At 51.0% G+C, this 70245-nt stretch overlaps 2 protein-coding genes across 6 annotated transcripts; both read right to left on the bottom strand.

Annotated features, from left to right (window-relative positions):
- Nucleotides 1-2598: 2598 nt before the first annotated feature.
- Nucleotides 2599-17229, bottom strand: LRRC32 (leucine rich repeat containing 32). 5 transcript variants are annotated; one of them, XM_016161626.2, is made up of 4 exons: nt 17028-17229; nt 16287-16565; nt 12138-12228; nt 2599-7453 (listed from the first exon to the last, which is right to left on the bottom strand). In XM_016161626.2, the coding sequence occupies exons 3-4, from the start codon at nt 12222-12224 to the stop codon at nt 5561-5563; spliced, it is 1980 nt and encodes a 659-aa protein (XP_016017112.2). In that variant the 5' UTR covers nt 12225-12228; nt 16287-16565; nt 17028-17229; the 3' UTR covers nt 2599-5560. The 5 variants fall into 5 exon arrangements, with proteins under 5 accessions (XP_016017112.2, XP_036077218.1, XP_036077217.1 ...); XM_036221325.1 differs by having other exon boundaries at nt 16287-16495; XM_036221324.1 differs by lacking the exon at nt 17028-17229 and adding an exon at nt 16755-16874 and having other exon boundaries at nt 16287-16495.
- Nucleotides 17230-31028: 13799 nt separating this feature from the next.
- On the bottom strand, nt 31029-65533 carry LOC107519122 (guanylate cyclase D-like). The gene is made up of 19 exons (XM_016161398.2): nt 65341-65533; nt 61590-62348; nt 57873-58168; nt 55769-56123; nt 54794-54878; nt 54002-54098; nt 53793-53921; nt 52376-52456; nt 50589-50765; nt 50219-50375; nt 49798-49938; nt 47664-47812; nt 45680-45843; nt 45059-45251; nt 39119-39293; nt 38039-38137; nt 37063-37157; nt 35413-35498; nt 31029-31377 (listed from the first exon to the last, which is right to left on the bottom strand). Exons 1-19 carry the CDS (start codon nt 65531-65533, stop codon nt 31269-31271), a joined length of 3540 nt encoding a protein of 1179 aa, XP_016016884.2. The 3' UTR covers nt 31029-31268.
- Between the last annotated feature and the right edge of the window lie 4712 nt (nt 65534-70245).

The following is a 70245-nucleotide window of genomic DNA, read 5'->3' as shown; positions in this document are numbered from 1 at the left end:
CTGCCCAACTGGCTCACACATTCACTCTGCCTGAAAAAGCCTTTCTCCATCTCCACATGCTAAAATCCCATCCTTCCTTCCAGGGCCAGCCCAGATGTCCTCAAAGTCCACCTCACTCCTCCAGCTGGAAGGGCCACTCCCTGCCGCAATCAACTCCCCCAACACAAAATCTGGACCTCCCTCGTGGTGCTGACCACTTCCTGCTTGTGCTGTGGTGCGGCCCCTCCCTCCACCAGAGAAGCAGAGCCTCTGTCTGACTGTCCTGGGATCCCACCAAGACTCAGCTCAAGGCATTCTGGCCTAACATAAGACCAGTGCTGCATGTATGGAGGACAGTGATTATGACTCCATTCTACAGATGGGGAGATGGAGGCAAGGATAAATTGCTTGACTTGCTTTTATGCCCAAAGCAAAGTGGTGGCAGAGCCTAGACTCAGGCCTGTTTTTCTGGTCCCAGAGGCAAGGCTCTTTCCAGGGCAGCTTGGTGGGAGGTGGGAGCAGGGTGTGGTGGGGTAGGATCTGGGTCCTGAGAACCAGCAGGCCAGAGATCTTTGGAGTTCGAATGGCCAAGTTCAGGGAAAGCACAGCTGGGGAGGAGCCAAGGTATTTATTATGCTTGGTCTCCAGCTCCAAACAGCTGATGGATGGAGCTGCTCCAGTTCCTATAAACAGCTCGGGCCTCCCTCCCTTTCACCCATCCGTGTTCTCAGCCACCACAGCCCCAACTGCTTCCAGTGAGATGGGGGTAGGTGAATAGATGACCAAGAAAGGGAAAGAAGAGAAGAGTGGGGGGAGGGGGAAGGAGAAGATAACATAGGGTCTTAGAGGCAAGAAGAAACTGGAGGGAAATGGAGGGCGGGGAGACAAGATTGTTTCTTTGCCCCACCACTGACCGCTGCCGCTTTTGGGCAGCCCACATCCTGCATTCCCCTCTGTCTTCTGTTTCCCCTGGGTCTGTCTGAGAAGCCTGTCACCCCATTCTCTTCTTGAGGGCTGGTCTTAACCCTCACAAGTTTTTAAGTCTTGGAGAGCAGGGGTCATCCATTCGAGAAAACTTTTTTGAATTCACCTTCTGCATTGGCTCATGGGTCGTGAGGATACAGAAAGGACTCTGGGTAAGCCTCCCTCCAGGGGCTCCCGGCCTGGTGGCAGATCAGGCAGACATTCCAATGCTGTGGCCGAGGGCAGCCAGGGGCTGTGAGCTGCTGGAAGAGGGAAATCCAGGCAATCTCCCCAGAGGAGGCGAAGTGAGGGGCTGAAAAAGGGGGAGTTTGGCAGCTGGGTCAGAGTGGGTGTGACATTTCACATGGAGGAAGAGAGAGTCCAATGCCAATTGGGGAGGGTCAAGAGGCAGTGGTACCAGTGATTGAGATCACTGGCTCTGAAAGGGACCAACCTGAGTTTAAGCCTCAGCTCTGGCACTTTCCAGTGGGAATTTGAGTCTCAGTTTCTCTAAAATGAGGATGATAGCAATAGAAATCTCTTTAAAAATATTAGAATTACATATACCAATGTATATCCAATGCTCAGCCCAGGCCTTCCCTGGAATTGCTCAATAATTATCTTCTCTGAACACCAGGTGGGAGCAGCCAGAGAGAGATGAGGCTGGAGGACCCAGGACTTTGTCTTGTAGGGCCTTGAGAGCAGTTTAAAGGACAGGGGCACAGAAAGCAGAGAGCAGATCCCAGGTCCATAGGGAGATACGCCGGCACGGAGGACTGAGAAGGGGAGGCGGTCCTGGCCCATGGTGCTGCTTTCCTGCCATCCTGCCTGGCCTGCAAACCTGGCTCCTGCCTCCTGGAGTTTCATAATGGCTCACCGAATTGAATGAGCCCGGTGACCTGGCACTGCGGGTTGTCTGTGGCTGGGCAGGCGAAGGCTTCCCTTCTCCCTGGAACTTGCTGGATGCTCTAATGACCTAGTTGGCAGCTGTGTCCATGTTTGGCTGAAAATAGAAATTTCTGCCTTACTGGGTGGGGGTGGGAGGGGTCTTGACCAGGTGAGAAAATACCCCTGTTTGTTGGGAAAAGGAGTCAGGGCCCTGGTGGGCTCCCAGCTGGATGGAGGACCACATGGCCCTGGGCCGAGCTCAGGCCCTACTGCTGTCTTTCCCTTAGGCCTTCACTGAGCACCTACTTACTGTGTGACAGGGCATTGAGTCACATGCTCTTGCACTGTTCAGCCCCATCTATGAAACAGGCATTCAAAATTTTCCTTTGGAGAGCAGAGGGTGGGAGTAGGAGCTGGGAGGTGAGAGGTCACAGCCAAAAAAGAAGCTGGGTTGGAGAGATCTCCAGGATGCATGGGGGTGGGAGGAGTGGAGTATCACTGAGCTAGGACTTGGGGGAGAAGAGGCTGTCATCACCTGAGGGGTCAGTGTCTGGATGTGGAGTAGCTGAGGAGAGGAGGTAAGGCCACATGAGGACAAAGTAGGAGGTGGAGGAGCCTCTCCCTGCCCTCTCGACTCTGCCTCAGAGCCCCTCGCCTGCCCCCCACTCCACATGAGGTGGCTCTTGTACCCTCCTACCAGACCCCAGAGCCCACACCCTCACCTTCCGACTCCCTTCAAGGAACCAAAAGTGCCCTTCTGGACCCTGCTGGTTTTCTTCCACGTTCAACCTTGAGCTGAAGCCTGGCCGCTCACTCTTAATTCTCCAGCCCCTGGGAGACCTTTAGCTCTCTAGCTGGGGAGGCCTCTGGGTATCGGTATCAGGGCTGGATGCTCAGGAGGGGCTAGGGCTGGAATCAGGGACGTGGGCATCATCAGAGCAATGTGGTGGCTGTGCTAACGAGGGTGATGTTATTCCCCAGAGAAGAGGGCCTTGGATGCGAGTCCTGGTGGTCACCATTCAGATGACACCAGACAGACAGGCCATTGAGCACTTAGCAGACCCTGAAAAGGCCTGAGAGGAAGGTGAAAAACATGTGTGGGGGTCCTAAATGCTGGGGGAGTGTACTAAGGGGAGGGGGTGGGTGATGGGGAGGATAGGGGTGAGGGAACCCCACAGTTGAGAGGTCAAGGAGGTGTGGATGGAAAAGTACATGGAGTTTGGCAAAGGACACCTTCGATGTTTTTAAGATGGATGCAACCTGAGCACAGCTGAAGTCTGAGAGGAAGAAGTGGCTAGAGAAGACGGGCGGAGCAGGGGAATGAGGAGGGGCAGAGGGCCCCGAGCACAGAGCATAGGCCAGAAGTGTCCCTACTGAAAGCCACCACTTTCTCAGGGGTAGGGGAGGAAGCAGGGTTTGTCAAATGGGGAGGGATGTGACTGGGGCCGAAGCCCCAAGGTCCAGGGTAGTGATAGCCCAGAGCCTCCATCTCCCCAGCAGGATTCCCCCCAGCCCCAGGGGTTTGCCACGAGGGCTCAAAAACCATAATAGACGTAGAGGAGGGCGGGGTTCAAGTGGATGCAGTGGTGCCGATTCCCCATAGCAAGGAGGAGGCTAGCAGGCTGCGTTGTTTCTTCAAAATTAGTTTTTAATACATTCGTGTGGTTTATACAGAGAGCTGGTTCCGAGGCCTGGGCAGCGGCCTGGCTCCTAGGACGTGAGAGCAGCATTACGTAGTGTTTTCAAAGATCAGGCTTGGAGGGGAACATACCTGCCCCCAAGCCTGAGAGTGTTTGTGTGCAGTGAGCACCTGTGGTCATTATCCCAATTAGGACTGTGTCCCCCAGACTCCCAGGGCCCCAGGCTGAAGCCAGGACACCAGGTCCCTGAGTCCTTGGCCCTCACTGGGCCTCAGTTTCCTCATTTGCAAAATAGGGCAGAGAGACAGGCATTTTCATTATCTCTCACTTTACCGAGCACTGTCCTGAGCCAGACAGCAGCCAAACAGAGGTGGGAGGTAAAGACAACAGTATGGGGTCCTGGGTAGATTCCAAGGCCCCCTTTCTTCCTGGACAGCCCATGGTTCCATGGATATGAGGGACAACAAGTTAAATCTGGATGCATTTTTCTACCCATTTTTCTAGGGGGAAAAATATCCCTGTATGATGAAGACCAGAAAGAGCATTTGGAGCCAGCATTATCTTGTGATGTGACAGCTGAGAAAGAAGAAAACCACTCGGGTCCAACCCTCAAACTCCCCCACACATACCCTGATGAGGTCTAAATCTACTTTTTTCACGGACTCTGCTACTGACCTGTATAGCTCTAAGTAAGGCCCATTCTCTTCCTAAGCCTGTTTCCTATCTGTGCAATGAGGAGGTTGGACTCAATAGTCTCATGCTCCAGGCTGTGCTCACTGGAGAAAGAGGGAATGAAGGAAAGCGATAGTAGGAAGAGAAAAAAGAGAACCCATACCAGTCTGCAATTGAGAAAATGAGGGAAACTGAGGCAGAGACGGAGGAGAGGGCCTGTGGCTGCCTGTCTTCCCTCTTCCTGCCTGGGAGAGAGGAGCAGGTGGGGATTCACAGCACAGGATGTCCCCAGGCCCTGTTCCAGCGATGTGGGGCCACTTCCTGTCCACCTGACAGCCTATAGCCTCCGCAGTGGCAAAGCTCAGGCCCTGGAGTCAGGAGGATGTGAGTCTAAATGTCAGTTATGGTATTTCTTAGCTGAGGGAACCATGGAGGGAGACTTGGAGCCTCTTATAAAATGGGATAAAATAACCAGCCTCAGAGGGTTGTCATAAAGAGGCAGATTGCAGGCTTGGGTTTGTTACAGCTGCCAAGCCTGGTGTAAAACAGAACCAGAGCCCTAAGGCTCCAACCCCTGCCTCTCCAGCCAGGGTGGGGCTGGAATGGAGCAGGGGGCCTGAGCAGGAAGTGGGGGCTAAGGCAGTATTCGGGCCAGTGTGTGCAACATGAGAGTGCCAGGTGCAGAAAGAGCCTGTCCACATCAGGAAACGAAATGGTCCAGTGCTAGCCAAAGCCCAGGGTGACAGCCTCTTAACCAGGACCTGCTGGAGACACCACAGCCTGCCTAATAATGCTGGATCCAGGATGTACTCATGTGGCTCTAGTTCTCTTCCGGTCACAAGTTCGTCATGTTCCAGAGAAGCTGAAAGTCATTATCAGATGTGACAAATAGTCTGCCTGGAAACATCTCAGACAAATCCTTTCGGTCTTGAGTCTCCTTGTCCCTGCCTGGCCCTGCCAGGGCAGACTCCGCGACTGAGCATTGGAGCCCTGGGCTCCACACTGTGTGGTCATTGCACGGTTCTGTGACCCCTCCCCACCCAGACTGGGAGATGCTTGAGGGCAGGGATGTGTCTGTCTCCTTCACCAGAGTCCCCAGTGCCCAGAGCAGGGTGTGGCACGGAACAGATGTCTGGCAAAGCTCGGTTGATCCAATCAGTCAACCTTATTCTCTGTTACTTCTGAAACGGCTCAACTTCTGGCTTCCACTGCTGGACCACATGTGCGGCCTGGGAAGTGGATCACCCACTGATGCAGCAGGATGCAGGGAAAGGACCCCTGGGCTGGGATTTAGAGACCAGGCTTCTGAGACCTTGGCTCACTGTGTGACCTTGGATCAGAGCCATTCCCTGTGCCTCTGGCTCCCCCACTGCCCTACGAGGGTCTCCCGGCTGAGCTGTTCTGCAGCCTGGGCTTCTCTAGGCTTTATACTGTTGGTTGAACTTCTGCCGGCGGACACAACAACAGGTGGCCAGTGTGGTGAGAACGATGGCAGAGACCACTGCGATGGTAAGGATGATGATGAGGTTGACATTCCTGAGCTCCCCCTTCTCACAGTCCTCAGGACGCACGTCACTCAGGGACACCTCCTCTCGGGAGCTGAAGCGGCAGATCAGGTCCTGGGTGGCATCCACGTCCACGCGGCCCTGGTGCAGCTGGGCAGCCAGCCAGCCATTGCCGCAGCAGCTGAGCGGATTCCCCTGCAGGTAGAGGCGCCGGAGGCTCGTCTCCAGGCCACCCATAGCGCTGCCTGGCAGGAAGCTGAAGCTGTTGTTCCTCAGGTCCAGCACCTCCAGGGATACAGCCTGTGTCCAGGCCGGCAGGCGACTCAGGCGGTTCTCAGCGAGATTGAGCTGCTTGAGACAGCTGAAGCAGGGCAAGTCTACCTGCAGGACCTCCAGCCCATTGCCTTGCAGGGCCAGGACCTCCAAGGACGACTCTAGACCTGCCAGGGCCCCCGTGGCCACATCCAGCCCAGGGTTGGCAGAGACGTCCAACTCGGTAAGTGGCGTATGGAGGAAGGCTCCTGCCCGGAGCATCTCCATCTCATTGTTCACCAAGTTCAGGATACGGAGGGAGGAAATGCCAGAGAAGGCCACACAGCCTGAGAGTCCAGACTCACCTGGCCCCCCACAGGGGCTGACCCGGTTCCCCTGCAAATTGAGGCTCTGCAGGCTGGCCAGGCCGGCAAAGGTGTATGGGTGCAGGTCCTGCAAGGCATTGTCCTGTAGGAGCAGTGTCCGCAGAGACCTCAGGGCTTTGGTGCCCAGCTCTAGTGTCTCCAGCGCATTGTGGCTGATGTCCAGGAGCACAAGACAGGGCAGGGAGCCTGCACAACGAGCCTCAAAAGCCCGCAAGCAGTTTCTGCTGAGGTTCAAGAAGCGCAGGGAGGTCAGGTGATCAAGAAAGCCCTCTGGGATGAAGTCGATCTCATTGTAGCTCAAATCCAGATTCAAGAGCTGGGAGAGGGGGTGGGTGCTGGAATTGTGGCTGGGATTTGAGAGAGGCAAGGCTGACCAGCCCTCGGAAGGTGCGTGGATGGCCTCGCCACCCTGGGGTGGCCCCACAGGGAGCCGGATGAGGTTGTTGGACACATTCAGGTAGATGAGTCTCGGGAGCGCATCCAGGTCAGGGAAGTAGAGCAGTTTGTTTTCTCGCAGGTCAAGCCAGGTGAGCTGGTATCCAGCCTGGGGCTCTGGGGCAGTCTGAAAGGCCTCGATGCTGTTACAGCTGAGGTCCAGCACTCGCAGCTGCTGGAGGCTAAAGTCGGAGATGCAGGTGAGGGAGTTCCTGGAGAGGTTGAGGTGAGTCAGGTGGGGCAGGGCCTCGAAAGCACCATCTTCGATGTCCATGAGCACATTGCTATGTAGGTCCAGCCGCTCAAGCGCAGGTGTGCCCCAGAAGGTCTGGTGGGCGAGGTGCGTCAGGCTGTTCTCTGCCAGCACGAGGGTACGCAGGGCGGGTGCCTCCCCAAGCAGCTGCTCCATCAGGCCACTGTACAGGCTGTTCCCAGACAGGTCCAGGGACGTCACATGCAGCAGGGGGCCTAGAACACCAGTGCTCAGTGCCAGGCGGTTGTGGGCCAGGTTGAGGTGCTCCAGGTGGGACAGGGCCTGGAAGACACCTGGCTGGAGGAAGCTGATCTCGTTGAAGCTCAGGTCCAGGTGACGGAGGGCTGTGTAGAAGCCCAAGGGCAAGGCCAGAATCCTCCACAGCTGATTTTCAGATAGGTCGAGGACCTCAATGTCCCGAGGAAGCACCGAGGGGACCTGAAGTAGGCCAAGGCCTTGGCACAAGACCTCCTTGTCCACCTGGGGAGGAGGAGGCAGGGAGAGCAGCAGGCATTAGTGGGTGCAGTAGGAGCTGGAACCAGACATGAGCCTCTAGGAAGGATGTCTTGAGCTCCCACCAGGGTTCTCCCCTGGCCTCCCAGATGCTCAACATTTCTCCACCCCAGCCTAATCACCCCATTTCTGAATGACCCCCTCCCATTCCCAGCCCTGTCTGTGGCATCCAGTATAGCACTGGCATCAGGGAGGGACTCAAGAAATCTTTGATGGGTAGACAGCCAGAGATGATGGACAAATAGAAATATAAATGAACTAACAAAAACCTCTGTCCTGATTATTCCATTTTACAGAAAACTGAGCCATGTGTCATCTAAAGTGACCTAGAGCCAATGAGGAGCAGGGCAAGCTGGGACCCAGGCCTCTTGGTTCCACATCCTGAGTTCCTTCTATGGGCCCAGATACTTACATTTACCCAGCTGGCATTAGGTCAGATTAATCCACTTTGGGGGAAATGTTTCCAAAAGGGAAAAATGCATTCTGCACTCCTGTCATCAGTTTTCAGCTTCCTACCCTCAGATCTCATTCAAGCCCTCATTCCATGGGGTACAGCTCCAGGTTCCAGAGCCTGCCTTCCTTGGTGACACTTCCCAGAAGTGACCTCCTTGCTTTTGCTGCTACCCACACCCACCCCCATTAATGACTTTGCTTCCCACAGCCTGGTCTTCATCAGCCCCTAGAGATGGGGTAGAAGTAGGGGGCAGGGGAAGGATGGCCAGGGTGTCAACCCACATTCTTTGATGATGAAACTATGATTTTACTGGGTAGTGGTATGTGATCAAGCCATATACAACTGATTTCTTATCCAGAAAGTAACTCGTCTCTCCCTCCCTAGCACTCATTCAGCAATTTAGATTTTGTTTAGCATTTTCATATCCATTGTCTCAAAGGATCTTCACAATAGCCTGCCTATCAAATATGATCACCCCTATTTAAGAAATCCAAGCTCAGAAAGGTTAAGATAGGCTCCAAGATCACCCAGCTGGTGAGGGGCAGAGCTGAGTTTTGAATCCAAACAAAAGGCCCACTTTTGTCCTTCTACCCTGTGTGGCTTCTGGGGCCAGAATTCTTTCCATGCAAATGCAGTCTCCCTCTCCTCTTTTCCAACATACCAGAAAACCCAGCCTTTCCCAGCCAAGGGCCTGACTTCCAGCACCACACAGCTCAGGACTACTCCTGCCCCAGCTTCTGTCTCTATTGACCCCTTCTGACCCATCCACCAGCCAAATGCCTAGCAACGACTTGAAAACTCTACTCTGACCATGCTACCCTCTACTTAAACCCCTCCAGGGCCAAGTCCAGGAACCTCAGCAGGGTTCAAGGCTGTTTGTGACCCCTATTGATCTGTCCTCTCTCCCAGGTCACAGGCAATGACCATACCTTCCATACCTTACCACTGCCCATTGTGCCCTCTCATGCCCACCTCTGGGCCTCCTCCTTGCTGTTCTCTGTGTTGGTTATGCCCTTCTCAACCAGATCTGAATGGTGAACTCAGTATGCTAAACTCCAGGGTCTCCTCCACCAGGAAGCCCTTCCTGACTGCCAGGCAGGTCAGAGCCTCCTCTGGGTTCTCACGGCCCCTGTGCTTCTTCTGTCATAGCTTTAGCCCTTGAATCATGATGGTCTGTGTGGGGATCTGCTGGGCAGTGAACTCCAAGAAAACAGGGACTGGTTTGATTGATGTAAATAACTTGGACCTTGCATACGGAGGCACTCAGTAAATTTTTTTAATGAATGAAAATGTCACAGACATCATTGGCTTAATAAAGTTCTGAAAGGTTGATTCAATTACCTTTTTGAAAGGAAAGAAAAGGGATAATTCATATATTCAGACTAAAGTCAAAGACTGTTAGAGCAAAAAGGGTCCAGCCCACCTACTTCCCGGATGGGAGGCTGAGCCTGAAGATGGCAGTGACCTGTACTGATCACTGGGAGTCTGCAGCTGAGCCAGCAGGGCAAGAACACCAGCCTGGGGGTGCCCTGCCTGGCCCAGCTCTCGGCTTCCTTCCTAAGGTGAGGAAGGCGGAGGAACAGACTGCCCTCCACCAGGTATCTGTGTGTTCTTCCTACTCCATGCGGCCCAGTGACTGGCCTACTTAGAGGCTCAGGGATACCTCTGCAGTAGGACACCCACGTAAACCGGAAACCTACCCCAGCCACCTTGCCAGTTCTGCCCAGCTCCTTGCCCCTTCCTCCCCCACAACCTCTCAACCAGCTAGGGCACCTAGAGATGGCCTCCCCATCCTGTCCCCAGCTCCCAGACCATCCTGATTAAAGAAGAAATGGCGAAATGAACAAGAACACAATGACTGCCACTAACTGTGGGGGCACCAGCTCTGTGTCGGGGTTGTGCTGAACACAGATCCCTTGCCTCACTTAATCTTCTAAGGCACATATACTCCATTGTACCCCTTAAGGAAATTGAGGCTCAGGGTGGTGGGCTGCCCCAAATCAGATAGTCAGAGACTCAAAACTACCATTGCAAGTTCCATTTCCTATTGGTGCCGGCCAAGTTCTGACCACTGGGCCCTCAGCTGGTTGAGCAGGCAGGTTGAGTCCATCAGTATAGTAAATTACACCAGCCATCACTTCCTGAACATTTAGCGTGTTAGGGACATGGTCCTGTGCAAGCCCATACCCCATTTCACCTCTGGAGACTCCAAGGCTCCCTGAGGCACCATTCCCTGAATGCTGAGCTGGGACACAGAGCCACCAAGCCCAGAGCCTAAGACTTGCTTTCCGCCCAGGTACCTAGAACCCCTGTCAGAGGTCCAGGGGAGGCTGCAGGTAGACAGGGCTGCCCTGAGATGCCTAGCCCTTGGGTCCAGTCTGAGAAGAAGCTTGAAGGCCAGGGCAGCTCTCAGCACTCCATTTCCACGTGCTTGCCACTTCCTGAGCTCCCAGCCCCCAGCATGACTGACTTGCATGGGAGGGGTCTTGGAGGAATCAGCCCTTAGCCAAGTCTGGATCTTCTCCTGACAACCCCCTACCCATTCTCGCTGAGATACCAGGATGCTACAGCCCAGTTTGTTTGTTTGTTTGTTTGTTTGTTTGTTTGTTTAGGCAAGAAGAAGACTTGCCATCCAACTCCATTTTACCACCTGCACAGAAAAGGGAAACAGGATCGGAAGAGCCACCCAGCAGTGGACAGCACACGCTCGGGAGAGTTGGGTTCAAATCCTGCTCTGTTAGTTCCTATTTGTATGACCCTGAAGGGTCACACCTCTATTCTCAGCCTTAGTTTTCTAAGCTGAAAAGAGGAATTCTGGGTAGGAGAAAAGGAGAGAAAGCCCTCAGCATTGTGCAGACACCTTACAAGCCCTCGACATGTAGCAATTTTTTTTTTTTTTTACTATTTTGAAAATTATCATAATTCCTCCCATAGTAGTTCAGAAAGCACTTTCCTGCTTATTACCTCATTTGTCCCAAATCCAAAGCTCACTCCGTTCTCCCCTCTATTGAGTGGCCCAGGCCCTTCACCTGTTTCCCAAGGTAGAATGTGGGGCTGCATTTGGTGATATCTGAGGCCTCCTCTGCCTTTTATTCTGGGTTCTGGGAATCAGAATCTCAGAAGGGTTCTGAAGAGCAAGCAATGAGGTGGCAACAGCAGGACACTAAAACCCCAGGGAAGGGCTGCTGGGCACTGGCTGCCAGCACATCCAGCCTTCAGAAGAAGCTGCCCATTCTGTGTCATAGCTTCTAGTTCTAAGTCCAGGTGTGGCTGCCATAGGGTCTGTCCCTTCCCCAGCTCAGGCTCCTACCTTGACCTCAGTGATTGTCTAGTCTTACTAGTGGACCTAGGTGGTCCCTTTTCCCTGTATCCCACAGAGTCACAGTAACATCAGGGCTAGTCTCACTGGCTCAGGGAAAGAAAAAGGAACAAATCTGGTCCCTGCCATTTAAAAGTTCTTGGTCTGGCAGGTAAGACAGGCTTGGACCCATGTGTCAACTATGCCATGTGGTCAGTATTGCAATGGAGGGAAGCTGGGAGCTGCAGAAGCCAAGAAAAATGGAGCAAATGGAACCAGCCCAGCCTGGGACAGATCAAGTGAAGCTTCCTGTAATGGGCAACATTTGTCCTGGGCAGTAATGAGGGAAAGAGTTCCCAAGAGGGATGTGGAAGATAGGCCCAAGTCAAGAAGCCCAGTTAGAAAAGAGGATTTGTCCTCAGGAGGGACCTAGTACAGAAGAGCCCTTTCCAGCTGGCCAACCCCAAATTCCCCCAACACACACACACACACACACACACACACACACACACACACACACACACACACACACATTCTGCATCATCCAGCTGGACCCCAATGCCCTATGGAGGCAGCTGGGGGAAGAGTCCAATATTGGTCCAACCAGTCCTAGTTGAATGACCTCAGACAAGTTATCTAACTTCTCTAAGCCTCAGTTTCCAACTCTGTAAAATAGAAATAATAGTGCTTAATCTGGCAAGATTAATAGTAAATAAGATACTTAAATATTCTACCAGGTGTGCATTAAATGTAAAGTTTAAATGCATTAAATGCATTCTCTTTCCTCTTTTGATTCCTCTAACTTCTGGCTTTCTGGATCTGGGACAGTAAGACATTTTGGGGGCCGGGGGAGGGAGGGTGCTGGAGGGAGCTTACCCTGCCTGGGCAGGGCTTCTTACCATCTTACAGGGCACCTTGTCTCGGTGTTGGGAGGTAGCCAGGCTCAGGGTCAGCACGGCCAGGAGCAGCAGAATCTGGTGGCTCATGGCTCTGCATAGGGCAGGAGAAAGGGGGAACACTATAAAATCTCAGGCTCCTTCCCACGGCCAGTGCCCACCCTCCCATCCTGTTTGTGCCTGCCCTTAGGGAACCCCAGACCAAAGATGTATCCAGAATTAAGGTGCCGTGAATAGGGTACCTTATGAAGGGGGCTGGAAATGGGGCCATAGCCCATCATAAACTGCCTCCAACGCTAAGCCAAGGAGCTAGGTCATCCTCTACCACCCTCACCCTCTACGAGATTTTTTAAGCAGTGAGTGACATGGTCAGAAGGTGGAAGACAATCTAGAGTGGGTAAGCAGGAGACAGAGAGACCCTAAGGGCTAATCTGGGCTAACCTCAGGCCTGGAGTGGGGTGAAATGGGGAGCTGGGCCTCTGACTCCATTTTTACCCAAGCCACAAGCAGGTCTCCCCATCCTAGCTCCTCAGGCCTCAAACATAATTCCTTAAGGTCCCTACTCCTGGACTTTCATTTTGCCCTTTTTCTTTTGATTTTCTGATTCTTCAGGCCTGGCCATTGTTTAAAGGCTGGGCCTGAAGCCTTGACAGGAAGCCCCACCAGGAGGCTTGCCCTGCCCCCAGCACTGTGGCAGTGAACTTCCCCAGGAGCAGGCTGCCCGGCCCTTTACTTTCACTGAAGCCACTACCAGGGCCAGTGCAGAGAGACACTCAGGCTTGCTGGACCAGCCCTTCTTTCTATAAGCATCCATCGTGAGGTTAAGGGAGAGTACAGAAGCCCTCAGCAGGGCAGAATCCCAGTGCTGCTAAGGGCTCACTCACTGAGGACCTGGGCCAAGTGCTAGGAACACACAGATCAATTAATCAATTTCATTCATTCATTCGCACGTTTACTGAATTCCTCCTCATGTCTGGCTCTATGCTGGGAACTAGGGATACAAATAAATGCACAGAAGTGACCACAATACATACAGAGCATTAAGAAGGAGGAACACATGAAGCCCCCCAAAAGCAATGGACCGAGTCACTCAACCCAACTATTCCCTATGTCTCTTCCACTTACTAGCTATGTGACCTTGTACAAGACACTTCACCTCTCTGATCCTGTTTCCTTTTCTGAGGTTAATTACCAACCTCGCCATGTTTTGCTAAAGATCAAATAAGATATATTCTATGAAAGTGCCATGTGCAGAGCCCTTATGTACCAGGCACTTTTCTCAACACTTTACATGTATTAACTCATTTAATCCTCACAATAATTCAACAGTTTGGCTCCATGATTACCATTCCCATTTTGTAGACTGGGAAACCGAGGCTCAGAGAGATTAAGTCTCACAGCTAACAAGTCTGGCTCCTAGGTATGTGCCCTTAACCTTTACACTATAAGGTCTCCCACAGGTACTCAATAAATGAGTGCTGAATTGTGACTCCGAGGATGTTTTAGAAGAGGCATTTCTCTTTGAGATCCTTTCTTGTTCAAATGGGCCAGGGCCACAGCGATCTTTTAAACCCTGCCCCTTGGGTTGCCCTCAGCATGGGCCTCTGCCGCGCAGCTGCTCTCTTCTCACCTGCATCACAGGTCGGGCTTTCACAGGAAATTTTGTTCTGCTGTTTAAAAAGCAGAACATCGCCACCCATCTGAAAGCTGGTATACTCAGAACTGAGTGGAAACCCCTCGATGGGGCCTTGAGGCCCTTGGTGAGTGAACCATGCTCGGCCAACTCTTCTTTCCAGCTTCATCTCTCACTGCCCCTTCTCCCGCTCTGGGTTCTGGACGCTTTCTATTTCCTTCACTTCTCAGAGCCCCTATGTACTGCCCCTCTCTTGTGCTGAATACCTCCTCATCCTTTGGGTCTCCGCTTAGATGTCATCTCCAAGAAGGCTCCTCTGGTTGCCCAAGTGTAGGCTCCCCCCAGGATCCCACAGCCCCTGAGCTTTCAGTGAGCACAGCACTGAGCATTCTGTGGTTTGCCCTTCCCCACTCGCTCCAATGGGAAGTGCCCCTGGGGCAGAGGGGGATCTCTTTTCTCTGGGACCTATCTCAAACCACTGGGCAGGCAGGGGAAGGTGTTGAGAATTGACATGAGGAGTCTCAGTGACCTGGTGACACTGGCAAGAGCAGCTCTCCTTGACTCTCCCTTCGCCTCCCTGCCACACTCCTTCTCTCCGTCAGCAAGTTCCGTCTGCTCTCCCTGAGAAACAGCCCCCAGATCTGCCTACCTCCCTGCTACATCACTGCCACAGACAGAGGCACCACCATGACCCTGGACCTCAACCACAGCAACCAACGCCCTGCTCCCACCCTGACCCCTTTTAGACTACCCTACACAGAACAGCCAGAGCGGTAGGTTAAATCATAATCAGATCATGAATCTCACTGCTTGAAAACCTCCAATATAAACCAGGCTTTTCATCTCTCTTCTTTGACTCCATCTACCATTTGCCTTTCCCTCACCAAATTCTAGCTTTCTCACCATTCTTCTTGCCATTCCTCAAACATACTAAGTGCACTTCTGCCTCAGGGCCTTTCCCCTACAGTTCCTTCCACCTGGAATGTTCTTCTCCCAGATCCTCATATGCTTTATCTTGCATTGATCATTTCCTGATAATTAATTTTTTATTCTATGAGAACAGGAGTCTATTAAGCAGTTCTCACTAAAGATCTATTAAACAAATGGCAGAGCAAGGGACAGAAGCGCTACTGAAATGGGATGAGGGGTGAGTTTGAAGTAAGGACAAGGAAAGTCCTGGCTTAGTTGTGAACCTGAATTGCTGCCTGAAGGGGCCCTCATTTTCCCATCCTCTGCCTCCCAAATCCCACCCTACCCCTAAGGTGGGCATCAGAGCATCCAGCAGGGTCCACCTCTCTAACAGTGGAATTCTGCCACGGCATTGGAAAGAAGGGGGTCCATCAGCTGTGGGCATCCATCAGCAGTGCCCAAGATACAGTGCGTAGAATTTATGCGCAACTCACTCTCAAGAGGGAGGACCGGGGTCACTTAGAAGTAGGCTTACATCCAGACTCTACTGCTCCCTAGCCTGTTCCTTGGACAAGTCCCTTAATCCTTCAGTGCTTCAGTGTCTCATTGGTAAGGCAAGTAGCCTGGTTCCTATTCTGCCACTGACTGTTCTCAACTGTTGTGATGATCAAGTTGAGAATGGCTGTGAAGGTGCCCTGGACGCATGTGGTCTTTCCAGCTGGTACAATGACCTGCAGGGCTGAGCAGCCCAGGCAAGGTGTGCTGAGGACAGAGGGCCAAGGCCTGTGGACAAGTGGCCTAGGCAAGAGGAGGGGAGAGACAACCTAGGACTCTGACTGTAAGAAGTGCCAAAGAATACGTGTGTGTGTGTGTGTGTGTGTGTGTGTGTGTGTGAGAGAGAGAGAGAGAGAGAGAGAGAGAGAGAGAGAGATGAGGTGCGGCAATGCTCACTATCATAATAAGCCCTTCCTTATTTAAGGATATTAGACACTCTTTGAGCACTTAACCTATGTCATATCAATTCTCACAACCCAATGACATAGTTACAATTTTCATTTTACAGATGAGAAAACTGAGGCTCAGATAAAATGACTTAGCCTATAGTTACCTAGCTCATTAGTGTTTTGGGATTTAGTCCAGGTCTACACAACACAAATGCTGTGTTTTCTCCAGCAGGCGTTGAGTTGCCTGCCCCCTATAGAACTGCCCTCAATTCGCCCACGAGGAGAATGAGGCTTAGAGAGGTGACTTACCCTAAGTCACACAGGCAATAAATAGCAGAGTCAGGATCAGAATCCAGTCTGTCTGCCTCCAGATCAAATGTTTCCAGTACACCAGGACAAAATCTTCCTCTCTAACCCCTTCCAATACCCCCATCCCCCCAACATCCACAAGCAGACAGGCTCTAGGTGTTCCTCCCCCTCCTTTCAGCCGGGATCACTGGCAGCCTGGGGTCCTGGGAGAGCTGCTGTGTACGCCCCTACAGAGCAGTGAATCACTAAGGGCAAACATGTGCATCCCACGAATTAGACCTTAACCCAAAGGAATGTGGCTGTGATGGCAGAATTTCAGGCAGCTCAGGGTGGGGGTAGGGGTCCCTCACATCTTACCACCCATGAAGAAGGCTGGCTCTGGAGCCCCTTGGAAAGAGGTGGGTGCCCCCCACCCAGGCAGGTAGGCTCTCTGGTGCGATGGAATGGGAAGCCCCACGCGGGTCCAGGTCAGAGGATGGTAGGAGACTTTGATTAAAATCTTCGTCTGCTCTTGACTAGCTGTGTGTTCCCGCCAATTGCTGGCCTTTCTGCTGATGTTTTCCCATCTGTCAAATGGGAACGTCAGCCTCACCCCGTCGCAGGAAAGATCCGTTGAGTCAGGAGCCTGGGAGAACTCTAGGGCCAAGGGGAGAGTCAAACCTGGCTCCACGCGCGAGATGAGGGGCGGCGGCAGGGGCGGGGGGGAGCTGTTGGTGAGTGGGGTGGACTAGCCCCAGACAGGCTCCACGCCCTCTGCTCAAGAGGGGAGCGGAACAGCTGGTTCCCTAGGGGGTCGGCCAGCCTAGCCCGCTGGGCGTCTCTTACCTGGCTCAGCGCGGCCGCCGCTCCTCTCCCAGGCAGCCCCGGCACATTTTGCGCAAACCTATCGCCCCGTCCCACCCCGCGCCAGACTCCGGGGTCACGGCCCGAGGAGGCGCACGGCCGCTCCACTGCCCCACGGGAGTCCGACCCGCGAGGGGGCGGCTCGGGCTCCAATTTAAATACCTCTCCCGCCCCACCACGCCCCCCCTCGGTCAAGCCGCGGGGTCCTAGCGCCCGTACGGCTCCCTGGCGTGACTCGGTTTATCCGGAACCTACGAGGGAGTGAAGCATCTTCTTTACGCTGGAATCCCGGCTGGGAAGGGGCAGGTTGAAGAGGGCGGGATGAAAGAGCCGGAGAGAGAGGAGTAGCTGAGGGAGCCCAGTACGAGCGAGGCCCGGCCCGGAGCAGCTGCACGTGCAGTTCACGGCCCCGCAGGGTCCCGGAGGGGCGGGCGGCTCTGGGAGCTGCAGGTCCGCAGAGGAAATCCGGCCTGGCCCCGATTTCCCCGCTGCCGGCGCCGCCGCACTTACGGGGGACAAACAGAAGTGACTGCAGGGCTGAACGCGGAAGGAAATGACCCTTCACTGGCCCTGGGGCAGCTACAGAGGGGGTTCCCCACATCGCGGCAGTTTCTGGCGAGTCCAAGCAAGTTACTTTTTTTCTTTTCATTATCCAGATGTGCTGTTTATTACCCAGACCTGTCTCGGACCCTTTAGCAGCAGCGTGAAACGGTACCATCAAAGTCCCCAGTTTCCAGGCTGCCGAACTGAGGTTAGGCATGAGGACAGCGAATATAAGTAAAAACCAATGGTTTAGGACTGGTAAGGTCCCCATGTATATTTTGAGAAACCGAGTCCAGGAAGGTAAAATGGCATATGCAAAGTCGTATAGCCCATAAGCGGCAGAGATTTGAGCCCAATTTGTCCACAAAGCTAAATCCAGGCCAATCTGGGTTTTTCTGGCACCATTTTGCTTGGGTTGTTTTAAAGTGCCGTGCAAAGTCGCATAGTGTTATTACTGTCTTTTACATCAGAGGTTGATGCACATCTTCCCAAAGCCACCCCCTCTTCTAGATGCCTTGGCTCAACCAAATCACAGGTATGCTGCCCTGATGAGTGTGGACTTGAGGATGGGGATACCTGGGGGAGCAGGGTCACGGTTCCCAGGGTAGAAGGAAATTCCTCTTCCACGGTGTTTTTCTTCCTTGATGGAGTGGCACAGGGTGCCCCATTTTACAGATGGGAAAGTGACCACACAAAGCCTTGTGGTAAATCAGGGTAAAGCTAGGTTTAGAAGCTGGTTTCCCTTAATGTTAGGTGGCTTCTGTCTTTCCTTCCCATCTGGCTCATTACGAGAATGGGCCTGGGCAGATGGGCACAGCCCAGAGAATGGATGGCCCAGGGCCTAACATAGCCTTAGAGAGTATTAGGGAAAGCTTGCCTCAGGGGCCCAAGCTGTGATGAGGGCACGGGTAGGGAAAGTTGCCTTCCCTCCCAGACACTTGAGGTCTCAGATCTATGCTCATAGAGGTCCCAGCTGGTTATCCCATACCTCTCTCGGCTCTAGTGCTCACCTGGCCAAATGGGACCTCAGTTTTTCTATCTGTAAAGTGGGGAAGATAGTAGCTACTTCTCATGGTTGGCACCAGAACTTAATGGACCCAGCCTGGGGCCTGCACCCAATGGGTGTTAGGTTACTTCCCATTGTCTTTTTGGTGGTAATTGATGATACCTCTGCTATATCCTGCAGGCTTCATTTTCCAGATCTTGGTCCAAAGGATCAATGTTCAGGAACTGATTGCCAGCAACCCTCCAGCATGGGCAGAATATGGCTGAGTTGAATTAGGGGAGTTCCTAGCTCACCCCCTGACCTGTTTCCCCCAGGCCAGCTGAGCACTTCCTCATACTTCCTTGAGCTGCTGCCAAGCAGAAAACTCCGGACTGGCTCATAGCTCTGACTGGGGCTAGGGTAGGGCAGGGCTGAGGCTATGGCAAGTTGGAGAGAATGGCCTTCCTCCTCACACACCCCCAAATGCTGTGGTTGTGGTTAGTTAGTTCATGGGGTTCCACCTCACTCAGTGCCCAGATGGGGCTCCCCAAGAGTTAGACACAGATGGGCAACCAAGTATGCCCACCTGCTGCAGATGCCTCTTGGGACAGGGGCTAAAAGCTGGGAACCCCACATGCTCAGCACCCTTTCTTTCATCTCTTCGCTTCTTCAGCAGTTGTTGCAGTATGAGTTTTGGCAGGTTGGTTGATCTGACTTCAGGTTGCTGATCTGCCAAGCGACACTAATAATAGCACCTGACTTTCTGGCTTGCTATGAAGATCAGATGCAACAATGTGTGTAAGTACCTGGTTTGGGGCCTGGCACATGGTCCTTGCTCAGTAAATATGATCCCTGCCCTGGTGGGCCCTGGAGAGCTGGTGAATAATAATGTCCAGGATCTACCCTTGTGGAGCAACCAGATCAGATGGGAGGCAGAAAAAGATGTAGGATGTTGAGTCCAGAGGCCTTGAAGGCCAAATCCAGGAGTCTGCGCTTGATCTGAAGGGGAAGGAGAGGTAAGAACTGAGTAGGGTAAGATTTGCTTGGCAGCCATGTGAAAGGTAGCTTCCTTTGAAGGCCTCCACAGCCAACTTTCCATCCAATGTTGCTTATTTAGCGTCTGCTCACACCTCCAGGAATGGGAAGTTCTCCTTTATGGCCCATCAATGGGCAGTTCAGTCTTCACTGTGTTGGTATTTTTTTTTGGATATTCTACCATTCCCACATTCATCTGTTGGTGTAAATAAGAGACACATCTTTATCTGCATCCTTAGGACTAGCATCCTGAGGTGAGAAAACTCTTTCAGGCACCAAGTCATTCTCAAGGCTCCCTAGGAAGGTTTCACCTCAGGCCAGTATGAAACCCAAGGGCCCCAAGTAGGACCAGGTGGCCTAGGAAGGCAATGATGTGCACATCCTGTGTGACCTAGGACATGTTGCTAAACCTCTCTGAACCTTGCCGTCTTCATCTCACTGTAAAACTGGAGTGAGAAGGATCACGGCACCCTGGTCTCCCAATTTAGTTTCCACTACTTGTTGCTGAATACCCACTGTGGGCCAGTCCTTCATCTCATGTAGCAACTCAGGAAAAAGACAGCCACAGACAACCTTCCAGTTAGGTGTCTTTATTCTCAACTACCCACTAGGAAACTGAGGCTCAGAGAAGTTAGGTAACTAGCCCAAGTCGCACAGCTTTGGAGCCAGAAATTGAACTCAGGTGTCTGGACTCTCAGGCCAAATCTCTGTGGAAGAGTGTGGCTGTCCTCACTCCTTGCCCCTGCCCAACAGCTCTGTGAGCCCCTGGGTGTCAGGAAGTTTCCTCGTCAGCCCCTATTGGGGCTCTGCCTTTTGGGGCAGAACTCTGGTTCTTCTGCCCACCCTCTCTTGGCTCCTAAAGCAACTGGGCTCAGACCATACCCACTATGGCCCACCTTCTGTGGCACAGTAGGAGAAGAGAGCAAATGTTGCTGGGTGTCAGCCGTAGGGAGTGTGTGAGCCAGAAGCCAATGCCGAATGCTTGGGAAACAAATGGCTATAAAGAGACAGGTGGTGTGTCCCTTGCTCTGAGGAATAGCTGAAGTGTTAAGTGGGAATAATGAGGGCTTGCAGGACTGGGCCCAGTGCCAGGTACTTTACTTGAATTATCACCTCCTCAAAGCCATCCTATGAAGAGGGAACTATCATTGCCCCACTTTTGCAGAAGAGGGACCAAGGCTTGAAAGGATTCTGCAACTTGTCCATAGTCAACAGATGAGAAAGGATATGGCACCACAGCCATTCCCATCCAAGTCCTCAGACCCCAGAGGCCCTCTTGCGTGGCCAGAAACTGGCTTGGCTGGTTTTCTGTTTTCACTGGGGGCGGGAGGGGGGGGACAGGGGGATGAGTAACACTCCCCCCCCCCCAACTTGGAGCCACCAGTGTAGGGGGAGCAGGTTCTGGTGAGGCCCCTTGTACCCCTCGGCCACCATGCCAGAGGCTTTAGGCTCTGAGCCTGGTCAGTAAGAACTTGTTAAAACAGATTGCCGGGCCCCACCCCCAGAGTTTGGTTCAGTAGGTCTGAATCTGGAGCTGAGGAGTCTGGAGGCTCCTGGGGGCCCCAAGGGAGAGGGGGGATGTTAGGTGAGAAAATTTGAGACTGGGCGAAGCAGGCAGGGCAGGATCAGAAGCGTTTCCACAGTTTGACTATGCTGCGTCGTGGACCATGAAACCACAGCTCTCTGCTGCTGGGAACCTGAGGGTTTGTCCCTTTGAGCCACACGACTTTTTCCTCTGTTTTAACCATAACGGTTAAAACCCATCTACCCTTTTCTTAATGATCCGGGGTAATTGTTCCTGGCGGTCTTAGCTTCTCATCTGTAAAGATGGGACAGTCATTCTGCCATATCAAGGGGGTGTTGAGATGATGACACTGTGAAAACCAAAATGGAGTAGGAACTGGGTCAATGCGATTATTGATCCTGTCTTCCTCATGTGAAAGTCTGTGACTCTGGTTGAATGAGGGGACCTGTTGGCAGATAGAGAGATGGGAGAAAATGACTAGGAGGGGGCTGAGTTGGAAGGACCCTAGCACTACAGGCTCAGTGGCCCCAGGGCAGAGGTGGGTCCCAGGCTTCTCAGGCAGAACCCAGCTCTTGTGAGAAGGGCTGTGGCCCAGATACAGCATACTTTGCCTCCAGAGGTTCCCTGGATGTCCCTTCTCAGCTTCCCAACCGTTCCCAACTTTGAGTTTTTTGCTGTGCTGGGCTCCCAGCAGTCTATTGTCTCCCATTTTCCTCTGGGTGGTCAAAGCCCGAGGTAGAGCTTCCAGAAATAGGCTCATGTGCACCCAGGTGATCCCCACAGTTAATAGATAACGGCCACCTCTCGAAGTCTCAGAGAATCCTTGCCTCCTCTACTTCCACCCCAAGCATAGCTGACTCTAGGCCCAGAGCATGTGAGAAAGAAGCCTGAGGTCTCAAGAGGGCTGAGAGTGTGGTTCCCCTCCCCCCACCCTACTTTCTCTCACTTGCCTCACGTGAGGTATTCCCTGTTCACACAGCAAGCTCTTTGGGGTTCTAGCCCACCGTCCTCTCAAACTTTGAAGAGTGTCAGAATCCCCAAGGGATTGTTAAAACAGATTGCCGGGCCCCACCCCCAGAGTTTGGTTCAGTAGGTCTGAATCTGGAGCAAACTCCTTCCTGGTGGGGCTGACGCTGCCAGTCCACAGGCCACTCTTTGAGAAGCTCCGTGCCTGCGAGGGTGTGGGGCAGCGGGCTCTGTGCTGAGGTTCTTCCAGCGCAGCCTTCACCCCTCTGTGAAATGGCCCCAACAACAGCCCCTGCCCACTGAGTTACAGAAATGAAGGGATGAAATGTAAAGGTTCTGGTCAACAGGATTATGACTCTTTCTCACCATGAGTGAAATTCTGAGGTCAGTGTAAGGCCACTGTGTACTTTCAAGTTGGGAAGGGGATGGGCTGGCTTCCTAATGCAGCTTTCATGTGCTAACCCATTTAATCCTATAACAGGGTAAATGTTGTTGTTGTTGTTGTTATTGTTGTTGTTGTTATTATATCTCCATTTTACGGATGACATATGAGGAACCCCAGATAGGTTAAGTAACTCAAGCTTGTAGAGCCAGTGGAACTCCAGTGCCTGTCTATGTTATACTCTACTGCATTGTCACTTGATGGAGCATTAATTAACCAAAGAGCAAATAATCTAAAACTCTTTAAATTTACCATGATACCCCCTTGTGTAGAGTTGTGTTTTCCTCCCTCCTGAGTGGAGTGAGGAGGGGCTTGAGGAGGGCTTAGCTGAGGGAGACAAGCAGCCCAGATTTCAGAGAAGGACCCATGTGGGTTCCCATCCTCACTATGCTGCCCACTGCTGTGTGACTTTGGGCTAGTGGCTTCCCCTCTCTGAACCCATTCTGGCACTGTAGAGTGGAGCAATGATGGATGACTAGGGCTGCTTGAAGAGTGAGCTTCTTCTGTCAAGTGCCCACCCACCCACGGTACTCACCCAATCCATAGCATGGCTTGTGATTCCTGGCTCGGTGACTGTTTACATATTTTTGGCAGCACCTCTATCTTCTTCATGCTGATTTGGTTCAGGGACAAAACGAAGTGGTTTGTGAACTTCCCTTGGCTGTGATTGGGGGATGTGGGGAGGGGGCCTGTCTGAAATGTAGCTATGACTACCTTTCAGGGACATTGAGAGTGAGCAGCATTCTCATTCTTCAGGGTGACATATGGGACCCCCAGAGGACAGGTGAGGGGGTGGAGGACTGGGTACATCCCGCTCTCACTGGGACTGTCCTCTTTAGCATGGGCCACTGTGACTACTTCTTGTCCTACTCACTTTGTCTTCCCCCTCCTGACTATAGGACCTTCCTAGTCTTTGGAGGTAATCTGAGGCTTGAGGGGCACAAGAACTAGCTCAGGTCACACAGCCAGGAGAGGGCAAACTGGAGGCTGGAACTCTGCTCCTCTCTGCTGCCTCAGGCTGTCACACTTCCCCCATGACATACGTCTACACAGATACAGTGCAACTGCAAAAGCACTCTCCCCCCAACACACTCAGCACACACCGTTACATGCGCATGCTGTTCACATATACCCTCAAAGACAGCACAGGCCGCACAGGGCCACAGCTCATGAAAACAACAAGCATGCATCAAACGTACACAGAAATTTCACTCAGGCACACATGCTATTCACAAACCTTTCCTACACTTCACAGAGACGCCCTCAAAAGTCGCCACACACGGACGCACAAATTCAACTCTTATGTATACAGCACATATGCAGCACACATCACAAGCATGCATATTGAGCATACATGATGTGTACACAGTATATATATATACACGCATATATATGTATATAAATATATATGTGTGTATGTGTGTGTATATATATATACACACACACACACACAAAGAGAGAGAGAGAAAGAAAGAGAGAAATATACTCCTCTCCCTGCAGGCTCTCCCATCAACATGGATACACACACACACACACACACACACACACACACACATATACACATATATATGTGTATATACATATATATACATATATATTATATATGTATGTTTGTATATATATCTATATATATTTCCCACACAAATACCACAGTCAACACACCATACACATTGCCCACAAATATATGTCAGATCCCGCATATACAGTGAAGACTTAAAATGCCCAGGCTTCCAAACCTAGTACACATACCAGACACAGTGCACAGATCAGCGTGCCATGCATGGACACACGTGCATGTGTGTGCACACCTATGGGAGCTAGGCTGTGATCTCACATTGCTCGTGACTCCAGCATCCTTTGTCCAGCATCCATGGACTGGCCCCTCCTTTTCTTCCTCCTCTTCCTCCACCTGACTTTTAAATGTGGACGCTCTTGGATTTCCCTCTCCCTTCAGCCTTGGTCTCTTTCTCTCCTCCCCCTCCCCCAGGGAGCTTCCTCCTGCCCCAGGGTCTCCCTTTCCTCTTCATCCATTGAGCCATTCATCCTCCACATGGCGGCCAGATGGAGTCTCTCCAAAACATAGATTCGACTAGGTCACTCTCTTGCTTAAAACTCTTTGATGGCCCTGGGGGTCCAAGCACATGTCTCATTTCCCATTTTCCTGTCTCTTTCACTACTTGGGGGTTCAGATTCCATATCACGTACCACATACATCCTCTAGCATCCACTCTCTCCTTCCTGCTCTTTCCCAACTATGCTCAGTTATCTTTGTTAAACTCCCCTTCCTCTCTCACTCAGTCTGTCTCCCTCTCCATTTGAAATTGCCAGAGGTGAGGACCGTAGGAACTAGTTTATAGGGCTCCCATAAAGAAGGGAGATTGCACGGGCATGAGGAAATTAGCCTCCCCCCAGGCTACCTGCAGGGATAGCCCTAAAGACAGCTTACCCAGAGCCTGGAAGGCCCAGATCAGCTCTGTAAGTCTCCCGGATGGCCAGCGTTGTTTGGCTTCCCTGCTTTTTCACTCTCCCACTGCCCCACTTTCACTGCAAGTTCTGACCTTGACCTCTGTCCACAGCACACTCTGATGTCTGCCCCATTCAGCTCCTCCATCCGCTATCCGGACACCTGGCTGTTGACCTTGGCTTCACTCGGCTCCGGTCTCACCTGCCTGCTCCTCTGGTCCTCACCCCAGAACTCACCCCATTTCCTTTGGTTAGTCCCACCCTGTGGCTGCTGATTGAGGCTGTTCTGAGTCTGCATCACTTTTTTCCGTGTTGTATGTGGCTGTAGCTGACAAAGCAGCCAGGGTGGTGTGTATGATGGGGGCTTTGGAGTCAAGGTCCAGTTCTGCCTTGGACTGAGTGACCTTGGACTGAGTCTGAGTAACTTCATCAAAAATAAGGGGAGAATGATGTCTACCTTGCATGATTGTAGTGAGGATTAAAGTGCAGATATTCCATTCACATCAATTCCCTCATTTCAGAGACATAAAGACCCCCCCCCCCCCCCCCCCCCCCCCCCCCCCCTCGCCCCATGGGCTACCTGCAGAGGGAGCCTTGAAGACATCCTGCCCCGTGCCTGGGGAGGCCTGAATTTGCCCTTTGAAAGGCTCCTGGGCTTTAATAGATCTTGTAGTTGCTCTTGGCTAACTACCAATGAAGGAGGAAGCTGAGACTGGGTGCCGATTGGGACAACAGGGAGTTTGGAGACAAGGGAGTGGTGAAAAGAAGACATGGAAGAGGGGCGCTGCTGGCGAGGGGACTGGGAGAGAGAAGTTAGAGGTTTGGAGGGGTTCACGAAGCGTGGCTGTACGACGTGTGATGATACATTCTGTTCTTTGGTTTCCAGGAAATCTCCACTTCTCATTGATACACTAGGAAGTTGGATCTGGTTTTAGGGTTATATTAAAGTGCTAAGTGTGGGCTCAAAGTAGACAAATAGGAGAATAAAGACTACTCCCACAGCCTAGCTTCCTGCAGGCCATGTACATCTTGTCAATTATGGAAATGAGCCAAGTAGGTATCGTAATGTTTCTCAAGCTGCTCCCAGACAATGGGAACAGGAGAAAGTTGCACAGTCTCCAGGCCACAGGTTCCAGGTCTTGAGTGGGGGTAGGGGGGAGGATTTGTAACTACTAATAGGAATACTTTTATAATAAAAATCCTTTAGGTTGACATTGGGGATCTGAGAAATTTGAGAGGGCAAGATGGAGCTAGGCACGGGGGTGGTAAAGGGCTGGGCATCAGGAGAAACAGTGGGAAGGGTCCACTGGCCAGAACTCCATGGTGAAGGGCCCTGGCCATCAGCAGTAGGGAGCATGGCAAGGTCTGTATCGCAGGTAGACTGGGGACAGCATGGACCAGTGGGGAATGGAGACAGAAGAGGTAGCTGGAGGTGCTGTCGCTGATGACCCAGGTAATGGAGCCTGGACAGAGGCAGAGATCATTGTGGTGGGTGGGATGGGCATGGGGATTGTTCACAGGGGTAGGGGAGAGAGTCATGGAAAGGACAGGGAAAATTGTGATCACCCAGAACAAGGCAACGACACACAGTCGGGGTGATCTGTAGCTCATTGGGGTGCCCAGCAGGCAGCTGGACACTGGAGCTAGAGCTCAAAAGGAAACTCTAAGTCAGCAATGAAAGAGAACTGCCAGCAAGAACCCCATTCTCCTGTCTCTGCATGGGGACCACTACACCTGCCTCCCAGAAAGGGATGTGTTAGACCGTGTGAGCCAGCATCCAGGAAAGCCCTGGATAGGACTGAGTGTCACCTACATGTTATATAATAGGAAATGAAAATGACTGGAGACGGCACAACCCTCTGACCCACGCTGACCTGGGCCAGGTCTTTAGGATGGGTACAGGACACTGAGATCCACTGTCCTTTCATTGTCCTTCAGTCATCAGGGAGATTTCCCAAGCAAGAATCCTTTGTGGAGCACCATCCTACCCCCCTGGCTGATGAGCTCTCGAACCCTGCGAACCCTGCGAGTCTGTAGGCTAGAGAGGGGCTAGGAATCTCAGGTTACGGGAGGGGCTCCTGGTTCTCTCTGGAACAGCTTGCCTGCCCTCTAGTGGATTTCTGAAGAGCCTCTAGGACTCATGGAAACCCCGGCGCAGGAGTGAGTTGTGCAAGGGAGCCCAGGGGCAGAGCCAGAACTAGAGGCAGCAGTGGCTGGACCCCAGAAAAGAATGAGGGCTTTGGTGTCCTATAGCCCCAGGCAACCTCAGCAGCAATGGGGATGGTAACGTTCACTTCCGAGGGCTGCAAGGGCAGCTGCCTGAGACAATGTGCATACCACACGCTCAGTCCATATGTGGCCCTTCCCTCCTGCTCTACATTACTTCACCTCTCCTTATAGAGTATAGACTCAGCTCTAACAGTCTTTGAGCAAATCTGGATTTTCATGTGTTCATGTGGGTAAATTTTCTTAAAATTAAGATCACCCGCCACCACAGTGGCCTTTTCCTTCTCCCCTGCCGTTATATTTCTTCCACCGAAATCACAGAAAAAGGGCTTAGATCTCGCCTTGTGCTCAGGAAGCTCCCACTCTGCAGGACAGGGCTAGACGGGGTGGCCAAGAAGTCAGAAGGATGGAAGGGAGGATTTCAAGGAAGTCTCCCTGGAGGAAGCAGCAAAGGAGCAGAGGCACGAATGGTGAAGAATAGTTAGCCAGAAGGGCTGGGAAGCAGAAGGGCTGGGGAAGAGCATCCAGGCTGGGGCAGGGGGTGGAAGGGAGAGGGTCCATAGCCGTAGGAGGGGTGATAGTGAAGAGAGAAAGAGCAGCCGGGGGAGCCATGGGCTGACAGACCTGGTGTGCAGGATCCCACTTAAGCATCAGACTAAGCAATCCTAGGTGCAGAGGAGAAACTAAGCAGGAGACCTCAGGAGTGGAGACTGTTCATTAAGAGCCTTTGGTCTAACTAATTCATTAGCGTGTTCATTCACTCACTCATTCACACTCCCAGTGCACACCTCTTCCCCGGCATTGGAATAAAGGAATGAACTAGATAAGATTGCTGCCATCAAGTGAGAGTCAGGCATGGCAACTACTAATTGCATACAGGGCATTTGGGGAAAGGGTTTCACGAGGAGGTGGTTTCTCAGGTGGCCTTTGAAGGAGTTCACCAATGTTGAAAGGGGATAAGCTCATCCAGGTAGAGAAAACAGCAAGAGCAAGGTGTAGCCTCATGAGGGGCTGAGGAAAGGTAAGCAGTCTGTCACTGCCAGAGAGCTGGGTGTGTAGGGGGCAGATGAAATGAGGGCAACATGCGTGGGGCTTTGAACGCTGGGTTAAAGTATTTAGACTTTTCTAAGGAGTCCATCCCAAATTGTGCCTGCCTGAAGAATCATGAATCAAACCATTCCAGATCACCTAGTCCTGCGAGGACCTTCTGGAGCCCCACGGGCCCATCCACCATAGTGAAACCCTATCCCCTAGAGATGTCCTATTGCTGGGAACCAACCCCAGAGGACAAGAGGGTGATCTTAGGCTGGCAGGGGAAGATAGGGGGACTTCATAGGGACCAGCTGGCACTGACTCATCATGAAAGTCATGATGTGGGGCCCCTACCTCTGGGGTTCCACCTGGTCATGTGCCCGGAAGCCCCATGCAAATGCTGGACTGGGGGCCGGCTTGGAGAGCCTCCTCAGACTCACCTGTTCTTACCCGTTTGCAGACAGAGAGCTATGTGCCCCCTGAGGCCATCCTCTCTGGGAGCCTTGCAGGGATTATTGCCACATGACTTGTACACGTGTGAGTTGTATGCTGGGCTGTTATAGCACTTTTATAGCACTATCTCAGATTTGGAAATAGACAGAGGCTGGCATGGACAAGTCACTTTACCCCTTTGAGTCTCCATTTTCTCATCTAGAAAGTGGGCTAATAACTCCTGTCTCAGAGAGTGGTTATGGCTGAGATAATGTGAGTGGAAGCTCCAGACCCCCAGCAGGCAGTAGGGAAATAAGGAATAAACAAGCCCAGAGCCTCCTGGCACAGAGGAAACTAGCCCAGCCCCTGGCGGGAGCACAGCACAGAAACCAGGAGGGCACTGGCCTTCCTTGGCATCCTTCTCCCCAAATGATGAGGGAAGGTGGGGAAGAGGCGAGGACCCAGGTGGGTCTATTCACATGCAGTGTCTGCTTTGGAGTCAGAGTTCCCTCCTAGAGCCCCGCCCCCACTGGGGTTCTGCCGTAGGCTGGGGAAGGGGGATTCTGAGCAGGGGACATCTGAGAACACAGCTGCCAAAATCCTCAGAGGGTGGGCAGAAGGCCAGGGGCTGTCCCCCGATACTATCATTCTGGAGGGCCCAAGAGGAAGGAGACCCGTGGCAGGACCCAGACACACCCGGCATACAACTCACGCGTGTACAAGTCATGCACTTCGACATGCCACACATGTGGACCCACATTGTGGGCACGGATATCAATATAAGATCTGCCACTGCTCCCAGACTTCGGTGCCAGACAGACACACTTGTAACATAACATACACAGCTAAAGCAGCCTACATGCAGACACACCAAGGCCCACATATACACAAATGTGTACACACAGAGCTCACATAGACACCCGAATGCACATATACATGGAAGGACAACACACACACAGACATTCATAGACAAGCACGCATGTGCACACACACAGGTGCCCTGTCACTTGCCGCTCGGGGCTCTTTGAGCTCTGATAGCCACATAACATATACAAAGCCGCGCAGGTCTATCACACACCCGAAATATCCCCTAAGTCCTAACTGCAGCACACTCCTCAGCTAAGAGTGTGTTTCATGGATGTTGCTCTCTGGACCCAACAGCAGCCCATAATAACTCAGGCGGGAAAGAGGCCCGGACCCTGTTGTGCAGTGAGGAGCTGAGGGCTTAGGGAGGCTCACTGACCGGCTCCTGGTAGGACAGCTGGGTCCTGGTTTAAATTCTGGTCTCCTTGTGTCTGCTCACTAGGCTGAGTTTCCACTTACCCACGGTGTGCTGCTCATGGATCCTGACACCCAGAGGGACCCCACGGTCACCTAGACCAGATGCTCCTTTTACAGAGGAAGAGACTGAGGCCCCAAGAGAAAATCCCCAGACCTAAGGAAGGCTGCGCAGTGGTCGCTGGAGGAACCAGGACCATGCTTCTGTTTTCCACCCCATGGCTGCACTGCACGCACAGACACAATAACAGCCACAGCCATGAGCAGGTCCCGTAGATGAGCCCATGCATATCCTCCCTCCTCAACACTCCTGCAGTCTCACCAGGGGCCAGACCCACGAGAGGGGTCTGATTAATTCTCACAACAACATGGGAGGTAAGGGGGACTAGCCTTGTTTTGCATTTGAGGAAACTGAGGTGTAAAAAGGTTAGGCCCAAAGTCTTACAGGTCAGGACAGGCAGTGGCATCTTCCAAAGCCAAGTTCAGCACTTTCTACCACACAGCAGCTTGTGGCTCCAAACACACATAGCCCATATCCTTTTCACATCTCCCCACCACACACACACACACACACACACACACACACACACACACACACACACTCAGCCTGGCCTCTGTGAACACAGCCTGGCAGAACATTTTCCCAACAACTCCCAAGGGGTCTTTTGAAGAAGGACGAGTTTGTTTAGGGCTTAACCTGCCCCCGGCCCCCAGCCCTCTCCCCTCCGTCAGGGAAATGAATTCCACATGTGCCTGGTCTGCCTAGGGGTTTTGGTGAACACTCTTTGATGTCAGAAGCCAGTTTAATGAGTTGGTTGTGGGTTTGTTTTTTTTTTTTTTCTGTAAGACAGAAGTCTCATTTTCCTAAGAACCAAGGAATTTTCACACACACACCCCCTCCCCCTAGAGATTCTGGGAGCCCAAGACCCGAGCTCCCAGTGCAGGGCTCACAGATGCCCAAAAGCTTAGACTGGCTTGGGGAGGCGAGTCAGGGAAGGAGGCGGCATTTTTTTTGAGCATTGGCTGTGGGCCAAGACCTGCGTTAGGAAGAAGGCTTGTGTGGGTCCTCTTAAAGCCCACTTTAGAGATGACAAAACAGAGGCTCTGAGAGAAGATGTCATGTGAGTAGGTGGCCTGGCTGCGTCTGGAGGCCCGATGTGCCTGGCTCCAGTTCCTGGTCCCCATCTTGCTTCTGCTTGTGCCATCTGGGGCAAATGACCTCCTCCCTCTGCGCCTGGGCACCTTGGCTGTATCATGGGGACAGTGTTCGATAATAACGAGCTCCCAAAGTAAAAATATATTTTTCAAGAACAAAGGGCTGAGGGAACAGAAGGGAATATTTCTATTTTTAATGTTTTTATGTCAAGAGGGAAGTTTACCCATAAGATTCACACTGGAACATATCAATTAATATCACTCTAGGGCACTCATTAATGAGCACCTGGCGGCTGCCAGGGAGTTCAGCAAGAGAATTCTTTGAGCGTTGTGAAGTGGGGAGAGGGGTTGCAGGTGTCCAAACACAAGAGTCACTGGGCTGGTGCTGGCCCCTACTCCACTCTGTCCCTCGCCTCAGGGCCCAGCCATGGCCTTCCCTGAGCTCAAAGGCCCAGCCAAGCACTGGCGGACTTCGGCAAAGGCTACCCTGATTTCTTGGTTTATGAGGTCCTGCCAGGGGTCCCTAGGGAAAAAAAGGAGAAACAAGAATAATGAAACCCCACCCAGAATAACAATGGAGGGCGTTTAGAGCCCACAGCTGCTTATAAGGAGTCCCTTGTACTTCCCTGGCTTTTCCTGATCCCTGCACTAACCCTGCCATGGGCAGACCAGTGGCCTCCCCATTTTGCAATTTAGGAGGCCAATGCTCAGAGAGGTACATGTGCAGCCTCAAGTCCAGAGGGCTCCTAAGAGAAGGGGAGTTAGACTCAGCTCTGTTCCTTACTTAGGATGTGACCTTGGGAGGCCATAAGGCCGTGGGTTAAGGGGCTCTGTGACTCTCTGGGTTTTATGCAAATCCGGGGAAAGGACACTGGACCCGCATCCTGCACACACTCATTTCTCATTTGCTTCCCGCATGTGCCTGGAGGAGGGTTGGATGGGGTTATCCCTTTTGCACAGAACAGGGAGCAAGGCTCTGAGAGACAGCCAGGACCTCACAGCAACCTGGCGGGGACGCTTTTGAGACTGTTGGCAGAAGCAGAGGGGAGAGAAGGGGCCACTCCGTGCAGTGTCTCTGTGACGCATGACAGGAAGCACTTCTGTGAGCGCTGTGCCTGCGTCGTCGCTACACCGAGACATAGAGGGGCTTTTGCCCCCTTCCCCTGATCTCTACCAGTCCCCCCAAACATCCCCAAATATAAAGATGAATAACTTCTGCATATATGGCAAATACAGGAAGTGAAGATAAAAGCATCTTTAGAAAATATGAATTAAAAAAGGAAAATCAAGCTGTAGCATGCCGTTCAAGTAAAACTTGGTATCTGCCTTGTAAACACAACTCCAAGACAAGTTCCCATGCAACTGGCATCCTAGCACTTCCTGTATGGATTCTGTATGTCTGTTGGTCTGTCTGTGATCCCATCTCCAGGCAGGCAGAGGGGCACGTGGTGATGTTTCTATATGTGTATGTGCCTGATGCCTACAATGGGTGTAGTGCATATGCACGTGTGTGTGCATGCGCTTGTGTGTGTGCACATGTGCACAAGTGCACGGTCCCCTGTGTGCCCACATGCAGGTCTGAGTCGGCGGGCCTAAGTGAGTGTGGAATTCTCCTGCCTGCCTGGAGGTTTGGGAGGCTCCTAAGCCAGGTGAAGCTCACTGGAACTGATCTCCGCCCTCCTCCCTCCCTGAGCCAAGAAGATGAAAACGTTTCTGGCACATTCTAAAATTTCTGTTCGGGAGTGGGAAAGTCATCAACTGAGAGAGCTCGGGATGACAAATGGCTGCCAGGCCTGCCAGTCCCCACTCCCAGGACTGGATGGGTTGGGAAGGGCTGGGAGCTGGGCCGCCTAGGGCCTGCATGGCCAGGGCCCCACTGGGGAGGGGCAGGAGCTCAAGAACTCACCCTCCCTGGGCACTGGGCACTCAGGGATGTGCAGGCACATGCTGGCCAGAATCTCTGGCTTGTGTTGGCACGGGAAAGTTCTATAGATGTGTCAATAGGAAATACCAGGGAGCGACAAGTGCTGAGGGGACACAATGCTGGGAGATGGGGTAGAGGGTGACAGCAGAGCTCCATTTAGAGTGTGTGATCAGAGCTGTCTCATGAAGGAGGCTGAGACCTGCAGTATAAGAAGGGCCCAGGTCAGGGTTCCAGGTACAGGGGACGATGAGAGCAAAGGCTCTGGGGTGGGAAGAGGCTCAGTGTATTTTAAAGAATAGTGAGAAAGCCCTGAGCAGGTGGCTCGGTGGCAGAAGGTGGCAGGAAGGATGAAGCTGAGGGGTCAGACAGAGCCAGGCCTTAACAGGTAGCATGAAAGAGTTTGGGTTTGAGCCTCAGATGAGTAGGAAGCCCCACATGGTTAAATAGGAAACTTTCATATAGATTATGTTTGCGTTTTCTTTAAAAGATTACTTTGACTGCTAGTGGAGATGAATGGAGGGACCCAGTGAATAAAGAAAAATGGCCAGGAGCCCCTGCGGTAGCCAGGAGAGAGGCGTGGAGGCGGAAAAGCCTGCAGCCTGGGGGTGTGATGGCGGCGGAGCTGCGGGATTGCTGAGGATTCCAGGACAGCGCCCGGCTTTCTGAGTAAGGATGGTGAGAAAAGAACTCTGGAGGAGGGCCCGGCTGCCAGGTGGACCCAGGGGGTCTGAGATGCCAGGAGATCTCCAAAGAGAATCGCTGAGAGGGCAGTGTGAGCCGCATGGTCCTGGAGCTCAGAGGGGTGGTGGGGGCCCGAGGCCCACAAGGGGTGTGTCAGCATCTGGATAGGACACCCCAGGGAGGAGCCCTCTGCAACCCCAGCATTTAAGGGTTATGGAGAAGAGAGGAGCCAGAGGAAGATGAGTTGGAGAGGAGGGTGCAGAGAGCCCATTTCTGGGAAGCGGGAGGGCAGAGGGGAAATGCTGCTGGAGTCAGGTTGAGAACTAAAACTGCCCACGGATCCAGTGACATGGGCCGAGGCCACCGGTGACCTTCACAGAGCCTTCTAGGTGGATGGGTTGGAAGTCAGACTGCGGGGGCTGGGCAAGGAGTGGGAGGTGAGGAAGTGAAGTCAGCGTCAGCAGACAGGCCTTCTGAGAAGTGTAGCTCTGAGTGGAGGCGAGAAGTGGGGTGGGCAGCAGAGGGCTGTGAGGTCAGAGGACGACTGGCTCTTCGAGGGGCTGGCTGGAGTACAGGACCTCGATGGATGGGGAAAGGAAACAAAGGGCCACAGCTGCTCTCCCGAAGATGGGTGAGCCAAGGCTGCTGTGGCACATGGGAAGGCCCAGAGAGGAGAGGGACCTGCCCAAAGTCACACAAACAGTCCATGCCCCGGACCTAAGCCCTCTCCTCATACCTTGCTGCCACCCCAGCAAGCCATCACACGAAGACTGTCTACAGAGATGAAGGACCCTGGGCTGTGTGGCAGCCTTTCTATGAACAAGGCTGGTTCCGCACCCAGGAGGCTGGCCTGTCCTTAAGGAGGAGGACAGCTGTGTGTTCTGTACCCCGGCAGCTTCTCTGTATGCCAGTGCGTGCCCATCCCCACCCCGGTCCCCTCCCTCACTGTCCGTTGGGGAAGGGCACTAAGAGATGAATGGGGGAAGTTTTTGCCCTCTGGCACTGCTCTACCTTGAGTTACCGGGGGTCCTGAGGCCTTGGGGTACCCTGACAGTAGGGGGGAAAGGAAATGGCTGCCGCTCCCTGCTCCCTGCCAGTCACCCCTGCCCGTGCCAGTTCATTCACACAGCTTGAGCTGCTCTAGCACCGGTCCTTTCCTAGGAAGCCCATGTGTGCCATACATTTCTCATCTTTGAGATATGGGAGGGGGCAACCTTGGGCAGAGAGCCATCCCAGAAGAGCTGAGAGGAGTCGGTGGGGAGTTCCGATAAAGGAAAAACTCTGAGCAGGGAGCTCTGATGTGGTCATGTTGTGGGACCCTGGGTAGGCTCTGCCCATCCCCAGGCTCAACCTCCCCACTGGTGAAATGACCCATGAGCCCCTCTGGTCCCTGGAATCTTCTTATTTCTAGGAAACAATAGTTCTCAGCAATTGGCAACACCTATGTCCCTTGCCCTTCAACCTCTGCAGAAATAGTCTGAATGGCAACAAATGCCCAATAATATTTATCAATGCATTAGCTGTACGCTGCTCAAAATGGGAAGATTCTGCATGCTTAGCAACAGGACAAAGGTTGAGCTAATCATGGCACACACTAATGTTATAATCCTGGTGCTGTCACTGTGAGTGTGTTTCTAAAGCTCTCTGAACAATATGGAAGGCGCTTGGGATGTCGAGCTGAGAGCACAGATCAGAATGAGAAGTTATCAAGGCAGCATAATCTCATCCACAACAAATGCATCAGAAACAGGCTGGCAGGAACTGTGCTACGGTGCTAATGGTAGCTGTCTCTCAGGGGTGGGAAAATGGTGATTATTTATTTAATTGTTAAAGAATTCTGCATTTTCTAAGTTTCTCACACTAGGCAGGTAAGACTTTTATAATCAGAAAAATAACAAATATCAAATTTCAAACAGAAGATACCAAGCTTCTGGAGAAATTCCTCTTACTCACCCAGGTTTGATGTCCAGAGGTGTGGGGAGGGGTCTGGGGAAGCCTGCTTTCCCCACCAGCCAGTAGGTCTCCTCCATGCCCTTCCCCTGGAAGAGACAGGAAAGGAGATTGAGCGATCTTCGCAAGCAGAGAGCAAGGCAGAGGCACGCAACTCCACCAGTCAGTGGAGAGCAGCCTAGAGCCCGGAGAAGAGCTATCTGGGTCCAAAGCCCAGCTTTGTCACTTGCTAGCTGTGCAACTTTGGCCAGCTTACTTAACCTCTCTGTATCTTAGTTTCCCCAAAGCCTCATGGAGTTGTGGTAAAGATTAAATGAGTTAATATTTGTCTGTCAGAGAAATAAATAATAAATCATGAATTTTATGACCAGCAGATCTGGAATGCTCAGATGCCAGGATTCTATGATCTGTGATTCTCCCCAACTATTGAGGGACCTTGTGGCCTCCGCTGGGATGGGGGCACAGCTGCCTGGAGGTCAGGAGGGGCTAGGGTCAGGGCTCGCTGAACTAGAGGTTCCATACTCACCCTGGGACAGGGATGGATGTTGCCCTTTGGGGCCCCTACACCAGCCTGAAGAACGTGAGGTTGGCCTGCTGACCTCCCCACTCCCACTCTGCAATGCTTTCTGTCATCAGAGTGTTTCTGTTCCTCAGGACACCCAGAGCCCACTCCCCCAAACAAGATACGCCTGCCCTGACTCACTCCGGCTTACTCTCCCATAACCTCAGGCTCCAGAGCAAAGGATTCCGTATCTCTGGCCCTCATAGACTCTGTGACCATGGACAAGTCACTACTCCTCCCTGAATGTACCCTCCTGCTCTGGTATTCCACAGCATAATGAAGCGAGTCCCCTGGAGCACCCAATTTCTGAGGCCTAGTCTCAGCCCTGGGCCTTTAGATGCCTAGCCTGCCCCTGTCTCCCAACCAGGCCTTACTCTAGTGAAAGAATTGGGGGAAGGAGAGGAGAAGGGGTAGGAAGAAAAATCATTCATAGGAATATGGTTCCATTTAATGAACATTAACATTAAAAAAAAGAATGCAGAGGTTACAGAGTCGTCTCTGCCTTTGCGGTGCTCACGGGCAAATACAACCCAGTACCACATCTACGACAGCGGAAGGCTGGTCTTAGGACTGGTGGGTGGGGAGAAGGCATGATAGTTACTGCTGGGGAAAGGAAGAAGAGTGTTCCTGGGTCAGGTAGGCTTCAGTGAGAGCCGATGTCTGTGTTAGGGTTCTGAGGGATGAGTAGGAGCCCAACGGTATTATGGAGAAAGCACAGGCTTTGGAGCAACCAGACCTGGGAGACTATGGACAAGTCGCTTTGCCCCTCTGTTTAATTTCCTCAACTATAATAGGGGCATTGATCCCCCTTTCATTATTGCTGCGAGTAATTAGTACGTTAATACATGTCGTGCACCAGCGTGCTACCCGGGTAGGTCATCAATAGAAGTAACGTCTCTGCCCTGGCCCTTCACATGAGAAGCCAGTGAGGGAGTGACTCCAGGGAGAAATGTGTCCTTAGAATTTGGAGAGTGGAGAACATGTAAAAGTGATCAGCTCCGTCCCCAACTCCAAGTGGACATTTCCTGTATGCCCCCTGAAACTGGGCCTTTGGGGACTTTTCCCACCAATCGAAGAAAAGAGTCTCTCACCTTTATCTCAATCTGGCCTCTGATGTCAATTTTGTAGCCTTTATCCAGGCTGCGCAGTGTCTGGACAGTGCTTCTGCTGACATGAATTCTGTATGCTGAGAAGACAGGTAATGTCAGTACCTGGTGGCAGCGTACCTAGCGTTTGGTGAAATCCTTACGTGCCTGCGACAGCCCCAGTTCTAGCCAGGAACACACACGATTCTGATTCATGTGCTACTCTCTTCTCGGTTCTCTTGTCCTTTTAGTAGGTAGTTGGTTACGAAAATAGAAGCCTCAAGGGAAAGCACATTACATAGATCGAGTGTTAAGAGGAACTCGAGATGAAGTAAGAACCTCTAGGAACGTAATTTCCACTCAGAGGGAAGTCTGTGACAGCTGGATCAGAGTAGACAAACAGTTTTTTTTTTCTTTTAAAAGCAGGACACCCCAATTGGGCCACCACGTCTAGTTGTGCAGGATGAGCACTGAATGACCTCACGCAGCACACAAGCTACGCAGCACACAAGCTACGCAGCACACAAGCTACGCAGCCAGAAGCGGAGGTCCTAGGACTTCGACTTTTTTGGCTGCTCTAACCAAGCCACAAAGTGGCTCCTGCTGCCAGAAAAAAAACCTAAAATGGCATTTAAAAAAAAATGAAAGGGGCCTCCTCATTGTAAAACTGGAGAAACCAAGACCTAGACAAAGAGCATTTTGTTCAAGGACACTAAGCAAACCAGTTGCGGTCAGGGCTAGGACCCAGGTTTCCTGCCTCTTGAATAATTGTTTTCTCTGCTAATTCTCTTATGAGAGCATCACAAAATCAAGGAAAGTTAAAAAAAAACAGTGACATATATCATCTCTTTATAGTTACTTTACTGTACGCTGCCACCAGGTGGTAATTTGGTTCCTAAGCACTGTTTCAAATAGCCAGGCTAGAGGGGTCATTGAGAAAGAGAATCCTTTCCTGGGCAGGATAGAAATAGGAGACACTCACGTAGCCCTGTGGACTCCATCCGGGATGCAGTGTTAACAGTGTCCCCAAAGAGGCAGTACCGAGGCATGGTGAGACCTACGACCCCCGCCACGCAGGGCCCTGAAACCCAAACGTGTCCAGTGAGCTCCAGCAGGTCCTGGACCACAGAGAAGTTTCTATGACAGTCTTGCCCTTCCCTACTCCCACTGCCAGGCCCACCCCACACCCTGGGCTCAAGCTTGGGGATGAAGATGAAGCTATCTGGAGCCTCCAACAACACCCAAAGAGGAGATGACATCTGCGCCAGGCTCTGGGCTGAAGGTATGGAGACACAGATAAATCGAAGCCAGTCTCTGCTCTTGGGGGAGAGGGGAGACATGTAAACTGTGATCAATGCTGTAAAAAGGGAAGCACCAGGGCTGTGGCAACCCAGAGAGAGAACTTAAACTCAGCCCAGAGGACTTCTTGGAGGAGGCAGTGCATGAGCTGTGTCTTGAAGAATGAGAGAATGAGTAGGCAGAGAAAGCAGGTGCCAAGGCATAGGAGCAGAGAGCCCATGTGTTTCTGGGAAACTGCAAGCAGCTGAGTTTGGGTGGAGGGCCAAGTGGGGAGTGTTGGGAGATGAGGTTGAAGAGATTACCAAGGGCCTTGATGACTAAGGGGGCAGAGCATTTGGACTTTATCCTGTAGAGGAACCATGGAGGGAGAGAAAAGTAGGGCCATGAGAAGGATATATCAGAAACCCTGAGGTCTCTCCCAGACTCATCCCAGCAAACAATTAGTTTGCAGGACCACAGAAGATCTCTGTCCTGTCTCTTCCATCAAACTATCAGTATCTCAGCATGAACTTGGATGCCCTTGACAGATGCTGAGACCAAAACAAAGATATGTGAATTTGAGCATCACAGATTCTGGGATTTTCTAATATCTTAGAACCTTAAAATATTAGAAGAGAATGAGAAATATTAAAAAAAAGTAAAATCATAGAGTTTTAGAACCTCTGAAATTCCAGAAGCACACCAGTAGGGTGGCCTCAGCCAATGCCGCAGGCAGGGTTGGGAGACTGGTCTAGCTCATCACCCTGCATCCCCCAGCCCATACCTGAGTGCAGGCCAGCCCTGACGCAAATGGGCACATTGGGCGCATGCCTCATCTGAAAGCCCCGTACGGAGCTGAGGATGTCCAGGGCCATGTTGGCAATCTCTGCCGCGTGCCGGTTCCCGTTGCGCCGGGGCAGCCCTGATGCCACCATGTAGGCGTCCCCAATGGTCTCCACCTAGAAATCACAGCCTTCACACTCCAGCATGAAAACATGCCCTCCCTGATCTGCTCCACATCCCGCACGAAGCCACTTCTGGGGGCCCCTGTTGACCCCTCTAGTCTCTGGCCCACAGGGCCATCTCTGCCATTTTAGATCTGCATATTTTAGATCACTTTTGTCTGATGACAGGCGTCCATGCCTGTCCTGTCTCCTCTGACGCCAGGCCATGAGCTCCTTGGTGGCAGACCCGGGTGTCCCATCTGCACAATGTCACAGTGCCAGGTCAGGGCTTCATCTGGAGAAGAGCATGTACATTTGAATATATATCATTTCCATACCCCACTGGCCTTCAAATGTGTGCTGAAAAAAATGTAGATTTTGGAATCAGATAGATATGGGTTCAAACCCAGGCTCTGCCATTTACATTGGGCAGACCACTTCACCTGTGTGAGTCTGTTTCCTATTATGTGGAATGCATATTAAAGATAAAGTATTTAAAGACCAAGGCTCATCATAGATGCTCTGTCTCCATCTCCATCAACATCATCATCATCATCATCATCATCATCATCATCAATCTCCTTGGCTAATGACTTTGGAGAAGATAGAATCACAGAATCTCAGAAATGGAAGAGACTTTAAAGGCCACCCACCCACCTCACCAGCCCCAGTGGCTGTCCTGGCCTGCTCATGTCTCTTAATAGGAAGGTCCCTCCTTCCTGAGGTGGCCACTTCTCCCTTTAGGTAACCCTGATTTTCAAAAGTTGAGTTGAATTGAAACCTGTCTCTCAGCTGATGAGTTTAGCTCTACCTCTTGGATTCAATTCATAAACCTTTCTTTTCCTAAGCACCTTCTCCGTTCCAAAGGCCTTGTTCCAGGTGCTAGGGACACAGATGTATACCATGGCTTTCCCCTGCCAAGGCCAGGCCAATCCTCCCTCCTGCATCTTCCCCTCTGCAGGCTAACAAGCTTAGTTCCCACATTCCTATAGCTGGCACATGCTGGCACCACTCCTGCCAGGCAGCATAGCCATCCCTGGCCAGGCACATCCATTCTCCCTCAGCACCTGGTGGACAATAATATTAGTGATAATGTTATCCCTACCCATAGGGTGCTGTAATTCAATATACAACATTAACTGTGGATTGTGTCCTCCTACCTGTGTCTCCCAAATTTCTCCCTCACCTAGGCTATCTCTACCCTGAGAGCAAGAAGTAATCTGCCCCAATCATGCCATATTTTGGTCAGATACTTAAATTTACTTTTATTCTCCATGGCCAATGGCTTAAAATTCGTGCCTCACAGCCTAGCAATCAGGGACTCCCATGATTTGCTGAATTTCTTGCCTTATTCCTAACAATTAGCTGCTCCTGGTTCCCCACGCTTCAGCCTAACAGGAACCTTTCTCCTCTCCGTAGAGACCCAGGGCACTTGCTCACTTCCAGGCCCTGATCACCAGTTCCCTCTGCCTGAAATGCTCTCCCTAAATCCCTATCTGTTGAGACCTGAGCCCTTCATCAGCCCAGCTCACACTTGATCGAGTCTATAACATCTTCCCAGTTACCAGCTGGGGAAAAGATTTTTACCTCTTTGGGGCTGTGTCCTCCTTCTCCTTCCCTGTCACCTGTGGTCGTCCCCCCAGCCTTTGTGGTCTGGCAGTGAATGTGGCAGGTCGGGGGTAGGGCTACCCCCAACTATGTACATTTCCACAGATGAGAGAAACTTCACACCCCACACGCCAGAAAGAAAAATTATGAGTGAACCCGGCTTTCCCTCTGCCCACCTCTTTCTTCCACACAGGAGGAAGAAGGCCTTATTTGATTGACAAAATTTGAAGAAGGTAAGATTAGGTGCTTAAGTGCTTGTATAGCAATTATTATGTGTCAGACACTTTCCAAATCCTTTACAAATATCGTACATTAGATCTTCAGAAGAATTCTGTGAAATAGGTATTATTACTATTGCCATTTTGCAGATGGAAACTGGGTCAGAGAGGTTAAGTCATTCACCAACATCACACATCACAGATTTGAACTTGGTCAGTTCAGCTCTAGAGCTCATGTGCTATGCTGCCTCTTGATGCATTTGGCCTGATCCTTTCTTCCTCTCTTTTGGAGAGGATCTGCCTGGTGTGTGGAAGTTCCCTTTGATCCTGCCCTGCACATGTTTAGCTCATGCATCTGGGCTGAATCCTGCCTCCCAGAGGCAGTCCGGGAGACCTGCTGCTTGTTGGTCCCACCGCTGGCCCACCAGGCATGCAACTGTGGGTCAGGGGCAGTGTACCTACTCTAGGGACTCAGTGCTGCCACAGATGGGTGACCCAAAGTCCAGACTGGGAAAGAGGAGCAGTGGAACTATCCATGGTGGTTACACATTCAGGCCACATTCTCCAAACTGCTAAAACTGACCTCTATCCCTCCACCTGCCAGCAGGCTAAACTGAAGGAGAGAGTGGTATAATCAGTAGTCACCCCTACAGCCCCAGTGACAGAGTCTAGTCATAGGCTCTGCTCTCTAGGAGCCCAGACTTGTAAAGATGATCTCTAAAGACTTAGATCTTAGATCATGGCTGCAAGCAAGGGCCATGGTTCCTTGTACACAGGTGTGGTCCTTTTGCAGATGGGAGAACACGGCCAGGGGAGAGTTAAAAGCAAAGCTTTCCATGTGAATTTTAACTCCACCACTGGCATACTGTGTGACCTTGGGCGAATCACTTATCTCTCTGAGCCTGTGCAGTAGGGATAATGATCCATCCTTCTGAGGAGCACTGCTAAGGTTAAATGGGATACCCAGTGACAATCCCTAGACTGGTCAGCACTCTTTAGATGTGTAACTAATGCCTCCTATCCCTAGTCTGTGCTTTCCGGGAGGGGCCTCAGCACCCGTGCCTGCAGTGCTACGTCATGTTGGTGAATGAATGAACGATAGCACTTTCTTTCACATTGCTTAATTTGCAGAAGGATTCTAAGCCGTAACACTTTTCATCTCTGTTTACAAATGGGAGCCTAAGGCTCAGAGTGGTGAAGTGATTTGTCCATGGTTGCTTGTCAGTATGGCCCGGGCCAGATTCACCCCCGGGGCTCTGCTCTAGAGTTCTATCCATAAAAGTGCTCACTCCACACATGCGGGGAGGGAATCGCAGACCCCCAAGGAACCAGGAAATGATTGCCTGGCTGCCTCCCAACTCAGACTGGATTAAAGAGCGGTAACCGGATCCTGCTGGGGACAGAGGGGAAACCAAGGCGGACGGTGTGAGTGATGAGAGACGGGCTCGCACATCGTGAGGAATGGGCCTCCCGCTCCCCCACATCTGGAGGGGTGTGCGGGCCTTGTTTTATTTCATTTCACTCTGCCAGAAAGATGCAGACCTCTTGGCCAGAGTTCAGAGCAGATCAGAAGGCGTGATTCAGAGCTGGGAGGGACACATGTGTGAGAAAAGATTAGCAGGGGAGGAAGAGACAAGGCCCAGGGGTGACTCAGGGCAGATCAAAGCCGCAGGGCTCAGCGAGATGAGACAAGATAAGGAATCTTTTGCTGGGGTCCATGAGGCCAGGGCGGCTCTGGAGGAAAGAGGGAAACTCAGCCAGCATGGGAGATAGTGCCTCAGAACCATGGGCCAGGGCAGGAAAGTGGGGTCCTAAACAGGGAACGGGAGGGAAGCTGCATTCTTGGAATGTTGATGGCTCAGGTTTCCACAGGTCAGTGTTGGGCAGTGTGGTGCAGTGGACAGAGCCGGGTGGTAGTGGATGCTCCAGATGCCTGTTCGGGCTCTGCCACCTACCAGCTGTGTGACCTTGGGTAAGTCACTTCTGCTCTGGGCCTCGAAGAGCTCCTGAGGACCCACCATGTGTTAGACATTGCCAGGCACTGGGGGCAGAGTGGTTTAGGTTGGAACCATAAAGTGTGGCTGTGTTGTCCACAGGTAATTATGACAGCATCGCACAGCAGCTCTTAACCATGGCTGCAAGGTCAAGGAAACTAACCTGAGACTAGAAGGATAACAAGGAGGGAGCCAGGTAAGTAAGGAAGAGGAAGAGCAGTGCTCAGGATGAGAGAACAGCATTTAAAAAGGCCTAGTGGCTAGAGAGAGCAAAGAATGTGTGAGGAATACATAGAGGTCTGCGGAGGTGGAGGGCCGGAGATGCAGCCAGGGAGGTAGGCAGGGCCAACTTCTGGAGAGCTTTGTGGGCCGCTATGATCCTGTGGCTTTATCCTCAGGACATCCAAATCATAGGGATGGTGAGACCCCCCTTCCCCTGAAGAGGGGTCTTAGGACCAAGTTCAAATTTCAACTTCATATCCCACTGGGAATATGTAACTAGACAAGCCACTTAATCACCTCAGTTTCCTCATCTATAAATTAGCAGTACCAGTACCTACCTCACAGATTATTATGGTTATTTAGTGGATTAATACATATCAAGTGCTTAAACTAGTGTCCAGTATACAGTAAGCACTCAATAAGTACTGATTATTGTTGTTGGGATTCTGTCCCTAATGCTATCAACAGATTGCCTGGCACCTCAAACAGTTTTCTCCTCTGAAACTTCCTGTCCAGGCAACCTTCCTACTCTGACTTCATCCTCAGGGCCTGGCCTTCCCCTATCCCTGTGTCCTTGGAGAGCTGTGACTGGAAGGGGGATGGCAGGTCACAAATGAAAGCTAAGGCCAGTGGATCCTGAGTGTGGCCATTTTCTGGGACCGACCTCCCACCCCTGTCTTCACCATGTCTGAAGCTGACGCAAGACCCCAGCAAATGGATCAGGATAAGGGGCAGGGTCAAGGTGAGAAGATCCCCACCGCAGGCTCGGAGGGACATGGTTTACACAGCACTTCTGCAAGAGGGATAGAATCCTCCCTTTGTCTGTGAACCACCCCCTCTCTGGGACTGGGGTTGTTATTTCTGTTTTATAAATAAAGTAATAGAGAAGGGAAGTGATTTGCCCAAAGCCACACAGAAGGCGAAGGCCAGGCCGGGACTCAAAGCCAGGATCAAGAGGTGCAAAGGGACTAGGTCACGATGGTCTCGACAGCTCTGCCAAGGCCCCCACTGCCTCTTCAGTGCCCCTGCCCACCCACTCACTCCCACCACTGGCCCGCTTCACTCAGAGCCATCACAACCCATTCAGCATTCCTCACACTCACCAGCCCACCCTCTCGAGCCTTAGGCGTTAGTACACATTACCCCATTGCTTACCTAAAGCCACCACACCCAGACTGGACAATACTAGGAAGACAGCACCTCCTCCAAGAAGTCTTCCTTGCTCTTTACTCTGCACATCTACCCCTAGCTGGATTGAGGGTCCTCTCAGCCTTCTCTGCCTCCCCTGATCATCACTTTGACTGTGAGTTGCCTTCATCTTTTACCTACAGCACCAAGAGCTCCCTGAGAGCAGGCACAGGAGCTGACTCATCTGGTTTCCTTTATCCAGCTGGCCCGCTGGAGGCTGAAAGATCATGTGGACCAGAACTGAGTTGCTCCAGCTAAGGCTCCAGAGATGTGAGAGAGCCCAGCCAAGAACAGCAGCGCTTTCTTTCTCACCCACAGCTGACCACAGATGTATGCATGAGTCCAGCTGAGTCCAGAGAACTTTCCAACTCACCTATAGGTTTGCAAGCAATGATAAATACTTATCATTTTACACACCTGGATTTTGGGATTATTTGTTGCACAATAGCTACCTGATAGAAACACATGAATAAATGACTGGAAGTAAATGTATGACAAACATAGTGGTAAAGGAAGGAGAGATGAAATGCCAGCCTCCTGGTACTCTCACCTTATACACGTCATGGCTGCCCAGAACAGCATCAAACAGCGTGTAGAGGTCATTGAGCAAGCCCACTACCTCGATGGGCTCACTCAGAGCTGCGATGGTAGTAAACCCCACGATGTCACTGAAGTAAATGGTAACCTGGTCAAAGTACTCCGGTTCCACAGTCATCCCCATTTTCAGAGCTTTGGCCACAGACCTGGAGGGATGGGAAGGGTCAGAGTCACAAGGTAGGAGGACCCCCTTTCCATGGCTTGCAAGTAAGGGAGAGATATTTGGGGGAAATCCTGGGTCGAGGGTCAGGGGATCTAGGACAGGCCTGCTAGTGTGCTGGCCTGCTGGTATACCTGTCCCTCTCTGGACATTACTTCCTCTGAAGTGAGAGGGGGGACATTATATCCTCTCCTTGGTGCCTATGGGAATGAAGTAGGAGCAATTCAATACTCATGTGCCCAGCACAGTGTCTAAAGCATATAAAAGCTCTAGGAAAATATGTTGGGTAAGAAAACAATGAATGACTCGAATGAACCCATGGAAGCCAGATTTACTGAGCACCTACTATATCCAGGTCCCATGCTTACAGCTACTGAGGCTAGAGACACAATCGAGTCCCAAGGGGCCACTCACGGAGGGAGCATCTGAGAAAGCAGCCTTTCTGTCTTCTGCCTCTCTAGCTCCAGTTCCTCAGTCCGCTCCTGAATCAAGTCCTCCAGGTTCTGGGAATACTTTTCCAACATCCGTAGCATAGAGTCAGCAACACTGGTTTTCTTGCCTTGGTTGATGCTTTTGAACTGAAGATGGGACAAAAATCCAAACTCATCTGTGAAACTCAGCACATTCAGCCTGCAGCTTTGGAGTCTAGGCCACAGGAATGAACCGGACACAGTCCCTGTCCGGAGGAGCTGGGTTATTGGGGACCAAGTATGTAATAGAAGAGATGGCAGCTATGACAAGGGAAAGCACAGAAAACTGGGAGGAAGAATGGGTTAGTTCTGTGTGGGGTGAGCAAAGGAAACTTTAAAAAAGAGCCTGTGTCCAGTACAGCGTTATGGCTAAGGAACACTAACCTGACTGCATTGATTCTCACAACCACACTGTGGAAAGGCATTCTTTGTTCTTCTCAAGGATGGATGGATAAATGAATGGATGGGTGAATCAGTCACTAGGTAATAGATAGATGGGTGGATATGGATGGATGGGTGGATGAATAAGTGGATGGATAGATGGGTAGATAGACAGGTAGAAAGAATATGTGTAGATTACATAATAATGTATTTCTACCTCTCTATTTCTCCCTGTATTCCAAAAACAAATTTTATGTACTAAGAAAAATAAAGCAATGCCACAAAATAAAATAGTACATATATAAGGACATTGAGACCAAAGGAGAGTAAAGGTTTAAAAAAGAAACTAGAAGTGCAGTCTATTTGCAAAATGCATGTTAGAATGTGGTCACAAGTTCAGATATGAGCTTCCTAGCAACAAAGCAAAGAGGGATATATAGATTACAATACCCATGGCATCCATGAGACAATAAACCATTAAACTAATTGCTCAAAACAAACACAACTACTACTGGCACTGAGCAGAGAGAATTATCTCTCTTAGGTCTTTGTACGAGGACATTCATGTGTGGTTATAAATCGTACCTTCAGTAATTACCTTACAACCTCTCCTTGACAACATTCTCCTGTGGCTGGAAAGGGGAGGCACAAAGATGTCACCTCAGGCTTGATGTGTTGGCCTTGTGGGAGCCATTAACCAGTTCAGTCAGGCCCACTCACTCCATTGCCCCACAAACTCGTACAGACTTGCCTCACCCTTCCTGCTGCAGTCCCCAAGGCAGGCCTGGGGGGCCCCAGCCCCCCTCACGTCTTCCACTCTCTCTGCAGGGAACCAGTGTGGCCTCCACAGCCACAAACGGCCTCTCTGCTCTGGTGCCAGGAGGCCTAGTACAGGTTTCCTCTACAGCAAGACAAAGCCAGGTTTGGACTCCAGTACCACCTTTCACTCCCTCAGCTACTTTGGGCAAATCCCCTTACCTCTCTGTGCCTCAGTTTCTCTCCTGTAAAGCCCAGGTGATAACAATGCTTCTTTGGAGGACTATCACAAAGATTAAATGAAGTCAGCACAGCACTTAGCACAGGGCTTGGCACTCAGGAACTCAGCCAGTGTCCCTAGCACCTGGAGTTCTGAGAAAGCTTTCCTTAGAGCAGGGGTCCCCAATCCTTGGGCTGCAGACCAGTACTGGTCAATGGCCTGTTAGGAACCGGGCTGCACAGCAAGAGATGAGAGGCAGGCAAGCCAGCGAAGCCTCATCTGTATTTGCAGCCGCTCCCTGGCGCTAGCATTACCACCTCAGCTCCACCTCAGATCATCAGGCATTAGATTCTCATAGGAGCACTGGTCCCTGGTGCCAAAACGGTTGGGGACCACCGCCTGAGAAGGAAGACTTCAGGCCCCACCCTCAGGGATGATGGTATCGGCCCATTGTCTCCTTTTAGCATGGAGTTCTGGACCCCAGGGATAGCATGGGGCTTCTCCTGGGCAAAGTAAAGTGAACTGATCAGCTATTTGTCATGAACACCAGGCTCCACTGGAGAGCACTGACCTGAGTGTAGATCTGGTCCAGGCTGGGTCTATGTTCCGGAGCCTCCTCCCAGCACTGCTCCATCAGCTGGATGCATTCGGGTGGCCCATGGTCAGGGGACACCCGTGGCCGGCACAGGGGAGGGGGTGATGCCACCTTTCTGATGATTTCTACAATAAACATGATGTGAGTGTGGGCCTAAAGTCCTCAGGAGGGATCATGGGAGGGGGACGTCCTGGGGTCCTGAGGGAGGGCAGGTAGGTATGTAGGGGTGCAGGGATCAGGCCTTGAAGCTAGTCCTTGGTCCCTGCTCTGGGTCCCAGTGCATCCTGCTCAGGGGACCCAGGATTCTTGCTTTCTTAAGTTCACCCCATGGTGTGGCCGAGAAAAGGGTCTAAGGAAAAGGGTCTCAGGTCTCGGGAAAGGGTCTACCTTAGGTATGGCTGGGAAAGTGGGGTTTGAATTCTGGGTCTGCCACCACCTTTCTGTGAGATGGTGAACAAGGCAGTGACTTCTCTGCGCCTCCATCTCCCCATCTCTGACATGAGCTTAAGAAACCGCCTTCCTGAGAGGGGCAGTGAAGGAGGAGGTGATGGATGATGTTAGGTACCTGGCACCCAGCAGTCTCTCCCCGACACCCAGACCCTAAAACAACGGTTGCCATTCTGTCGCCCGTGACGCCCACCTGGCTCTTTTCACCAGCCCCGTCTCTTGGAGACTCTTTGGGGCCAATCTCCTACAAGTGTGAAGCAAAACTGTCTGCTTATTATCTTCATCATCACTATCTTCCCAAGACAACCAACGCTGCCATGAATCTTCTTGTCCCCACTTCATGTGATAAAGGCCACCAGGCCACGTTGAGGCCAGACAGATTAGTGTTTTCGTTCTGGCTCTGCCATTTACTATCACTCTGTGCCTTTGTCTCCCCACCTAACGACGGCTGGAAATGACCCCCATCTCAGGAGTCTGTGGCGGAGCCAGGGGTACTGAGGGATTCACAAAGACACCAGGAGGAAGAAGGGCTGGGTCTCAAGCTCAGGCTTTCAGCAGATCAGGGTGGAGATTATCCATTTACCTTCTGTACAAGTCATATCACATCACCTCTCTGAGCCCCAGTTTCTTCATTGATGAAAGGGGCATAATAATAGCACAGATGACCTCACAGGGCTGTTCTGAGGCATCTCCTCTGAGGAGGGCCGGAATCCTCCTCTCCTGAATGAGGAGGTGGGCATGCTTGGAGCCAATGAGGAGAAGATTCTTTCTGGATTTTAATCTCCTTCCCATCTCTTCGTTGGCCTCCTTGTCAATGGTAGTGTTTGTGTCACTGTCCCATTTTACAGACAGGGTAACTGAGGTTCCTGGGGGTGAAGTAGGTCACCCACAGCCACAGGGCTGCTAGAAAGCAAAATCTAGAACCGAGCCAGATCAGCTCCTGACCTGCAGGATTTCCTCCGCCCAGAGGTTCCCAGCCTACAGGCGTCAGACCTGAGGGCGACCGAGTAAAGGGTCTGAAAGCTGTACGGGCTCAAAGGAGTGTGAGCAGATGGTACCAATAACCCACTGTGCACACACTTTTTCAAAAGTATTCAGATGGTGTTGTGATGAATAAAATGCTATTTCAAAGTGTGCTGATTTCAGAGCAGATTTTGTCTTTGGGTATTTTCTCAGTCAGCAGATATTAAAAGTCACGTGAGGCTCCAACCTTTGCTGACATTGAAATGGAGTCCTCATACGCGAACATGCTGGGAACCACTGGCTCGGGCCAGGCAGGGCCTTGTGTTCTCCCATTGTGCCAGGCCCGCTGTCCACATCCCATGCATTACAGTGACTGATGGGCCCCGCTGTCAGCTGAGGGAGGAGACTATACATCCAGCTCCATGGGGAAGATGCTCCTTGAGTGACACCAAGAGATATTAGGGTGAGAGCACTAAGCTTGGAGCGGGGGACTTTTCCCCAAATCCCAGACCCCCTGCTTCCCACTGCGAAGTCCCTTCTCTCTGAGACCCCCTGGTTATGCAATTTTTGTGGTCAACACAGGCAAGTGTATTTGCGTAGTTATTTTCAGGCCCCGATTTTCTGATGGTCACAGAGTTCCCTGACTATGTGCGGACTCCTGCCAGGGACAGACCAAGGAAAGACAAGGAGGATTCTGTACCTTCTGCTGAGAGCCCTGAAGAACCATAGGGTGGCCCTCGAGTCAGCACCTCCTGCAGGATGATGCCAATGCTGAAGACGTCTCCTTTGAGGGTGCCCCTCCCAGGGTCCCGCAGCAGCTCCGGAGCCGTCCACAGCAACTCTGCAATCACAGGGCAGGTCAACACTGCGTCATCCCCTGACCACCCAAGATGGGCCGAGCTAGGCAGGCACTTCTAATATGTGGTGTCACTGCCCTCTACCCACAGCACCGGGGGAGGTAGGTTCTCTGCCACTTACAGATGAGTGGCCTGTGGCTCAGAGAGGAAAAGCCGTCAGCTTCAGGTCACACCATAGGAGGTGCCAAAAGATTGGAGGGAGATCTTCCCCTCTCCTCCTGCCTCAGAACCTACTGGCAGCCCCCTGCCCACCCCTGAGCTGACCTTCTGGGACTGGCGGGGGGCGGGGAGCCCGCTGAGCGTCCAGGAGCTCTGCATAACCATGGTCTGTGACCTTTAGCACAAAGCGGCCATCCACCACACAGTTTCGGGACTTGAGGCGTCCATGCGGGAAATGTCGATGGTGCAGATACCGCACGCCCTAGGGGTTGACATATGAGGGGCCTCTGGTCCTCTTAGAATTCCCACAGATCCCAGAAAGACTTCCTGCCTCCCCTCACCTTTTGCCACACTGTTCAAATTTTCCTCAGACAAAATGGAAAGAGTTTGGGTCTGGGAATTCCGAGCATCTCTTGTCTCCCCTCCCTCCCCACCCCAATGCCCCACAACTCTACGCCCAGGGGAGGGTTCTTACTTGGATCAAATCCAGTAGCAGGGAGGCCTTGAAAGTCCAGTCCAGCCGCAGAGCCTCATTCCGCAGCAGGTCCTCCAAGCTGCCTCGGGCACAGTGCTCCAGCACCAGAGCACTGATCCCGGGGGCCGTGAAGAAGCCCAGGCAGGTGGCAACATTATCATGCCGCAGCTCTCGCATCTGCTGGGGCAGTGAGCACCTTAGTAGCCCCCAGGGGTCTCTTGGAGGCTGGACTAGATGCAGCCAGCATCTGGACCTTCAGTAGTTGCACCCAGCACAGGGCTGAGCACAGAGAGGCATCAGAAATGATGGATGGATGGATGGATGGATGGATGGATGGATGGATGGATGGACGGACAGACGGACGGATGGACAGGTAGGTGGCTGGACGGATGGATGAGCAGATGAGTGGGCAGATGGAAGCCTACTCTTCCAACTGCCCTGCCAAAGCCCCGAGCATGAGAGTGATGCCACTGAGGCCCTTTGGACTGGGGGTCAGCAAATTTTTCTGTAAAAGTTCAGATGGTAAAAATCTGTGGGTCAAATAGTCTTTGTCACAAGTACCCACCTCTGCTGTTATAGGGCAAAGGTAGCAGAGACAAAACATGAACAAATGAGCATGGTTGTGTTCTAATAAAACTTTATAAAAATAGGCAGTGAGCCTGATATGGTGTGTGGGCCATAGTTTGCCAACCTCTGACAGCCCATTTATTAACTCAATATACTGAGTGATCCCTACCAATGCCACGTGGAACTGAAAAATTGCCCAGCTGAGCCCTGCCCAAATTTCCTACCTTCAAAATTGTAAGATATTATAATATCACTTGGGAGAGTGTTGAGAGTTGTTGCTTTAAGACACTACACTTGGGGTAAGCTGTTACACAGTCATAGATAATCAGAAGAGCATACCGAAAGGTCTGAGAAGTCCTATTGCTAACCCAAGCAATTTCCAAACTTGTTTGAGCATATGTAGGGCCTTTTCTTTTAAGAAACATCTACACACATTGGTTGTAAGACGCCCACTGGGAAATGTCTAACCTAACCGCCAGTCACTTAATCTCTACCAATCTAACTTCAGAAAGTGGCGACATTGGAAATAATAATACAATTCACCGTTTATCAAAGGCACGCTGATTTCCGGGGGCAGTGCTAGGTTATTTTGTATAATGTCTCCAATCCTCAGAATCCCCCTGGGTGGTTTCATTAGCTCCATCTTACAGGAAAGCTACGTGCCCTGTGGAGGCATAATTCCATCTGGGACCTTCCTGATGCAGCTCCTGTGCTCTGTACTCTATTCCACAGTGCCTCTCAGGATGGTGACAATCTCAGGGATGAAGGGGTTTATGAGATTAGAGATGACAAGTGACTGAAGCTCCCCCAAGAAAAGGAACTGTGTCTCTCCTCTTTACGGCCATCTCTCCCAAACCCAGAACATGGCCTGGCACACGAGTGGTGCTCGATGAATAGTGAATAAGTGGGTGAATGGGTGGAGGCATGAAGGTATTAATCATGCATGTGGTGGTTCTGGTGGAGGAGGCTGTGCCTCTGGCAGTCATGGGATGAATCTGTTGGGTGGTAACATGACTTCAGGTATGTTGGTATGCAATAGTGACAGTGATGGACCATAACTGTAATCAAGGCATGGCAGTGGGGCAGCGACCATGGTGACAGGAAGGACTTCCTTTCTGAAGCTAGATGCTTCCACATTGAGTAGGAACCAATCCAGATCAGTGGGGATCTCCTGACAGCACCCGCTCCCAGCCCACCTTCCGGACCCTCTGCAGTCCTACCTTTCTCAGGAGGCTGAGGCAGTCTGGCCGCAGCTCCAGGGCTGTGCCAGCTTCAAACTTCTTCAGCCATACCCACTCTCCCTGTTCAAAGCAGAACACATCCACTGCTCGTCCCAGCTGTGTGACCTCGGGCAAATCCCTCAGCCTCTCTCAGCCTCAGCTTCTTCCCCACAGATGTGTTCTTTCTGTGTACTCCAAGGCTGGCAGAGCCTAGCCAGCAGAAACAAAAGTTGAACTTTACTGTAGCCAGGGCAGGGCCAAGGGCCCGGCTTTGGCTAACGGACCTGAGTTCCAGTCCTAACTCTACCACTAGCTCTGTGACCATGGGCACGTGTCTTCAGTTCTCTGAGCCTCATATTCCAAGTTCCGTAAAATGAAAATGATATACCCCCACCCACACTGCAGGGGCAAATGAGGTGGTGGATATAAAAGTGTTTGCTCCAGGCTTCGAGGTCACCTTTACTCCGCAGGCCTCAGGCTCCTAACAATACCCCAAACCCTGCAGATGATGGGGGTTCTGTGGCTCAGGGACTCTAGGGGAGGACACAGGAGGACGGGAGAGGTGGAGGTCTCAGGCCCAGAGTGAGCTGTAACCTTAGGCCCGTCTCCCCTCTCAGTGGTGGATTTCTGCCTCCTCAACCTCAACCTCAGCAGCAGCCCGTCAGCTAACTCAAAGGAGCAGATAAAACATGCTTTGCACATCATTAAAGCCTCCTTTCAGCAGAAAAGAAAAACAAAAAACAAAAAACAAAAAAACGGAATTCCCCAGAGGAGAAGATAGAAAAGAAGGAGCAAGTGCTTCATGTCATTTCCTGTAGAAACAATTAGTTCAGCTCGTCAAGCATGAGTCACAGAATAGAAGAAATGGAACATCAGTGAGTTGCTGCGTTTGAGAGCACAGCACCTGGGGAATAGCAGTGCTCTCAGCAACTTTAGAATTTTGCCTGTCTAGCCTCTGATCTTCCAGCCTCCCTGTCAGCTGGCAGCCCAGGCTCTGCCAGGAGGCTGTTCTGAGCTTGGTGCTGCCCCCACATGTCAGGGCCTCAGGGACCCAGGGTCTCACTGCCCTTCACCAAAGCAGGAGGGTGACCTAGGCTGGACCCCGTGCTGAGACAGGCCCTGAGGTGGACCCACTGTGGCAGTGGCCAGGTCCATGTGTCCAGGAACTGTTTTTTTTCCAAGTTCAGATCATGAACCATGCCAGACTAGGAGCTGGGAGTCCCGCTTCCCACATCGAGTCCTGACACCAATTTGCTCTGGGACCCAAAAAAGTCACTGGCCATCTTTGGGCCTCGATTTCCCATCCTGTAACAGGAGTGGGACATGCAGAGGCCCGAGGGACTGTGGGCTCCCTTGGCTTCTCCCAAACTGACTACAGCTCTCCAGACCTGGGCATAGGAGTGGCAGAGGCCCTTACCTGGTAAAGAGCCACATTGGTAGGCTCCTGGGGTGCTGGCAGGCTTCTTGCTGACCCCTGGGACACTGACCTCAGGCTTCCACCATCCATTGCACTTCTTGATTCACTTGCACTGTCCACATGCAGCCTCTGGAGGGGGCAGACATCAAGAGCCTAGATTGAGCCTCGGTCTACTGCCTGCCTCCCAGCCCAGCACCTGCCCTACCTACTCGTCTGCTTAGGGCCTGATGGATGAAAGTGAGCTCCTGGGCTGTCAGCAGGATCCTGTGGGGCCCCCTCGCCAGCTGCAGCTGCTGGATGCCCACTCTGCAAGTGAAAGAAAGTGCAGGGCAGAAGGGATGGCATGAACATCACTCCCCCGCTAGGTCTGGCCCCTTGGACCTGCCTCAAATCCAGAGCTCTCCCCTCTCCTCTCCCTGTTTCCTTTCCTATTTCCCCAGTAGTCCCAGCTGGGCTGAGACGGCACCACCAAGCAGGGCACTCCACAAAGTCCCTCAGCCTTGGCTCAGAGCTGGACCCTTAGCCTGATGCACCTGCTGGACCCAGCCTCAGCGTTTCCACACCTAGAGGCCTCATGGGATGGCCAGAGCCTGGGGTGAGGGCTAAGAGTAGAGGGGTGCCCCTCCTGGATGTGGTCGAGGCTCAGGGAACACAGAGGACTTCGGATCCAGGAAGAATTGTTTTCAAAGCTGAAAGTCCCTGGGGGTCATCCTGGCCAAGTCCTCATGGTACAGATGTGTGGCATGAAGCTCAGGGAGGACCAGGTCTTATCCAAGTCCCAGGCTTCTTCCCCACATTTCAAATGAGCCTTCCAAGAGGCACCCAGCCTTCACAGAGCCTGACCAAGGTCCTCAGATGGACAAAAGTATGGGACACTCCTGAAATCTTGGGACAGAGGATGGAAAAGGCCCCCGCAGATTGCCATGGTTGTGCGCACAGGAGAGAGACCCTGTGGGGCAAGGGCACAGAGGAGAAAATGAGGCGAGTGCACAGATTCTCACCTGATGAGGCAAATGAGGGCCCCGCCGGTCAGCACCAAGACACAGGCCAGGGCCACAGCAAGGAGGCTGCCTGGGGGCTGCGTACCTGTGTGAGATGTGAGTCCCAACAGTCACAACTGCACAAGGAGTACAGCCCCTTCACTCGACTCCTGTACATATTTTTCAGGCCTCCTCTGAGAAATAGGGACATGGTCCCTGCCCAGCTCCCTCCCCAGGGATAAAGCTCAGAATGGCCCTTGATGAGGAAAATCCTATCTGCAGATGGATCATCAGGCATGGATATTGATTTCCAGTGTTATTGTCTCGGTTCTCACCTCAAGCTCCCTGCTTTTGGACCCCATGGACCCTATTCAGATCCCATTACAGTCTTGGTCACACCATGGCCTTTTATCTGCCGGATGTCAGGTCCTTTCCTGCTAGACTGAGAGCAGCTTGACAGCAGGACCTGTGTCTTATATATCTCTGTGTCTCTGGTACCTAATACAGGGCCTGGACATGGCAGATGCTGGATAAAACTTGTGTATCCCTGTCAATTATTATCCTACTTCTTGCATGCCCTTTACGATGGGCCACTCATTACCTGTTTTGGTAGTCAGCTTCATTGTCATCCACTTTGATAATTAGAAGAGGCTTCCTAATTCTGAATCAAAATCTCCAGCCCTCAAGCCAGGAGTTGGATGAGAAGTGGCTGCTTAGGACCATGTGCTCTGTGAATGTTTTAGCCCTGCTCAGATGAGGGGAGGCCTTGCTAGCCTTCCCTGGTATTTTACAACTCTTAGTTCAGTCTTCTTGATAGAGAGTCGAGCCTTTTCTTTGCACCTGTTCCTGGTTCTCATATGACTGTCCACATGGAAAGCCTTATGAATGAATGGTGGATGGATAGATGGATAAATGGATGGATGGATGAATGGATGGATGGATGGTCAGATGGACAGATAGGTGGGTGGATGTATATATGGATGGATGATGAATTACCTCTCATGCACAGCGTATTGGGGTCAAACCAGCAGCTGGAGTCACGTGCTGGAGGGGCCCCTCCTGGAAAGTGTATGGCCCTGCCCAGGGGCTGCACTTGCCATGTGCCAGTGTCTAAGATGTGGGTGGGGACCAGTTGGCTTTCTTGACCATCTGTGTCCAAAATGACGTACTGAGCCAGCCTCCTGCCCTTCTCATCTGTCCGGATCCTCTGGCTAAAGCCAGCTACATCCAGAGCCCCTATGTGGTCCCCTAAGTGGGCCCCCAAGAGCCCTGCCCCATGGCTTTCAGAGCGGTTCAGGGCATGGGCCAGCAGGACAACAGCATCATAGATGGTTCCAAAAAGCGGGGACACCTGTGGAAGAGAAGGTCCCTCAACCCTATAACCCCATGGCACAGGCTCCCAGACATCTCTGAGTCCTGGCCCTCCCGCCGGCAGCAATTGTTTGAATTATCATCTCCTTAATGCCCCACCCCCTGGCACCAACACACTGTTTGGTCCCACTGTTACCTCTGTCCCCACAAAGCGGCCTCACAGTCTCCATGGCCACCACAACCACTGACTCTGTCGTCTCACAGGCATCTCGAACTTACCTAATTCGTCCAAAACAGAACTCCTGGTTCTGCAAGTTTCAGCCTGACTTTACCACACCAACACCCCCCCTGCCACCCCACTTCCCATATTCTAGGAAATAGAACCACAGTGCCTCTCAAGCCTTGGCTTGATTCTTGACTCGTCTCTCTCTTCTAGTTCACCAAGTCTCTTTGGCTTTTTCAAAATTTATTCCCAGCCCAATTGACCTCTCATCCCCTTTACTCCTTCTACCTGGGTCCGAGCCCTCTCCCTGCTCACCCAGGCCACATAGGAGCTTCCTAAGGGCCTCCTTGCTTCCTGCCCTCTCAGGCCATTCCCCATAAAGCAATGAAAGAGATTTTTTTAAACATAAGTCAAATATTTTCTTACTTAAGACTCACTGATGGTTTCCCATTTCACTTATAAGTTCAGACTCATTAACCTGGCCTACAGTGCCTCACATGATCAGGCCCTACGCTCATCTCAGATGCTTTTCCTCCTTCCTCATGACAATCCAGCCATGCTACACTCCCTTCTGCCTGTTCCTCTAGCCGTTGGAGCTCATGCTGCCTCAGGGCCTTTGTGCTTGCTATTTCCCTGGCCTGGTTGCTCTTCACCCAGATCTTCACCTGGCTGCCTCCTTATCACTCAGCACTCAGCTCAAGCGCTACCTTCTCCAATGGGCTTCCCTGCCTATCCTAACTGTTGTTGCCCACTACTCCCTTCTAGCCACTCTTTGCCACTTTATCCTGTTTTATTTTCTTGGCGATATTATCACTATATGAATTGGGTTATTGGGTTGTTTGGCTACTGTCTGTCTCGCCTTAAAACAGAATAGAAGCTCCTCGAAGGCCAGATCTGTCTCGTCCATTATTGTGTCTTTGATGCTTGGAACAGGGTCACATTAGAAGAACTCAATTCGCAGTTGTTAGTTGAATGATGGGTTGAATGACCCTCCATCAGCATCCGCATCCCTGTTACCACCTCCAGACACCATTATCTTCCTATCACCAAGAAGCAGCTATCCCAGGGACACTCAAGCAGCTGAATCCTATAAGTCAAAACTGAGTGGGTAGCTGCACTCCCCACCCAACACTCTTCGGATTCACGGTAGTGACATTCAAAACTTTCCTGCTCTCTCACATCCCTGACACGCTCTCTTTCTGATCTTCACAATTTGCGAGACAGAGATAGATAAAGGAAAAGAAGAATGGCTGCAAGAGAAAAAGCAGCTAAGCCAGAAATAAGAATTAGAGGAATTGAGTCAGAGACAGAAAACTAGAAGCAAAACAGACACAAGAGGAGAATTGATCAAGCAATCCAAAAGAGTGAAAACAAGAAAGAAGTCATACACACACACACCCTTATGAGAGCAAAAGAGAGAGTATACCAGGGACTAGGTAGAGAGCCACTTTGGCCCACATGCCTACAGTGGAGATAGGACTAGCTGGCAGCTGGCCAGGAAGGCCTGGAGTGGGTGAGGAGCACACCAGCCCTGCTCTCAGGGCCTTGTGTGGGCCTGCCACCTACCTGCTCTGTCTCCAAGTGGACAGCCACCTTTTCATTGGCTCCAGCAGCTTCGAAGGCCTTATCCATGGGACTAGACTCCAGGCTGATGGTGAGCACTGCGTCATAGACTTCTCTCAGGGGTCCCATGTGGCCAAGGGCGGGGTAGGAGCGGTTGTGGTAAGGCAAGGAGAAGAGCATGGTGTCATAGGGCAAGAAGACCAGCCTTCCGTCTGCCAGGCCCTGGGCCCATGCTCGCCTCAGCAGGGCCGTCTGCTCGGAGCCACCCAGGAGCGCTGAGTGCATGCATAGCACCACGACTGGGGACAGAGGTGACAGGCTCACCTTCACAGGCCTTCTCTGAAACCCAGAAGTCTCTGGGCCTGGAGAGCTGCTCAGAACTCTGAGGTTCGTCCCTACTCCTATGCAGCCGCTGCCCAGACCCCTCCCTATCCATCTGGGGAAAGGAGGACTGTCCCCTTTATCTGTTCCCTCTGTAACAATAACAGCCAACGCCACCAAATCTGGGTTTGACCTGGTGCAAAAAAGATCCTCCTCAACTGAAAATAGATTTGTATTAATACGTCCCTTTCGGCCTGCATGCCCAATCATTTTAACGAACTTCCCACCCTCCCTCTGCCCTACTGACTCTGACAATTGTTAATATTTATTGACAGCTTGCTCTGTGTTGTCCTAAAGTACTTTTACAAATAGTCATTTGATGTTATAACAGAACGGAGAAGTATATTTATCATTATCTACACTTTCAGAGAAGGAAACCAAGGCATAGGAGGTTAAGGAGTTACCCCAGGTATATAACCCCCTTGGTGGCAGGGCCAGGATCTAAACCTGGGTAGGCTGGCTCCCAGGCTGCAATCTGTTTTTGTAAGGCTTTTTTAAAAATTGAGATAATTCATATACCATCAAATACAGCCTTTAAAAAGTGTACAACTCAGTGTATATACACGGTTTTGTAACCATCGCTACTATTTAATTCTAGAACATTTTCATCATCCCCAAAAGCCACATCGTACCCATTAGCAGCCACTCCCCACTACTTCTTCCCCCTAACCCCAGTAAGCCACGCAACTACTTTCTGTCTCTATCGATTTGCCTCATCTGGACATTCCGTGTAAGTGAAATCATACAGTATGTGGTCCTTTGTGTCTGTTTTCTTCTTTCACTAACATAATGTTCTCTGGGTTCATTCACATTGTAGCATGAATCAGTGTTTCATTCACTGTTATGGCTGCACAGCATTCCGCTCTATGGATAGACCACATTTTGTTTATTCATGTACCATCAGTTTCTAATCCCGACTGTGGCCCTGGGTGGCACCCTCAAGGTCTAAGCAGACACGAATGCATTCCCCTTTACCATAGTAAAAGAAATCAGCCCTAGGTAATAAGGCAGCCAATTTCACCCCCAGGCACCCAGGACAGAAGGGAGCCCTGCCCGAGATAAGGGTCCCGCGTATCTGCCCAAAGTAAAGGTTCTCTTCATCTTGGGTCCCTGACCAGGGCTGCAATGCGGCCCACGTTCCTACTGCAATCCCGTTCTCCAGAAAATGCAGGAACATGGTGCAACCAAGGAAGGCTGAGGGGCATGTGGAAGTAAGAGCCTGGAGCCCCTGCCTCTGCTGAGCCCCTGGGTGGCCATGCTATGGAAGCCATGGGCAGGAGCCATCATCCCCTCTTGGCCTCAGAATAATGGGGAGGGCCCTCAAAGAGAGCTCCACAGGACTGGTGGGAAACAGAACCAGGGCTTCCTTTACCCCGTCTCTGGCAGGTCGCTGTTCAACTTCTCACCGAATCTCCCTTCTCTTATGAGTCAGAACCTCTCTTCTGCACTTGGCCACAAGGGAGCGCTGATCCACACAGGTGGGTCAGTTAAAGGGTAAAAACCGCACTGATTGTAAACAGGGCTCACTGCATGAGTGGCATTATCTGCTGTAGTCCATTTCATCTTCACAACCCTATGAAATAGGGGCTTTTGTTTGCCTCATATTATTGATGAGGAAACTATAGCACAGAGAGGTCCAGTGACTTGCCTAAAGTCACACAGCTGGTATGAGGTGGGGCCAGGAGAAGGGTCCTGGCAATCTGATTCCAGAAAATGTACCCCTACCCACTCTGCCTCCTGGCTCCTGTGGCTAGGACTTAATTCCCTGAAACAGGGTGGAGAAGGAGTCTATGAGGTTCCCCCCACCCACTTCCACTGTGCTCCAGCCACACAGAAGTGACCTGTTCATTCTGTTAGTCCCATTAACATGCTACTTCTATCCCTTTACAGTAGCCGATCCCTCTGCCCAGAATACATCCTCTCTCATTCCTACCTGCAATCAAGTTGTCATTTTCATGCCCTGGCCTGATGTCACCTTCCTTCTGAAGCCCTGCTCACCTTTAAGTAGATCAGCTCCCCTAGCCTCCGGGCTCCTCCGTCACCTGTATAGGCATCTGTCTCCTGGCAAACTCAAGCTCCTCATCGCTGTGGCCCAGCCATTTCCTCCCGAGCCCAGCCAGGGTCAGGCACAGAACAACGCTCACTGACTCTTGATTGAACGGTGTTTACAAAGCACTCAGTCACAATCATCTATCTGCTCCTCGTGACCCTGTGAGGTAGGTTTTATTATCCCCATTTCACTTGCTGAAAAACTGGGGCTCAGAGAAGTGAGGTGCCATTCCTGAGTGGCGGTGGGCACACCCGAGCCATGTCTCATGCTCCACTTTGCTCTAACTCACTAACTGGCCACCGGAGCTCAGGGACTGCCCACCCCACCCCTCCTCACTGGTGCCGGCCTCAACTCCCTCAAATCTAGAACACTCGGTGGTTAGTCTCGGTGGCTTTCAAACTGTGTTGCCAGTACTCAGCAGTAATAAATACATTTTACCTTGGTATGCTCTCAAAGCTGAGTGTGTAAAATTGATACTCACAAAACTGAAGGGAAGTTTCACAGAACGAGACTCTCTCCTGCTATCTGCAATGCACTCTCATATTCGCTACTTCTACTTGATTCTATTTCAGTCTATTCTACTCAATTCCAGTCTTCTCTATTGCTTTCTATTCATTCTCTTTCTTCCCTTGTTTGTAATGCTAGTCTTGATTCACCAGACTGGTTTCTTGACACAAATGACTCACAGTTCAAAAAACCCCAGTGTAGATTAATTCTCAGGTTTCTTGTGTCTTTTTGGTGCTGTCTCCCCTAAACCCCATCCCTCCATGCCTCCTCCAGGAAGCCTCCTCAGACCTCCCATGGCCCAGCCCCATGCCTCCTCCAGATTACCATGCTTCTGCTCCCTGGGATGGTCTTGACCTCTCTGTCATAACTACCGGCTTACAAACCTGTCCTCTACCCCACAGTTATCCCTTAGAGACCAGTCACTGTGAAACTAATAATGGATCTAACTCCTTTCCCGAGGCTCAGGTATTTCTACTCTTTCATTTCTTTCATTGTACCAGGCAAGAACAAAGCCTTTGGCTCCCACTTTACAACTAACATTTGAATTGGAGCTCAAAAATCTGGCTGCACCAAATGCCAGCTGTGTGACTTGGACATATTATTTCCCTTCTCTTAGCTGCAAAGTGCAGACCTCAGCAGGACTAGCTCACACGGCTGCTGGGAGGTTAAATGTGGAGCCATTGTCAAGTGCTCAGCCTAGTGTCTGATGCTGAGGAAACTCTCCATCAACCACCATATGAAGTCCAGGCTGCCCGTAGGAAGAAGGCACCACATACACTTACTTTTCAAGCCGTCTATGCTGCAGAGCTGCTTCAGGACTTCCGTGGCCCCCTGCTCCCCGGGTCCCAGAGAGGTCACCAGCTCCACAGGCAGCCCGTGTGTCCTGAGAGTCATGGCTACCTCTCTGGCCGTAGCCACCCAGATGTCCTGGTGAGAGGACACAATGGCCACGCGAGCCCAGCCAAAGTGTCTCATGATAGACAGCAGCACATGGGCAGCTGAAGGCAAGGTGGGCACCAGGTTACCACCTCCCTCTGGAGCCCCACATGCCCAGGAGAAGAGGGTCTTGTCCCAACCTTGGGCCAGCAAGGCTGCTGCTGGGCAGTAACCAGGATTGACAGGACCCACAAAAGCGGCTACTGTGTTCTTGTGGGCCAGGAATGTGGTCAGGGCGTGAGGGGTATCACAGCCTGTGGGGAGGACCACGGAAGCCAGCTGCAAGCCCAGCATCAGCGAGGAGTCCTGATTGGCTCGGTCCACAGCCAGTTGGGCAGCAGCACTGGGGAGAGCCTGGGCAAAGATTGGGTCACAGTCCCAGGGACCCAGTACCCCCACAGTGAAGGTCCTTGCCCCCCAGACAAGATCGGGGAGAGAGCCAGCCCACAGGAGGGCACCCCAAAGCACCACGGAGAGAAGAGGTAGGGAAGGGACAGTTCTTGAATGGCTGAGAGTAGACCCCCATGGGACCTGGCAGGGCAGGCAGGTCTTTCTGCGTGGCAGCGTCCAGTACCAACCTTCAGGGTACAAGCACCCCTGCAGTCCTGGGAAAAGGGAATAAGAACAAGGTTTCTTTTCTAGCATTTTCTGTCAGTGCTTCCTGCATGATTTTGAGGCAGATACCTCCTTCAGGAACCTCAGCTTCCTCGTTGGTAAATGAGAGATTTGGACCCATGACGTCTGAGGACGCCCAGAATTTGGGGGCTAACATCCTCCCAGGACTAGTTAATAGCCTCATGATGTCTATGCAGTGTCCTGGGCTGGAGCTCAATGGCTCGGCGTATGGGCTGTCGGAGTCCGAGCTGGCCAGACCTGCTCACTGCTTCCCATTCATGTGGTTCTAGGCCAATCTCTGAAGTTTTCAAGCCTCATTTTCATCTTCTCTAAAATGTGGATAATAAAATTTACTTTATAAAGTTAATGTGATGATTAAATGACATCATGTGAAGCACTTAGCACAGTCTCTGGTGCTTAGGCATTCAGTAAATCCTGCCTTTTACAATCTGTTACTATTAACTCTTCCTGCAGTCATCCTCCAAGGTGGGCCAAGTTCTCCTGGTGCTCCTTTGAGCCTCTTCTGCCTCTTACCCTTATGCCCAGTACCATTTCACAGCACTTGACTCTGCCGGCTTCTATAGGCCCCATATCATAAGCAGAGCCTGGGTACCGTAGCTCCCTCATTGCATACATGTGGCTAGAAGGTTCACATTGTGTGTGCAAAGTCACATCTCTGATCCCTTTATAGCCCCGTGCAGACAAATGTCTTTCTATCCCCATTGTACAGATGAGGAAACTAAGGGGAACTGAATGGAGTGGTGGAGAGACAGGATTTCAACAAATCTGTTCAGCTCATCTGTCACCCACACTAGGCCTCCTTGACTAGGACACTTGGACTGGGCATTCCCCACTTCATTTTACTGTTTCAGGACCTCGATGCCCATCCTAAAGCCCTGAAACTCCTGCCTGGCCTCATTTTGCATTCCTGCCATTGCCCCTCTCTCACCCACAGGACTCAGCCAAGTCCTCCCACACCACTTATGCAGCCAGCAGCCTTCCACTGCGGGTGCCCCAGGAAGGCAAAAGATCCCACCTCACACTTCAGAAACTGCCAGGCTGGTAGGGAGGTGGGTCTCAGCCAAACCACAGCTGACTATAGTGGGCAGGATTGATGGGGGAGGATCTGGGGTCCTCCTGAAAAGGCTTAGGGTGGGCTTCCCAGGGGAGACCCAGCTAGAAACAGGCTGTACTTGGAAGTGTACATCAGGAGAGTAAGAGGAAGTCCTCCCGAAGCCAACAGTGATGGTCTGTGCAGAGTAGCTCTTTAGAAATTATGTTCTGAGCAGAGGAATAAGAAGGACCTTGAACTCTCACAGAGGATTAAATCCTGATTTTACGACTCACTAGCTCCTCACAAGGTGCTTAACTTCTCAGCACCTCCGTTTCCTTGTCTGTAAAGTAGAGACGGGAAGAGCTACCTGGAAGAGTTGTGGTGAGGACTGAAATGGGTAGAGTATCTACAATGGAGATGTTGTGCTAAGTAGGTAAGTAGTACTCACTAAATGGAAGTAAATAGGTTCTTACTAAATGACAGTTATCACCATCACTATCGTCGCTATCTTTGGATCCTAGAGGGAAGGCAGGTGCAGTGTAGTGTAAAGAGACCTGAACAGGGAGGTTAAGGCCTGAATTTCAGTCCAGTCCTGCCCTTGCCCCTCTCAAAGCCTCAGCATCCTCATCTGTTAAAGAAGCCAGTTCGCAGGGCTGGCCGACCGTGGTTCCTTCGGGCCTGTGACGCTACCGTTCTCCCTGCTCAGGTCCAGGGATTTGGGAGTGGCTGTTCTGTCAGCCTCTGAGAGGCCCTTGTACCCTTCCTTCTCTTCTGCTGTGATGCTCTAAGTGGTCTCCCAACACCCCCGTCTCTCCAAATGAGCCCCTCAGAGCAGCCAGGCGAGTTCTGGGCTCATAGAGAGCTAACCATTCCTGGTTACAAACATAAGCATATGCGGCTGATGTTAATGACAGCCACATCTCCCCTCAATTTGCACTTTCCAAAGCACCTATGATCCACTGCTTTGCCTGTCCTCCCAGAGGCCCTGAGAAGTGACCTCTTACACTCTTTTTCAGGGGAGGAAACTGACTCTGGTTGGAATGGCAACTTGTCTGAGGTTTCACCAAAAGTTAAGGCTGAGTTGGGACCGGGCTTGACTTTTCATCTCCTAGCCAAGGGCAAAAATTACCTTTTTTATTGAACATCTAGAAAAATCAGAGCTGAAGGATCCCTGAATAGCTAAACATCTAAACCAACTCCTCTGAGTACATATGGGGAAACTGAGGCACAGAAAGGCGAAATTAGAAGAGCTTTCCTTCAGTCCTTCAAAGCAGCAGCAGGATCCCCTGGCCCTGTGGTCCTGCTGGCTGCGCTCAGTGTCCCAGGGATTCTCCTGTTGGTGGGCTGCAGGGACTCACAGAAGGCTCAGTCCTGTAGCAGGTCAGAGCTTGCTTTTGTCCCAACTCTGCTGCTGATTTGTGGGTTGGAACGTACACCTCTTTCTGTGCTGCAGTTTTTCTCATCTATACAGGGAGGACTTAGTTTAGATCTTTAGGTTTCCAGAGATACTTCAGTTCTGATGTTCTAGTTGTCAATAAAAATCAGGAAATAGGTGACTTTTGTCTCTGAAGCTGGCCATGTCCCCTCTCGCAACCCTTCCGCCAGGAGTATGTGTGCTACCAATGCCAGCTCCAGCACAATGGGTTAATACGTCATCCTCCTGGGGAGAGACCATTTGCATTTTTACACTCAAGGAGATGGGCACCAAGGATTAGCCACAGATTGCCTGGCTCAGAGGCGAGTTCATGGAGTTAGTCAGTTCCATACTATTATAACCCCAAAAGATAAAGATTCCTTTAGCTGCATTAACAGACAAATGACCAAAATAAGGAAGGTGATAGGAACCCAAGGAAAGAAGATAGGGTTTTCCTTCAACCTCCCAACCTGTTCCTTCTTGCCTTCCTCAGGGCAAGCTCCTGAAGACTCACCTGCCATGTTGTGCATTTGGGGCTGACTCACTGCCTCTTTGTGGATCCTAAGGTTCTTGCACCAGGGCCCTCGGGTGTCAAACTCTTCAAACAGGCTCTGGCCTGGGGAGCTCCCACTGCCACCACCGCCTGTGCAGTCACCACTCCTGCTGCCCTTCAGCTTCCAGAGACTCCTGCCTGGGAACTGCTTCATATATGGCTCATTCTCTCCCTGTCGCCCGCAGGGGCCTGAAGAAGCCACTTGGAAAATTTGATCTGTTCAAACCCTAAGGCTCTGGGGAGCCAAACCAGAAAGGAAGGAGAAAATGAAGGGGAGAGGGCCTGAGGGAGGGAGAATGTCTTCAGCACTCCGGACAGCTCCATACTGGCTGGGGCTCCCAGGAGGAAGGGATGAGCCAGCAGTAAAGAAACCAGCAGTATTGAGCATTATGTGCCAAGGCCTATACTGAACACCATTGATTCGATCTTCTGAGATAGGTATTATTATTAATGTGTTCCCACTTTAAGGATAAGGAAAATACAGCCCGGAGAAGTTAAGTTATTTGGCGAAGGGCACAGAGCTAGTAAGTAGAGGGGTGATTATAGGCCCAGGCTTCTGCTCATCATACCACATTGATTCTTTGGGAATTATAATCTACTCTTTTCTCTCTTCCCTTTTAGGGTGAACCAGTGGACTTTCAACCCCTTTTTCTCCATCTGCTCTCTTCCACCTAAGTGAAATTAACCTTCGCTAAGGACCCTAAGTATCTACTATGTGGTAGGGATCCTACATACCCCATCTCATTTAACCCTTACAACAACCTTGTGAAGTGGGTGTTATATTTTGCCTTCTTCACATCACTTTATTCATTCAACAATATTTACTGAGTACCAGTTATGTTTCAGGCACTGTTCACTTGAGATACATCAACAAAGAAAAAACTCCAAAACCCACTATTTTGGAAATAAAAGTGTATTTTGACATATACAAATTAAATGAATAAAGCTAAAAAAAGAAACGAAAAAACCCCAAAGATTTTGTCCCTCACAGAACTAACTTTATATCAGGGGTAGGGAGTGATGTGTGAGTCAACAAACAATAAACATGATAAAGCAGATTTGTTTTTTATGTTAGAAAGTGATAAGTGGTATAAAAAAGAAAAAAGTAAAGAAAAGTAATAATGTTATAGTATAATTCAATATGTGTTTTCCATATTGTTATACAATCTTTATAATTATAATTTCGATGGTTAAGGAACACATTCAGTACATGTGTCATAACTTAGTAATTATCTTTTCATTGGATATTTTTATTTAGCCCTTATTCTGTTTTGGAAGAGTTTTAGGGCCCCTGTTGATGTGCCAGACATATGCCTGCTTGCTCTCAAATCCATTCTCTGACCTGCCCAAAGCTGACTGGGCTCTCAAAAGGGAGGTTAAGGAGGGATCTCTATCCCCCAGGGAGCTGACCCTGAAAACTTCACTTCCCAGCATCCTTTGCCACTGGCCTCAGTCAGATTCAGCCAATAGGAGACACTCACAGGAGACTGGAAGACAGAAGAAAGGGAGAAGCCAGGAGGTCTCTCTCTCTCTCTCTCTCTCTCTCTCTCTCTCTCTCTCTCTGTCTCTCTCCTTCCCCCCCAAAAAGGCTGTAGGTACCCCAACCTCCTTCCTCCCTTTGTCTCTCACCACCAGGGGTAGGAGAGGCATCCTGCTGTTACCAATCTCATATCCCAACAACTTTGCAATCATTTCCCCATTCTAATTTCCTACTATTGAACTACTGGTAAGGACCGTTTTTAAGAGTGTACCCTGACTGATACACTATATATCTTATTTGTTTGCAATTGCTCACCATTATAAATAATTCTTTAATAGATATGTTGTTCATCTTTTGAGTTTTTCTTTATGATAAATTCTAGGAATAGCCATACTGGTATTGAAGAATAGGAATATCATTAAGGCTCTTGTTACATACTGCTTTATATTTTAAGTTCCAAAAAATGTATTGAGTCAAGATATTTTTTAGATAACTGGAGATATTTGAATATGGACTGAGCATTAGCTGATACAGGTTATTTTTAGGTTTTTCAGAGTGTGATAATGGCAAGGTGGTTATGTAAGAAATTAGACATTTTTTTCAAGTATGTGTACTCAAAATTATGTAGGGAAAATGACATGATGTCTGGGATTTATTTGAAATTATTATACAAAAGGGGGATAAATGAAATATAGAAAAACCTTAATTTTTGAATCTAGACAATGGTTGTGGTTAGGTTCATAATACTACTCTTCCTACTTTTGTGTATGTTTAAAAACTTTTATATAAAAAAGAAGAGTTAATACTCATTTACGGTGTACAAGTTTCACCATATCCTCTTCACCATTCAGCATTCTGATTTTTTAAAAATAAAACCAACATTTTTAAATGTCATGCATTATGTTAGTTTTCCATATTGTATAGCAAATTACCACAACCTTAGCAACTTAACACACATGTATTACAGTTTATGTAGGTCAGAAGTTTGGGCACAGTTTAACTGGGACCTCTGCTGAGGATCTCACAGGCTGCAATCAAGGTGTCAGTCAAGGCTGAGTTCTCATCTGGAGGCTTGAGCAGGGACGGGTTCCTTCCAAACTCCCTCAAGCTGTTGGCAGTAAGATTCATGGCAGCTCACTTCTTCAAAGCCAGCAACAGAGCCAGTATCTAGCAACTTCCTGGATAGTCTGGCTATCTCCCTTTTCCCAGAGAACAATCACCCTGGTAAGTAACCTCAGAACCTCTTGGAAAGAAATTCATGATATACACTTTCCTCAAAAGGACCAAGACTTCTGCTCAGTCAGCACTCTGAACCTGTGAGCTACTCAGTCTGAGACCTGAGTAAGAGGCAACACATCCACGTAGTGATGACACTCAGGATAGGTTTCTACCCAGCATACCTAGAAATTTTCTTCCTATATATGTCTAGCAGCACCTTGGAAGGCTTCCATGTGTTTCCTCACTTGGGACCCTGTAATTAACTAGCCATTCCCACAGATTCCTAAAGCATTCCAATAACCGATAACCACTACATATCTGTGGCTTATTATGGTAATTGTGTTCATCTTGTTTATGATGGTTAAGTGCTACCATCTATCTGGGCTCCCATTATTCACCCTGAGATCAGGAACTTCCATTACAACACCCACTATGGCACCCTCTGGCTTACGAGGGGCAACCACCATGGATCTTTTCAAGGATGCTGACATGCCCTCCACACACACCCACCTGCCATGAATATATTCCTTAATGCTTTGGTGAAGGGAGTGTCCTCAGCTTCTCCTAAGGGTGTGAGCAGGTGGCATGCAATAGATCCACGTGTCCATTTTCCTGCGCCTTCAGCGTTTTCCTTCATAGTGTTCCAAGGAAGTTCTGGCATTTCAACCTCATTCAGTGAGGCAAGAGACCACAGTGATATTGTTCATACAGACCAGCTTCTTGGGGCCCAGAAGGGGTTGAGAAGAGCAGACAGAGGATCTAGATGGGCAAATGGAAGACATTGGCACAACCATTTTACCCCGAAAGAGTCAGGGGTCAGGCAGCTTTAGCCCATGAGGCTTTGAAGAAAGGGAGGTTTTCCCAGGAGCAGATTATAGGAGGTCACCTAAGAAAAAAAAAGTGGCACAAACAAATGTGCAAACCAGAGAGTTCAGGTACATCCAGATGTTGGCTACATGCCTGAAAGGAAAAGGTCAGGGACAACACACGCAACCAACAAGCAGGCCTGGGATCAAACTTGAGCCTAAATCTCTTTTCATCTGGAAGACGTGCTAATTCCGAAGTCTGTCGATTTGATGCACATAGCACCTCCCGCAGTGGGCATCCAAAGACCTCAGGAGACTCCATTCACAGTGGTCCACCCCTGGCTAGGGCCCCACACATTCTACTCTGTCATTCACCCAGCCTTTTAGGCCCTGCTCTTGCCAGGATTCATCTGACTGAACTTAGCCTTTAAGCAATTTGTCATGGGTGCCCAGCCCTGCAATCAGACATGGTTTCTATGGGGGACATGATCTGGCATTTGCCTCCAGAGGGAGGCAATAATAGCTCTTATAGAAGAGAGTTCTAAGTGTGCACAGAGCCAAAGGAAGGGATGAACTGCCTGGGCAGAGGCAAGAAAGGATTCAAAGAGGTGTTGTGCTCTAGTTATTTAATACTAGGAAATACCTCAAACTTAAAGGCTTACCACCGCAACAACTGTTTATTCTGTTTGTAAATCTGCCATTTGAACAAGGTTTGGAAGGGAAGGTTCAGTTCTGTGCCACAGCATCTACTGGGACAGCTGGCTGAGGCAAGCTGCGGGGAGTGCATGTCTAGGACCAGAAAGGGTGGTCAAGTCTCCGCTGGTCTTCTAGGTCTTGGACACAAGCAGAGGGCAGCTGCCTGGCATCAGAGTTGAGACCAGGAGGTGGCAGCCAGATGCTCTAGTGGCTAACGACAGGAGGCAGTACTGCCCTGATTGGTTCCTCTTCATCTTGCGGACTTTCTCCAGGGATGCTAGAGTTCACGCCATCTGTCCCAGAAAAATGAAAGCCCTTACCTGAGGAAGGAGCTTTAAACGGTCTCTATGCCACCTCTCAGACAGGGCAGGAACTCCACCCATGTTTGCACATTTCTACTGGTCACTGGCCACTCAGTGCTCCCTGGGTTTGCTGTCCAGTTGTAGGCCACTTAGTTAGTAAAGTTTCTGTCCTGTTGAGTTGAGAATCTGCCTCTCTCTGACCTCAACGCCCTGGCCTCTGTTCTACTTTCTCTGCCAAAAGAACAAGCCTGCCCTCTGCCCTCCTCATCAACCCCAGATAGTCAAGAAGTGTCACCAACATGAAGTACCAATAAAAAACATCCACAGAGCCTTTGAAACAGTCAGGATAATCAAAATAGCAAAC

Source organism: Rousettus aegyptiacus, unplaced genomic scaffold (genome assembly GCF_014176215.1).
Source record: "Rousettus aegyptiacus isolate mRouAeg1 unplaced genomic scaffold, mRouAeg1.p scaffold_m13_p_5, whole genome shotgun sequence".
Taxonomy (NCBI): Eukaryota; Metazoa; Chordata; class Mammalia; order Chiroptera; family Pteropodidae; genus Rousettus; species Rousettus aegyptiacus.
The sequence above is the reverse complement of the archived record's forward strand: the minus strand, read 5'-3'. Positions and strand labels throughout refer to the sequence as shown.

What these genes read in the sequence shown, in the direction of transcription:
- LOC107519122 (XM_016161398.2), bottom strand. Translation starts at nt 65,533, where the DNA reads ATGAAGCAGTTCCCAGGCAGGAGTCTCTGGAAGCTGAAGGGCAGCAGG. An exon ending in TGGACCAGATCTACACTCAG is followed by an intron (nt 45,844 to 47,663) that starts GTCAGTGCTCTC and finishes TCCCATCTTCAG; the next exon opens with TTCAAAAGCATCAACCAAGG. An exon ending in CTTTCTCAGATGCTCCCTCC is followed by an intron (nt 45,252 to 45,679) that starts GTGAGTGGCCCC and finishes CCATCCCTCCAG; the next exon opens with GTCTGTGGCCAAAGCTCTGA.
- LRRC32 (XM_016161626.2), bottom strand. Translation starts at nt 12,224, where the DNA reads ATGAGCCACCAGATTCTGCTGCTCCTGGCCGTGCTGACCCTGAGCCTG. An exon ending in ACAAGGTGCCCTGTAAGATG is followed by an intron (nt 7,454 to 12,137) that starts GTAAGAAGCCCT and finishes CCTCCTCCCCAG; the next exon opens with GTGGACAAGGAGGTCTTGTG.